The 60948-nt window shown below is 40.9% G+C and overlaps 2 protein-coding genes and 1 pseudogene across 2 annotated transcripts; 1 reads left to right on the plus strand and 2 right to left on the minus strand.

Moving 5' to 3' along the window:
* The first annotated feature begins 32659 nt into the window (after positions 1 to 32659).
* On the plus strand, positions 32660 to 35467 carry CST11 (cystatin 11). Its single transcript, XM_054572888.1, has 3 exons — positions 32660 to 32884; positions 33490 to 33594; positions 35369 to 35467. Exons 1-3 carry the CDS (start codon positions 32660 to 32662, stop codon positions 35450 to 35452), a joined length of 414 nt encoding a protein of 137 aa, XP_054428863.1. The 3' UTR covers positions 35453 to 35467.
* A 1460-nt stretch (positions 35468 to 36927) lies between these two features.
* Positions 36928 to 50213, minus strand: CSTL1 (cystatin like 1). The gene is made up of 3 exons (XM_054572906.1): positions 49995 to 50213; positions 37720 to 37833; positions 36928 to 37011 (listed from the first exon to the last, which is right to left on the minus strand). Exons 1-3 carry the CDS (start codon positions 50211 to 50213, stop codon positions 36928 to 36930), a joined length of 417 nt encoding a protein of 138 aa, XP_054428881.1.
* Positions 50214 to 51709: 1496 nt separating this feature from the next.
* On the minus strand, positions 51710 to 52943 carry LOC129070087 (hyaluronidase-3-like; annotated as a pseudogene).
* Between the last annotated feature and the right edge of the window lie 8005 nt (positions 52944 to 60948).

The following is a 60948-nucleotide window of genomic DNA, read 5'->3' on the forward strand; positions in this document are numbered from 1 at the left end:
AGTCCTGAGAGGAAGTTCATAGCAATACAGGCCTACCTAAAAAAGATAGAAACATTTCAAATAAATGACCTAACCCTACATCTTCAAGAACTGGAGAAACAACAACAAACAAAGCTGAGAGCAAGGAGATGGAAGGAAATAATCAAGATCAGCAAAACTGAATGACATAGAGACGAAAAGAACAATTCAAAGGATTAGAAATTCCAGAAGATGGTTCTTTGAAAAGACAAAAAAAATTGACAAGCCTTTAAGCAGACTCATCAAGAAAAAAGGATAGAGGACCCAAATAAATAATATCAGAAATGAAAAAGGAGAAATAACTGATACCACAGAAATACAAAGTATTGTAAGATGTTACTATGAACAATTATATGCCAAAAATTTGAAAACCTCGATGAAATAGACAAATTTCTAAAAAAGTATAACCTTCTGACACTGAATGAAGAAGCAGCACAAAGCCTGAACAGACCAATAACTAATGGTAAAACTGAAGAAGTGATCAAAATACTCCAGGCATACAAAATCCCTGGACTAGGCAGTTTCACGGGAGAATTTTACAAAACATTTAAGGAGGAGCTAACTCCTGTCCTTCTCAGAGTGTGCCAAAAAATCCAATTGGGGATATAGAAGAGGTAATTGATTGATGTTTCTTTCACACATCAATGTTTCTCTCCCTATCTTTCTCTATCCCTTCCCCTCTCTAACAATAAATAAATAAAATCTTTAAAAAATATATATGTTCACATAGGAACTTGCACATTCATCATAATAGCCAAAAATGCCCATGAACTGATGAATGGATAAAAAATTGTATAACTATACTACAGAATATTATTTGGTGAAACAAATTGATAAGTACTAATACACACTACAACATGAATGGACCTTGACAACATTGATAGAGGTAAAAGGAGCCAGTCAAAAAACAAAACAAAACAAAACCTTAGATCCTGTATGATTCAATTTACATGAAATGTTCAGAATAGAAATATCCATAGAGGTGAGAGGCAGGAAATGAGTGAGTGTAGGAGAGAGAATGGATGGGGTAATGGCTAAAGCATAGTTTCTTTGGGGGATGACTAAAATGTGAGAAGATTTTTTGTGATTTTTTTCACACCTTTGTGAATATACTAAAACCCACTGAATTGCATACTTTCAATGGATAGATGTATGATATGTGAATTATATCTCAATCTACTTATTACAAACATTTCATTTAAAAATATGGTATATTTACACAATACCTTACTTCACAGCAATAAGAATGAACCAACCACAACCACATATAAAACATGGTTGAATGTCACAAACAAAATGTTGAATGAAAGAAGCTAGATATATAATAGCACATAATACATGATTTTGTCTGTATAAAGTTTTAAAACAGGAAAAAATTACATTATTAGAAATAAAGATAATCATTATCTTTAAGGTAGGTGTAGCTGGTGGGGGACATGAGGGGCTTCTGGGTGTTCTGCACCTTGGTCTGGGAGCTGGTTATATGTATATATTCCATCAGCTTGTGAAAACTCTGTACTCTATGGTTTGTATATCTTCTGTCTGTATTTGTATACTTGTCTGTATATATTGCAAAAAAACATTAAAAATAGGAGACATTTGCAAAACAATGTTTATTGATGTCAATTTAATGTCAATAGGAATCCTCAATTTGGGGTGCAGTAAAAAAGGTAATTTTAGTCAGCACAAAACACCTCAATTGTGACACAGCATGGCTGTGTTGTGGCTACCTAGCCAGGCCCTCTATGGCTAGACAGCTTTGCTCTGCTGGTCTGTCCTGCTCTACTCAGAGAAGACATCTTCACTGTTTCAACTCAGCCATGGGAACATTTGGTGGAAAGGAAAATGGGACTTTTCCAGAGAGGAGCTGGCATATATAGACAGAAGTCCATGTCCCTGGTCCTTGTCTGGTCTGTGTTCATGCAAAGGAGAACTCGAAATTTTCAGTTTGATTGGTCAAATAGAGACTTTACTGGTTGTTTAGAATGGAGATGCTCTCATTTGTCTGTAAACATGATGGGAATGTAGCTTCCCAGCTCCAACTGGAGAGGGAGAGCCTCAGTCTTATGGGTTGAAATAGGATTTCAGGAACTCCTTTATAAAGGCTGGCTCAGATGGCAGAAATGCAGTGCATGCAGGCAGTTTACTGCAGAAGCAGGTAGTTCAAATCAGCCTTCTCTGTGAAGTGCAGTTTGTGTGACAGGCCCCTGTGAAGAAATTGCTGCTAGAACTTTTTTATTTTAATTTGGGCTGAGTTAGCCACCAGAAGCTCTGCTTAGCAAGTATATTCTTACTGTCCATAGCTTGTATCATTAGTTTCCTATTGCTGCCATAATACATTACCACAAATTCAGTGGCTTAAAACAACTCAAAGTTATTATCTCAAAGTCAAAAGTCCAAAATGACTTTCACTGATAAAATCAAGGTGTCAACAGTGCTGCATTCATTCTGTAGGCTCTAAAAAACAATCTTTTTTGCCTTTTTTAGCAGCTAGAGACTACCTACATTTCTTAGCTTGTGGCCCTTTCCTGCATTATCAAAGCCAATGGTGAATCATTCTTTAAATCTCATCATGCTTCTGTTATCTCATTATCTTTCACTGACTTCTATCCCTGCTTCTTTACTATAAAGACCTTTTTATTACATTGTCCTACCCAGATTATCCAAGATAATCTTTTCATCCCAAATCCTTAACTTAATCATACCTGCAAAGACCACTTTGCCATAGAAGGTAACATATTTACAGGCTCTAGGAAACTAGACATGGACATCTTTGGGAGGCCATTAATTTTAAGTTCTCAGAACACACCAAAAACCTATGAACAAAGGAAAAATTATTCTTTAATTCAATTTTTTAGATAAACAGGAGGAACAAGATGATGACACTAAAAAACAAATTAATAGTCTGAGAAGAATAAAAGAAATAATGTCTTACCACATACACAGAGGATAAAATCCTGAAAGATAAGATGCAAAAGAACTAACATGAAAACAAGAATATAAAATAGAAGCTCCAGGGTATAATATTTCTGGAAAGGGAAATATAAGGGGTAAATAAATAAGAAAGTTCTAGAAAACTTTAGTCTGTATATTGTCTTTGAACTTGGAAAAGTTTGCATTTGTGCTGGTTGTCACTACCAGAACCAATAAGTAGAGACAAGGATTGAATCTTTATGGGTGCTTTATTCAGATAGCCAGCAATATGAGAACACAGCAGGTTACGTACCCTCAAAAACCACCTTAACATCTCATTTCAAGTCACCATTTTTATAACGAGAAGAAAGAATGGGTAAGGGGTTTGGGATAAGGTTAGTTGGATAAAAGGGTAGATAAGGGATTTGGCAGGGGGTGGGGGAGGTTAATTGGATAGGAGTTGCAGTCTGGTGGCTATTTTCCCAGTACTTCTTTATCTGTTGATCAACAATTCTTTATCTGCATCACCAGCATTCCTACCTGGAACACAATGGCTCAGATACCATATCCACAGCTTGCAGATCCCCTGGGGTACAAAGGTTGAATTGCTTGTTGGCCTCCTAGAGTTACACAGTCAGGCATTCCAGTTCCTAGAATAATAGCTTTCCACATGCATTAATCACTTAAGCCTATCAACTAAGGCTTAAATCTTTAACTCTTGAGTTCACCCATCAAGATCACCAGCTATCTGAATAAAGCACCCCAATGACTCAATATTTGTCTCTACTTACTGGTTCTAGTAGTAACAAGAAGCATGAACACCGACTTTTCTGCTTTCAATATTCTGGAATTTCAAAGGGAAGTTGAAAATTATACATTCTTCTGAGGCAGGATGGTGAGAAAGTAGGGAAATTTCTTGACAAGTGAAAAAAGGAAAACTGAGATAAAATAATTAAACAGGGCCAAACATTTGAGCAATTTACAGTCAGCTAATGAATCACATGGACACTTATGTGCAATTGATTATGAGCAAATGATTTACACATTTAGACTGTCTCAGGACAGACAAGCTTCAGTCCCAGTCCCTATGCAATAATGTGCTTTAAAATATAAAACTAACGAGAGAAACAGCCCTAATACCTCTATACACACATTGTGATTAATCAACACATTGAAGGACACACTGAAAAGCTTATGAATATTCTGTTAATACCATCCCCTGATATCACCCTCAGAATTCCGACCTGAGGCCAAAGAAAGATAAAAAGCCTCAAGATAAAGAATCCACAGCATGCTCTTCTTCCCAGGAGCAAGCCTGTACCTTTCTCTTGGCTCACTTCTTCCCCACAGGCATGCATCTACTCATGCATGCTTTTGCTACAACATGCTCATATCTTGTATCCCTGCTGTTTTCATCCTAAACTCTAAGGGACCCCATGAAACTTGCAATCAAGGGAAGAGTAGCAGTGGCAGCTTGTCCAGGGCTTATCCCATGAACACATCCCCAAGGCTCCCTTTCACTCTGACTTTCTCTCTCTGTTGTTTCTTTTACCTTAAGCTTTTCCTATGTTTCACTGTCTCCAGCTTTAATAAACATACTATCAAAATCACCTGCACTTGTACTGGAAATCTTTCCTACACAAAGTCAAAAACCCACACACTACTGGCAGGCCCAGACCCCATCCAGTAACACTTCCAAAGAAACACTATAGATTTTTTAACAAAGGGAACAAAAGCAAAATAGTATCAATTTTCATTAGCATTAATTCAAAAAGCAAAATATTGATGGAATTAGCACATGTTGAAAGCATTCCAGCTGAGCAGTTTATGCCAGACCAAGGTACTGAGGCAGAAGATAGAATAGAAATAAGGAAGTCTTGAGACACTGCAGCAGTCATCAGTCAGCACCTTGATCTCCATGACCACCAAGAGTCTGGACTCCATCTCCAAATGCAACAATTTGGTGAGCCATCCAGGATGTCTTCTGTGGAAGGGCCAGAGCATAAGACAACTCCTTGCCACTCCAGTATTTGGAGGAGACTTTCATTCTCTCTATCTCTTTTCTGTTTCATTGTCTGATGCCTTGGGATGCACTGGCTCATTGAAAAGAGTTTGCTGCTTTTGTGAAGGCATGGTTTGGGCAGTTAAGAGCCCATATGGCACCTGCCACTTAAAAGACCCCTATATGAGGATTACTTGGCCTTGGATCGGGGAAGAGGCTCTAGGTCCCCTGCAAGGCACAAGACAACATCCACATGATGAGGCATGCTGTCAAACAAAACATCATCCCTCCCCTGCAGCTCTCCATTTAGGACTATTATAATTCTCAGAAAGGGTTTGCCAGGTGCACCTCCCTTTTTTACTATATCCTCTTGTACTGTCACAAACCAACCATGTTCCTCCTAAAACTTGCTTTACCCACTGAGTTTTGGCCTCTATTTGCATCTCTTCCCTGTCTGTCTCTTCTGCAACTGAAACATTTGCTGCATTTGCTCTATAACTTAACAGAAGTCAAGGTTAGGGGGCCCTTTCAATCAGTACTACCCTAGAGCAGGTGAGACATAGCCTCCCCTTCCCTGCCTCTATCACCATTGTTTACACCATCACTGGCTTGAGAGCATTAACATGAACCTCCTCTTCCTTTGTTCTCCTTAGGGCCATCCAAAGCCACCCTACTCAAGCCAGGTACAACATTTGACAGATCATTCCAAGTTGGAATAGAGGATCTTTGACCTATATCTCCAGAAAACCCTTTTTAGGGATTTTACAAATCCCAACGCAGGTCAGATTTGTAAAAAAGTAGAATGCTCCTGCACCCCCAGTACTCACAAAGAGCAGAAGAAACTAGTTCAAGTTAACTATTTTTCCCTCTGTTGCTTCACAGAGAAGGCATACCTGTCCTTTAAACATCTTTTATGTTTTAAATATCTTATGTTTTAAACACCTCTTTAAACATCTCTTATGTTTTAGTCTTGTAGATCCTTGGGACAAGAGAGACCCTGGCCCACATAATTGGAGGGGTTTTTTTTTTTCACACTCAAGAATGTTCTGTCTGGATTGAGCAGTTTTCTTTGGTCTTCAGTCTTTGGGGGAATGTCTCAAATGGGTGGTTCAGTCCCCGTCCTGCAACTCCTTGCAGGAGTCCAAATTACGTAGACCTTTCATGAGAGAGGCCATGTCCAATTTACCTGAAGCCTCTGAATTAGATACCAGGAAAGAGGGTACAATTAGTACATGACAACTCTAGTGTGTTTTCTGCTGACCAGCACATTCAAGCTCTCTTAGTATCACCAGAGACATCTGATAGCTTAGAATGGTGAGATAACAGGAGATGCCCTATAACCTACTAGAGAACTCCTTAGGTAAACAAAGGGGGACACCTCTAGGGAGCCAGAGAACTCCACTCTCTTTTTCTCTCCCCCAGGTATGCCACAGACAAGATCAGTAATATATCCTCTACCCCCTCGGGATCCCCATTGGGATGCATTCTTAGGAACTGGAATAAATTTGACACTGAAAATCTCTAGAAAAAGAGACTAATTTTCTCTTGCAATACAGCTTATCCTCAGTATAAACAAGGAAATGGGGAAGATTGGCCTTTAAATGGGAGGAAAAATTACAACATCATATTCCAATTAGACCTGTTTTGTAGATGGTTAGGAAAATGATCTGAGGTTCTCTATGTTCAAGCCTTCATGGCACTGTATCACAATCCAGATCTTTGCCCTGGACCAAGGAGGCCAGCCCCTCTAGGGGCCAACAATGACATTCTAGATGATTCCCTTTGAAATCCCCCACCTATCTCTCAGGGGGAGCCAAGTGGGGCCTCAAAGTCCTGAAGCCTCTGCTCTCACCTCAGAAGACTCAATCTCTCCTCCAACTTACTCTCCAATATATCAAAAATTACAAGCTGAAAAGAAACCTAGTCCAGTGGGGCATACATAGAGCAGAGCCTCATATCTCCCCACCACTCCTGCTCTCCTGCTCAGGGAAGTAGCAGGTACAAAAGGTCCTTTTCCATAACTGATCTGCATCAGTGTAAAGATAGACTAGGAAACTTCTTTGAGGATCTCTCATGCTTCACTAATAACTTCCAAACATTAACCTTTGCCTTTGATATATCCTGGAGAGACCTTTATATAATCCTGACCACCTGTCACTCTCCAGAGGAAAAGCAATGAATTTGGAAAGAGATTTGCAAACATGCAGACCAACTACATGCTTAAAATAGGCAGTCTCATATCAGGACCCCAAATGAAACTACTATACAGCAGGAGGAAACAGAAATAAAAACACCATGATACAGTGCTCACTGGATGGAATAAAAAATTGTATTTAAAATCCAGTGAACCATGATCAAGTCAGAGAAGTAACACAGGGAAATGAGGAGAACCCTACTATATTCCACAACTGACTGGTGGAGACATTCTGGAAATATACTAATCTAGACTCACCCTCTCTGGAAGACCAAGGATTAATTGACAACACTTCATCAACCAGTAAGCCCCTGATATTCATAGAAAACTTCAGAAATTACAAATGGGCCCAAAAACTCCTATGGCCCAGCTTTCTCAGAGTTTATGTCTTCTTACTTTTTAACAATTGAGACTTTAACAATGTAGGAAAAGAAAGAACAGAGCCAGCATAAGCAAAAGAAGGAGAAAAAGCAGGCAAAACTAATAGTGCTAGCCGTTAGCAATGCCATTGGCAATGTCTAGCTGCCTCAAGGTAACCTAGGAAAGCCACAAATATGTCAAGGACAAAAAGATCAAACATGTTTTAAGTGCAAACATTCTGGACACTGGTAAGGGATTGCAGTAATCCACCCCCAGGGTCAGGTCTCACATGCAAATGTGCAAACCCTGATCCTTGGCACTAGCAGGTAGATAGCTCCCAATCCAAGAGTGGAAAGAGATCATTTCCAAAGGCCATGGTAGCACTTGAGGACTGATGGTGCCTTAGGAACACATTAGCCCCGGCCTACACCAGTCTATCAATCTCTTCTGAGGAGTTCTGGGTAAACTTTGATGTGACAGGTAATAAAATTAATTTTCTTATTGATACTGGGGTCACTTAACTATGTTCTCAATCCTTACACTTGATCTCTCTCCTCTAAGTCAATCATTATGAGGGTTGGAGAAAAATCTCAAACTTGTTTTTATTTGCCCTCATCACCTGTCAATATGAAAGCCAAACTTTTAAACATTCTTTTCTAATTATTCCACAGTATTCTGTACTGTTGATAGGACAAGACCTCTTGGCTAGATTAGGGATCATTTTGAAGTTTCAGGAGGTCCCAGTTAAGATCTTTAAAGTTATGTCAGCCAGTGAAAGTAAACTAGAAAATGGTGTCTCAGAACAAATTTTACAAAAAATGCATGCCCTATTTTGGAACTCTGGAGTTCCCTGAAAATCCAAGACTGTCCAACCAGTTCAAATTCACTTAAAGCCTCAGACAACCTACCCCCATAGGGAGCAACATCCTATCAAACAGGAGGCCCTAGAGGATCTTCAGCCTTTGATAGAGAAATTTGTAACACACAGGCTGTTAGTACCCTTCCAATCCCCCTGCAATAGTCCAATCCTCCCCGTTCTTAAATCAATGGGCGAATACACATTGGTTCAGGATTTAAGACTATTTAGCAAGGCTATCACCCTCCTTCATTCATACTTAAGCTTATGCCATATGCTTATACCATGTAGCCAATGCTTATACCAAACTTACCCAAATGCAAGACTATACTCAGTGATATACAGTTTTAGACTCAAAAGATGCCTTCTTTTGCATCCCTGCCCATCCAGATTCCTAATACCTGTTTGAATTTCAGTGGACAGACCCAAAACAATGACCCATCAGCAATATACCTTGATGGTACTATCACAGTGGTTCATAGATGGCTCTCACCCATTCACAAGTATATTAGAAAAAGATCTAAGGGAAATACAATTATAAGATGGAGTCATCTTACAATATGTAGATAATATCCTACTCTAGCTCCTTGAAGGAAGCCTCAGATTGTAACACTATCCAAACTCTGAACTTCCTTGGAGACCAGGGATATCAAGTCTCTTTAAAAAAAAAAGGCCAAATTTGCCATACAAAAAGTAAACTATTGAGGATATATCCTAATCCCAGGATCTAGCCAAGTGTCACAAGAAAGAATAAAAGCAATCACTGAGCTAATATCACCAGGTACCAAATAACTTTGATCTTTCTTAGGAATGGCTTTATTTTGCAGAATTAGAATCCCAAGATTTAGACTAATCAAAAAACCTTTACATGAAGGTACTTAGGGACCAGACACCAAACTCATTATATGGGGAAAGGAACATGATAAAATTTTTAATAAAGTCAAGCAGGCCCTAGTCAAAGCCCTGGCCTTAGGCATCTCTGACTTAACCAAGCCTTTCTCTTTATACATAGTAGAGAATCAAGGAATAGCCTTAGAAATCTTAGTCTGAGAACTAGGAAATGAATCACACCAGTTGCAAATTTCTCTAAAATGTTGGACAACATAGCAACCAGATGGCCTCCATATGTAAGAGTAGTTGCAGTCCCAGCCATGTTAACTGAGAAAGGTGGTAAATTAACTCTCAGGAAAAAGTTAGAGGTCTTAACTCCATGTCAGGTAAAAGGAGTACCAGAAATGAAAGGGCATCTCTGGCTAACAGGAAATAGATTTACCAGATTAACTGGCCTCCTGGACAATCCTGAAGAACTACAAAAACCTGTAATACCTTAAATCTAGCTTCCTTAATGCCAACAGAATCATCTATCTCTGTTAGGACCTATTATAATCATCATCTTAATTCTAATCTTTGGCCTGTACATCTTTAACATGTTAAATTTGTATCTTCTCAACTTGAACAGTTCCACATCAAGATGATGATGCTCCAGGATTTTCAACCAATCCATAAGTAATCTGATGCTGATACTTTCCAACACACAGCATCCATGCCTGTCTCAGGGATTCCTCTTCAACCTCTAGACAAAGTAATTTAAGAGTTTCACAGTTCTCAGCAGGCAGGGTCTACTATCTCTGTCTAGCACGAAGTAGCTACAGAAGATTGATCATTCTCCCTCAAGAACTCCAAAAAGGAATTTTTGAGAATGATGTCTGTCAGGGGAAAGTTGAGGCAGGAGATAGAATATGAACAAGGAAATCCTGAGACACTGCAGCTGTCATCAGTCAGCATCCTGATTTCCTGTGACACCTGACAAGAAGCCATGCTTGCATACCAGAGCTTCAGTTGCACCATTGCCTCATTATCCTAAATTACGGTTTCTTCGCTGTGTGGACAATCGAGGAGAATTATGGAACCCAAAAAAAGCCTGCACCCTTTTGGTGGAAGGGGGCCATTCTCTGATCAGAGATGACCCACTCCTGTATCTTGGGAAATACAGTTTTTTTTAATAAATCTCTCTTGCTTCACTTCTTGCTTTGCTTAACTCTCTTTAGTCCATTTAATTCTTTGTTCATGTCCACCAAGAGCCTGGATCCATCTCCATCTGCAACAGTACCATTCACTGTTCCAGAAATAAAAAGGCATGCATATAACCAACATTCCAAAGAATACCATCCACACACTGGTTCAGAGGAAAACACTCCAGAATGTCTTTGAGCCAAAGCACAATCAGATCAAAACAGAGATCCAGAAGAGAAAGCAAAGACAGTGTTGAGCATAAATTTTTAAAAACTTGGATCAGGATGGAGTGGAAGTCACACTGATCTCCCCCAGGACCAGCCTAGATTTACACTAAATTGTGGAGAACTCACCAGGAACAAACAACTGAACAATAGTGCGAGAGGAGCCTTATAACCTCAGAAACAGAAGAATCAGCTTTAGTGCAATCTAACTGGTAAGGAGTGCAGTACAGACTCAAAAAGGGAGGTGGATCACCCATGGATGGCAGCACCAGAAGGATATTGCAAGGGCCGGTTGGATCCCCCTGAGAATAGCGGGGTCTAAAACAAAAGTGGGGATCTCTAGCCTACAGTACCAGTGCCAAAAAGTACACAGAAAACAGCCAGCTGTGAAAAGCACCAGGGTTGCTCTCTCCCAGAGACAGGCAGCTGTAGATGCAAAGAGCCATTTAAAGGGTCAACACAAATTTCTTTGCAGCCACTTATCCTGAGCTCTGGCAAAGGTGGGGGCACAGTGGGCTGGGGACACCTGAGGAAAGACTATAAAAAGAGGCCTTGGGGAGAGAACTGAGAGTAGCCAGCAGGATCTTGGTGCTGACTCATCCCCTATGCAGCAGCAGCCATCTTGCACAGGCATACCACTCCCTCTGAGCAGCAGCAGTGTCAGAGGACCCAATAGCCCTGCCCCAAGGTGGGATTCTGCCCCGCCCTATCCTGTCCAAGCCACTTCCTGTGTGCAGAGTGGCAGCCATAGATAGTAGATCCCTGGCTAAAGGGGGTGCAGAGTGACCTGGAGACACTTGAAGAGAGACTGAGAATGGACGCTTTTAGGAGACAATGGAGAGAGTAGCTGGTGGAATCCGAGTGCTGACTCCTCCCCCATGTGGCAGCAGCCATCTTGCTCAGGTAGAGACCACTGCTCCTGAGCAGCAGCAGCCTCAGAGGACCCAATAACCTCACCTCCAGGAGAGACTCTGCCCCACCCTGAGCTGTCTAAGCCAGCCGGCTGAGTGCAGAGTGACTACATAAACAGCTGAAGGAGATAGCTACAGATAGTAGATTCCTGGAAGTGTCAAACATACTGCCTAAGGTCAGATGGGGACAACAACTGACATCATCACAGGCAGATACAAAAAGTAAAAATAGCAGTCTCCTACCATAGAAGTTCACACCGCAAAGCCAGGAAATCAAGACAGATCAATTTTAGAAGCAGAAGCAAAATAGAAGAGTCTCACAAATAACAGGAAGAAAAAGAAACACCCCCCAAATGAAGGGAAAGGAGGAATCCCCACAGAGAAAACTCAATGAAATAAAGGAAAGTCATCTATCAGATATTGAGTCCCAAAGAAAGGTTAAAGGAAGTTCAATGAGCTCACTGAACTCAGAGAATTACAAAAAACTACAGAGAAACTACAAGGAACTTACTGCAAACTATATCAGCATGAAAAAGGACATGCTGATAGAAACTATCAAGAAGAGTCAAGAGGAAATGAAGAATACAATTTCTGAATTGAAGAACACAGTAGAAGGAATCAAAAGCAGGCTTGATGAAGCTGAGGACTGAATCAGTGAGCTGGAGGATAAGGTAGAAAAAAGCTCCCAGAATGAGCGAGAAAATGAATAAAGACTCAAAAGGAATGAAAAAGCATTCAGGGGAATGCAGGACAACCTGAAACATAATAACATCAGAATAATATGGATACCAGAAGGAGAAGAGGATGAGGAAGGGATAGAGAACCTATTTGAAAATGTAATGATGGAAAAATTCCCTAATTGGAGGAGAGAAAAAGTCACACAAGTCCAGGAAGCACAGAGGGTCCCATTCAAGAGGAACCCAATGAGGCCCACTCCAAGACACATCCTCATTAAAATGGCAAATATAAAAAGACAAACAGAGAATCCTAAAGCAAGCAAGGGAAAAAGAGGTAGTAACATATAAGGGAGCCCCCATACAGCTAGCAGCTGACTTCTCAACAGAAACACTGCAAGCCAGAAGAGAAAGGGAAGAAATATTCCAAGTAAAGAAAAGCAAAGGCCTGCAACCAAGAATGCTCTACCCAACAAGTCTCTCAATTAAAGTGGAAGGCGAAATCAGGAGCTTCCCAGACAAAAGAAGGTTAAAAGAATACACCTCCACCAAACCAGTACTGCAAAATATGCTAAAGGGACTGCTTTAAGATGAAGAAAAAGTCTATGAATACCCAGTTCCTTTCACAGTTGCCAAACTTGATATTACTAATATTTTTAATACATATTAATCTGATTGTGACAATGATGTGTTATTTTAATTGTTCCTTCATTATTTGTTGAAACTAAACCTGTTTTTGTATATTTCTTGCCTATTTCTATTATTTTTAAAAGCTTAAAATGACTTTTTGTTATTCTTTTTTTTTTCCAAATACATTTGTCTCTGCCTACCCCCCACCACTTTCCCTTGCCTCCTCCTTCCTTCCCTCCCTCAGCTCTTCCCCTTTGGTTTTGTCCATGAGTCCTTGCTATATGTTCCTTGACTTCCCCCTTCCCTTCCTTTTCCCCGCCCCCACCTCCTTCCCTCTTGTCTCTGTTGGTTTCTTTTCCTTTCAGTGTTGCTGGTCTTATTTTCCTTGCATCTTTGTATTGTTAGTTAGATTCCACTTATAGGTGAGATCATATGGTATTTGTCTTTCGCTCCCTGGCTTATTTCGCTTAGCATAAAGTTTTCCAGGTCCATCCATGCTGTCACGAAGTTTAGTAGTTCTTTTTTTCTCTCTGCTGAATAGTATTCCACTGTGTATATGTACCATGATTTTTTGATCCAGTCATCTCCTGATGGGCACTTAGGTTGCTTCCAACACTTGGCTATTGTCAATTGTGCTTCTATGAATATTGGGGTGCATAGTTCTATTGCATTGGCGTTTTGGCATTCTTAGGGTATAGTCCCAGCAGGGGAATCCCTGGATCAAAAGGCAGTTTCATTTTCAGATTTTTGAGGAAATTCCACACTGCTTTCCACAATGGCTACACCAGTCTGCATTCCCACCAACAGTGTACTAGGGTTCCCTTTTCTCCACAGCCTCACCAGCACCTGTTGTTTGTTGATCTGTTTATGATGGCTGTTCTGACCGGTGTGAGGTGGTACCTCATAGTGGTTTTGATCTGCATTTCTCTGATGGCTAGTGATGCTTAGCATCCTTTCAAATGTCTCTGGGCCCTCTGTATCTCCTCCTTGGAAAAGCGTCTGCCCAAGTCCTTTGCCCATTTTTGGATTGGATCGTTTGTCGTCTTTATCCATTTATTGATTAAGGTTTGTAGAATTTTTTTCCCTAGAAAAAAAAAACAATTATTAACCTTTTTTTAAATGTGTTGCAAATATTTTCCCATTCTATTACTTGTCCTTTAACTTTTTTAATACGTATACTATTATATAATCTTAAATGTTTAATATAGTCATATTGTCAATGTTTTACATTATAGTTTCTGAGTTTGAATATTTTACTTCAGGATAAGAAAAATATTAGTTTGTATTTTCTTCTAAAACTCCTTAGATTCTACATATTGATTTTTAACTCACCTGAATATTTCTTGTATAATGTGCGAAATAAGGCTCTATATTTGTTTTATTTCAAAGAATAGTTGTCCATTCACATAATTTGTTGAATAAGCCTTATTTTACCCATTTACTTGAAATATCAATTTCATCATATATTACATTGTTAGACAGATATACACATTTGTTTCTAAAATGCTCATTATATTTCATTGATCTACTTGATTATTTCTGTGCTGGTGTTATATTGTTTTAATTGCTGAGACTTTATAATGGTTTTAAATTTTTTTAATATGTTATAATTGACTTTGACATTTAAAAAAATAAAATCAGTCTGCATTTAGAAAGAAAGAAAGAAGGAAGGAAGGAAGGAAGGAAGGAAGGAAGGAAGGAAGGAAGGAAGGAAGGAAGGAAGAAAGGAAAGGATGGAAGAGATCCTACTTTTGTGACAACCTGGATGGAACTGGAAATATTAAGCTAAGTGAAATAAGCCAGTGGGTGAAAAACTAATACCATATGATCTCACTTATAAGTGGCATCTATTAAAAAAATAAACTAATGAGCAAAATAAGCCACAGGCATGAAAATATGGAGCAGACTGAAAGTGACCAGAGGGGATGGGGAAAGAGGACAATGGAAAGAAGGGGAAGAGACTAGACAAAGAACATGTATGAATGACCCATGTACATGGACAATAGAATGGGCCTTGACTGTGGGAGCAGGGGGTGGGAGCAATTGGTGGAGGGGGGTAAAGTGGGAATAACTGAGACAACTATAATAGAATAAACATGATTTAAAAATTTTAAAGAAAAGAAAATAAAAACTAATTAAATCTAGTTGACATATTTTAATGTTTTATGAACTCTTTTATAAAAGAAACATTCTATAAATAAAACCTAATGAAAAGTTTGGAAGCAAAATTTTCAACCATTTAATCAAAATTCTGGTTATGAGGGGGAACTCAAGAGTTAAAGATTTTAAGCAAAATAAGCCAGGGGGCGAAAGACAAATACCATATATTCTCACCTATAAGCAGAACATAACCAGCAATTCAAAGATGCAAGGAAAATAAGACCAGCAACACTGGAAGGAAAGGAAACCAACAGAGACAAGAGGGAAGGAAGGGGAGAGGGGCGGGGGCAAAAGGAAGGGAAAGAGCAAGTCAAGGAACATATAGCAAGAACTCACAGACAAAACCAAAGGGGAAGGGTTGAGGGAGGGAGGGGGGAGGGGCAAGGGAAAGTGGTGGGGGGAAGGCAGAGACAAATGTATTTGAAAAAATTCTGTTAATTAATTATAAAAAAGAGTTAAAGATTTTATCCTTAGTTGATAGGCTTAAGTAATTAATGCATGTGGAAAACTGTTATTCCAGCAGATGGAATACATGACCATGTGACTCCGAGAGGCTGGATAAGCAATTCAACCTTTGTGACCCATGAGTCTGCAAGTGAAGGAGATGGTATCTGAGGCATTTTGTTCCAGGGAGGGAACCTCTGTGAATCAGATAAATAATTGTTGATCAACAGATAAAGAAGAACTTGGAAAATTGTCACTGCACTGCAACTCTTACCCAACATCTTTCCAAACCCCTTATCTACCCTTTCTTCCCCTTATAAAACCGTCAGCCTAAAATGAGATGTTAAGGCAATTTTTTGAGGGTATATAACCTGCCATCTTTTCAGATAGCAAACCATGTGAATAAAACACCCAAAAAGATTCAATCTTTGTCTCTACTTACAGGTTCTGGCAGTGACAGGCAACATGAACACTGACTTTCCAGGTTTCAGTTTCAGAAGGGGTAGATAATGGGGAAGGGAAAAACAAAATCATCTCACAATGCCTATATCAGGTGGAATAGAAGAGTAGGAAAACAAATCAGATGACCTAAAGAGTTCATCTTTGGGGAGAGAGGCAGTGAACAAATAATAGTCTTTTTGAGCAGTAGATGTAATTATAATTTTATTTTAACTTAATAATAGACAAATATATTTTTATTGGGGATTAATACTCTGTGCTAGATTGATAAAAACAGTTATAGTTCTTTAATCTTACCTATATCCATGATCTTTGCAAAGGCAACTTTGCAATTTCTCCCACGAAGAGATGGAATCTATTTCCCCACTAAATAGAATGTGGCAGAATGTTTATGGGCCAATTCTGAGCTTAAGCTCCAAGGGCTTAGAGTACATGAAGACTGACACCTACTAGTTAACAACCTCTAACCCTTTCCCCAAGAGCTCAGTGGATGGGGGTAGGACTGAAAGTTTCAACCATCTAATCACATACTTGGTTCTCCTGGCAAGGAGTCCTTATCCATAGAGACCTTATTAACATAAACTCAAGTGTAGTTGAAAGAGGCTAGTTATGAATAACAGAAGATATTTATTTTACCAGAATTGTTCAGAGAGAGAGAGAGAGACAAAAAGCAAAAGAGGCTCCTGTAGATCTTATCACTTAGGAAATTACAAGAAATTTAGGAGCTCTGGCTAGAAGTCTAGAAAGAAGACCAAATATACATTTCTAATATCACAGGATCACAGGGGGAAAGCCAGTAACTCACTATCCCTATTTCACAATTGCTGGGCTCCTATAGAAACCAACCTGGAACATAAATCAAAGTATAGTCATTTATTTGGAATGTGACCTGGGAAGAACTAGTATGAGAGTGGGGAAAACAGATTCTGAGAAGATTTGCCTGCAAGAAGTTTCTTGTGAAGCATTCCCAGGATCCACACTTTTGAGGCATATGGGACATAGTCTGGGCAGAGTGTGTAGCTGAACTGAATAAGGATCCATCTGCCAAGTGTGTAGCAAAGCCAAGCACTGAACACCAAGATCTGTAGTGGTAAAATTAAAGCAGCTTTATTTGCAGGACATCAAGCAAGGAGAAAGTATAGCTATTGCTTAAAAATGCAAACTCCCCCATGTTTTACAATTGAAGATTTTTTAAGGCAGAAAAACATGAGTAAGGTGTTTAGTCATGGTGATACAGGCATTTCAGGGGTTGTTACCCACTGTGGGCACTTTGCACAAGAAAGAATTCAAAGTTAAGAAGGCATAGAGTTTAAAGTGAAAGTGAGTTTATAAGCGAATCAATGAGACAGAAAGTGGGCTACTCCACAAGCAGAGCATTCCCCCATTTAGCAAAATTTGCTTCCTTTATTAGGAATTATTTAATCAATGAATTTTGCCCAATTTATTTATAAAGTCAAGTAGTTTTCTGGTGGAGCTTACAGGAATTTCTATGTACACTATCATGTCATCAGCAAGCCATGACAGTTTTCCTTTCTCCTTTCCAGTTTGGATCCCTTTTATTTCTTTTTCTTGTCTAATTGCTGTGGCTAGAAATTTCAATACTCTATTCAATAGAAGTGGGAAAAGCAAACACCTTTATCTTGTTCCTGATCTTGGAAAGTTTTTAGTTTTTTCCCATTGAGTACGATGTTGGCTGTAGGTTTCTTATATGTGGCTTTTATTATATGCGCCTTCTACCCCCACTTTGCCAAGTGATTTTGTCATAAATGGGTACTGTACTTTACCAAATGCTTTTTCAGCCTCTATTGGTAGTTCATGTGATTTTTGTCTTTAGTTTTATGTGATGTATTATGTTTATTGATTTGCAAATATTATACCATCCTTGCATCCCAAGGATGAATCCCACTTAATCACGGTGAATGGTCTTTTAAATGTATTGCTGGATACAGTTTGCCAATATTTTGTTGAGGATTTTGGCATCTATGTTCATCAGCGATATTGGCCTGTAGTTTTCTTTCTTTGTTGTGTCTTTACCTGGTTTTGGAATTAGGATTATGCTTGCCTCATAAAAACAGTTTGGGAGTCTTCCCTCTTCTTGAATATTTTGGAATAGTTTGAGCAGGACAGAAGTCCCCTCTTCCCAACGTATTTGGTAAATTCCACCTGTGAAGCCGTGCAGTCCAAGGCTCTTGTGTGCTGGGAATTCTTTTATTAATTCCTCAGTTTCACTAGCTGTTATCAATCAATTCAGGTTTTCTGCTTCTTCTTGATACAGTTTTGGGAGATTATATGTTTCTAGAAATTTGTCCATTTTATCCAAGTTTTCAAATTTCTCAGCATGTAGTTGTTCACAGTAATTTCTTACAATCCTTTGTATTTTTCTGGTATCAGTTGTAATTTCTCTCCTTTTGTTTTTTATTTTATTTATTTGGGTCCTCTCTTATTTCTTGATGATTCTGGTTAAAGACTTGTTGATTTTGTTTATCTTCTCAAAGAACAAGCTCCTGGATTTATTGATCCTTTGAACTGTTCTTTTAGTCTCTACATCGTTTAACTCTGCTCTGATCTTTATTATTTCCTTCCTTCTACTCACTCTGAGCTTTGTTTATTGTTGTTCCTCGAGTCCTTGCAGATGTAGGTTAGTTAGTTTATTTGAAATGATTCTCTCTTCTTTATGTAGACCTGTATTGTTATGAGCTTCCCTCTCAGGACTGCCTTCGCTATGTCCCATAGCTTTGGGTTGTTGAGTGTTCACTTTCATTTGTTTCCAGAAACTTTTTGATTTCTTCCTTGATTGCATTATTAATCCATTCATTGTTTAATAGCATGTTCTTCAGTCTCCATGAATTTGAATGTTTTTGAGTTTTTTCCTTGAGGTTGGTTTCTAGTTTCAAGCCATTGTAACCTGAGAAAATGCTTTCTATGATTTCAATTTTCTTGAATTTGTTGAGTCTTGTTTTCTGTCTTATCATGTGGTCTATTTTTGAAAATGTCCTTTGTGCATTTGAAAAGGATGTGTATCTTGCTTCTTTGGGGTGAAAGGTCATCTGTGTGTGTGTGTGTGTGTGTGTGTGTGTGTGTGTGTGTAATATATATAATCCATTAAGTCCATTTGATCTAGGGTGTCATTCAGTGCCACCATACCCTTGTTGATTCCTTGTTTAGAAGACCTATCCATTGTTGACAGTGGGGTGTTAAAATCCCCTACTATACTATAAGTGCATTGCTGTCTATATCTTTCTTGAAGTCCTCCAAGATTTTCCTTAGATATTTGGGTACTCCTATATTCTTTTTTAGTGTTTTTTGGGGTTGTTTTTTTTTTTTTTTTTTGCTGCTCTGTCTGGGTATTTCTTTCTACCTTGTCTTCCAGCTTGCTGATTCAGTCCTCTGCTTCATTCAGCCTGCTTCTCATTTCTTCCAGTGTATTTTTCATTTCAGATATTATATTCCTCATTTCTTCCTGGGTCTTTTTTATAGTTTCTATTTCCTTTTTCAAGCTTCTGTAATTCTCACTCAGTTCCTTGTAGTTGTCACTGAGTTTCTTGAGAACCCTTATATCCATTTTTTTAATATGCTATATCTGATAGATTGCTTGCTTCAATTATGTTTAGCTCATTTTCTGGGGATTCCTCCATTCCTTTTGATTGGGGTTTCTTCCTTTGTCTCCCCATTTTCAGTGACTTTTTTGTTTCTTCATCTCAGGATGCTCTGCTTTGCCTGCTTGTCTTCATGTAGTGGACTTCTGTAGCAGGAGTTCTGTGCAACTCGGTGGTGCACTGTCTTTGATCTCCTGACCTGGATGCTCTACGGCTGCCCTTTATTCAGTTTATGTGGGCTCTCCTATTGTACTTGGGCTTGGCTTGTTGGTGGTTCATTTGTTGGCAAGTTATCTGCTCCAGCTGGCCGACTAGTAGCTACAACTCCCTCTTTGATCTATATATGCCCATTTTGAAGCATCTTCTGTGCTCTTTGGCTTACAAACTTCATATCAGCTAAGATCCTGTTGACTATTCTTTTTTTGTTATTTTTTAATATAAGTGTCTAAATTGGGTTCAAGACCAGGTGGACTTATATTCCATGTACCTGGCCACCATCTTATAGAGACAAAGTATATTTCTATATTCCTTCCTGGAACTTGCTTAATAGAAAGACCTCTTTTAAACATTCTTTCTTAATATTTATTGGTTGATTTGTGACAGCCAGGTAGTTACCACTATTAAATAGTTTTATAATTTTAACTAAAAGCTAAATTCTAGTATATCTAGTCTTTTATGATTTGCTATTGGTTTCATGGAAAAAGTTGGGACATTATGTATTCACAATAAAGGCTTCAGCTGGTCCCTAGAGCTCTGCAGCAGGATGGCCCTGCAAAGATGTCTCTGCAAAGATGTCCCACGCTAGGACAGTGGTCTGGGTCTTTGGGCCTCCTGAATCAATCTTCCTGGTATTCAGCAGTACAAAAAGACACTTGGGATCAGATGCTCCATTTTACAATCCTTTTCTGCAATTTTTCGTCTCCTGATTATGAACAGTTTGAAATTCTCAGTAGTGACCAAGTTTGCCCAATGACAACACACAGAACCTTAAGATGCAGAAAAGCAAAGATTAAACACCCCTTTAAGAGAGCCAGAATACTCTTTAAATGCTAATTACACATTGAATCATTCTTCTCTGGGCTGAGAAAGGGGAAGGTGAAAAATGAATTGTGATTAGCTATTGTTTTAAGTTATACCAAGATCACATGCACTGTTTTCTCTAAATGATATTTTACATAACTGCAACAAATGGAAATTTCAGTGTAAAACTTGTTCAAGCTAGCTTATGAATGTCACTGATAACAGAGGACTTGCCCGGCTCCCCCATCACATATAAGGTGATAGATGCACAGTACTTACCCATGCAGCTATGGCCCTCAGAGAGGCTCTGAGAAAGGTATACCCATGCATTGGGAGCTGACCTCAGTTCTGCTGTCTGGTGAGTTTACTTCTTCCCAGGATGTAACTGGGTTCAGGTCGCATGGAGCCTGGGGTTCCTGCATTAAGGAATCTCATCAACTCTGGGACTGAGTCTGATAAGAAACATTGTATATCCAGCCATCCCATCTGGATCATAGGGAGTCAGGTGTCACAGGTAAAAGAGTACCTCTTTTTAAAAGAGAATAGTAATCTCTGCATGAATGTACTAAAAGGTAGAAGACTATCACCCCCAAATATGCCACTTTAGCATAAAAAATTTTTGAACTAAAGAAAATTGAAAAGAAGCAAGTACAAGAAAAGTTATTTGGTTTCCTTCTATTTGTGTAAAATCAGCGCATAAATTTTTCAAGGAGTACCACCCCCCACCGCCATTATCAGGAAGGACAGAAATTGAGCACTCACCAGAGGCAGCTCAATACTCTGATCAGCCCAGAGACACCATGGTACTGATGACCAACACAGCGCATAAGGACAGAGCAAGCCCTAATGGGCACTGGAAGAAACTTAGCTCTGTTGGTGTAACCAAATGCAGATTCAAGTGCCTGCCACTTCAAAAGCCAATACTCGAGAAGCAGGTATTGGTAAAGGAAAAAGATTTTCAGGTGCTTGCCACCTAGAAGATAGGGGACTCATATCTCAAAGCCCATATCTGGGAAAGTGGTGGACTCTTGTCTCAAAGCCCATCTACCTGGGAAGATGGGGGATTCACGTCTCAAAGCACATCTTCACACCTCAGTGGAGGCAGAGATAATGAGGGAGAGGGGAACAAAACAAAGAAATCAAGGGAGAGGGTTGAAAAGTTCTCTCTGTATAAACTAGCACAGTCCACTCTGATAAGACAGATGATGGTCTGGTGTACATCATCCTAGTTTAGTTATCCTGGCTTCATTTCACATCATCCTACCTTTATGTCCTACTGGCTTCATGGTTGAAGGTCAGCAGATCTCCCAGAGCTGGGATGCCTGATGACCAGAATCTATATTTTTTTAAGTTAGTTCCTAAGATTCTTATATAAACATGCTATTTATCTACAAGATACATATTATTCAGAGTCAGTATTCTAGGAATAATGCCCAAAGAATGGTGGGATGAGTTACTATTCCCCACTATTACAATGCTCTACTGTTACACTGGGAGAGGGAGATTGACTTCTGTTAATTTGGGCTTTGGAGGGACTCAACTATTCCAAAAGGGAACCTCCAACTGTCTTTCAAGCTGTGAAAGAAGACTTTGTCATAATTGTTCCCAGATTAGTATAAATGCATTTGAGGTACTTATAAGGGATTTGAGAGTATGAACAGTTTGTGGAAGAGGCATTCTCATATAACTACTGGCAGAGCACAAACCAAAGAAGTAACAGAAGTGATGCTGTAAACACAGCTTGTCTTTTTTGCTTGGCCATGGGAAGCATGAAGACTTGAGAGCTAGCTACAGTCATGGTAAAGCTCGCTGTTGTGTTCAGGAGAGGCTAAAGTGAAGATCTCATGAGCACAAGGAGCTGGAGTATTACATGAGTCCACATAGAAGCAATGAAGAGCAGGCTGGGAGGTGGCCCTGGGTATGCAGCTTGGAGAAAAAAGTCTTCTTTCCTTCCTCCCTTCCTCCCTTCCTCCCTCCCTTTCTGTTGGGAAATGCCCAACCTGGTTTTGGGAGCTGTAACCCTGCCAACAGGCTGGAGGGCCCCAAGTCTGGAAATAATCAGGAGACCTTGGAGAAGCAGGCTCCTGAGGAGACTTGGCCTGTCCCCCCCTGGCAAAAGCATAGCCCCTGCCTCTCTGCTTTGCCATCGAGGGCCAATGGCCAATGACAGGTAAGTTACCTCACGCTGAAGTATACAACCTAAGACAGGTATTGCCCGATATTTGGCAGCAGACCAGAAATTGGGGGACATGGAGTAGGGGCAAAAGACCCCCACACCTCTTGGCTTGGCTTGGACACAGCCAGAGTCCTCATCGCAGCAGTGAAGCAGTCTTATTTCTTGGTGGTCTCCTCCCAACACCTGGCTCTGGCTTGAAGCAATGCAGGAGTCAGCTCTAAATCAGGTCTGGTGGTTGCCAAGGAAATTAGGCCTAAAAGTAATTTCTTTAAAGTGCACTTTGGGAAAAGATGGCGGAGGAGTGAAAGGGAGTCACGCTGACCTCCTCCCAAAACCAAACTGGAATTGCAACTAAATAATGGAGTAATCACCTGGAAAACAGTGGAGCGATAGCGGGAGAGGAGCCTTGGTGCCGCGGACAGTGGATTCTACTCTCACACATCCCAACAGGTGAGAATTGCGGTGGAGGCTCGAGAGGGTGAGCTGGTTGCGCACGGACACTGGCACCAGAGGGACATTGAAACGGCCAGTTAGCGTTCCCCCGGAGAAGAATGGGGTCTGAGTCATAAACAGGAACCCCTAAACTACAGCAGCTAAAACCAAGAAAATACAGACAAAACGCAACCCCAAAAAGCATAGGGGTGCTCTCTGCCAGAGACAGGTGGCTGGGGATGCAAAAAGACATTTAAAGGGCAAACGCAAAAGTTGCGGCGGCAGCCACTCTCCTTGATCGCTGGGTAGAGGCGGCAGCAGGGTGGGCTGGTGCCTGGGAAAAGACTGGTGAGGGAAACTTTGTGAAGAGAACTGACACGGTGGCCGGTGGAGCCCGGGTGATAACGCACTTCCCACTCAGCAGCTACCATCTCGCTCAGGCATAAAGGAATCAATTAACCTGCCTTTTGTGCGCTCCGCACACAGCTTGTACCCGTGTGAGCTCCGGGGCTGAGTGCAGACTGGCTGGGAGAGCCTTGAGGAGAGACTGGAGACAGAGGCTTTGGGGAAAGAACGGGAGGAGGAACCAGGGAGTCCCGACTCCCTCCCCGTTCGGTAGTCTCCATTGTGGGCTGGAAAGGCGCGACCCCAAAGAGGCAGAACCGGGGTGCGCATGAACCAGACTGCCTGCGATTGAAACGCAGTCTGCACAGGGGTTGGATCCCTGGCCAAAGGGGTCACAGAACTGCCCAGAGGCCCCTGAGGGGAGACTAGAAACGGAGGCATTGGGGAAAGAATGGGAGGAGGAACCCAGGAGTCCCGACTCCTTCTCCTTGCCGTAGTCTCCATTGCGCGGAAATAGGCCACACTCGCAAAGAGCCAAAAGCTGAAAAGCAAACACAGACACCCCCAAAACACCCAGAGCAGGCGTGCACACTTGCGCCGAGTGACTGGCGAGGGTTGGCAAGCGTGTGTGTGACTCACGCAGGCTGGCGAACGCTTGCACCTGACGGCAAGGCCTCACACAGACTGGCACCCATACGGCCTGCGAGGGAGTGCACAGAGGGGCAAGGGCAGGCGTAAATTGACCTACTCGCCGCGATTGCGGAGTGGCCCACAAAATAAAGAGCTGCCCAGAGTCCCTGGAGGAGAGACCAGAAACAGGATTAACCAGAGATTCCTAGAGCTGATTTCCTCCCATTTCCATAGTCCCCATTTGGCGAGGGCAAGCAAAGCACCCAAAGAGCCAAAAGTGGGGAAAACACACAATAGAAGACCCTAAACTGACCAGTGCCGCGAAGCTCGCATGCCAGGGAGACCAGATGAGTACGGGAGGTCGCGAATAAGCCCCCTGGTCTGGGGCAAGCACGTGCGAGCCCAGGCAGGTGTGGGACCCTGCAGCGCTGGGAATGCGCTCAAGGAGCCCGCGTGAGAGCGCAGAGAGATCCCAAAAAATAGCTCAGCCCTGACCGAAGGGGTCACAGAGCAGCTCCAAGCAGGAGTCAGACACAGGCATTAGACTCCTGAAAGACTCAAACAAACAACCCAAGGCCCTATAGGGTCAACAACTGACATCATCAGAGGCAAGCCCAGAAAGAAAAGTAAAGGACAAAAATACTTCACAGACTCTCACAAAAATGGGAAGAAAAAGAAGTTCCCCTCAAAGGAGTGGAAAAGGGGAATCCCCACAGAGAGAGCTAAATGAAATAGAGGCAAGGGAACTATCAGATATGGAATTCAAAACAACCGTTCTAAGGAAGCTCAATGAGCTGAGCCAGCTCAAAGATAACTATGAGAAACTGCAGAGAAACTATCAGGATCTTACAGCAAACTATATCAGCCTGGAAAAGGACATAGAAACTATCAAGAAGACACAAGAGGATATGAAGAATACCATTTCTGAATTGAAGAACACAGGAGCAGGAATCCAAAGCAGGCTGGATGAAGCTGAGGATCAAATCAGTGAGATGGAGGACAAGGTAGAAAAAAGCTCCCAGAAAGAACAAGAAATGGAAAAACGGCTCAAAAAGAATGAAGAAGCATTTAGGGAAATGCAGGACAACCTGAAACGCAATAATATCCGTATAACAGAGATACCAGAAGGAGAAGAAGAGGAGCAAGGAATAGAGAACCTCCTCAAAAAAGTAATGATGGAAAATTTCCCTAATTTGAGGAGAGAAAGGCTCTCATGGATCCAGGAGGCACAGAGGACCCCACTCAAGAGGGACCCAAGGAGGTCCACTCTAAGACACATCATCATTAAAATGTCAAATGCCAAAGACAAAGAGAGAATCCTCAAGGCAGCAAGGGAGAAGGAGAAAGTAACATACAAGGGGGCCCCGATACGCCTAGGAGCTGACTTCTCAACAGAAACACTACAAGCCAGAAGGGAATGGCAACAAATATTCCAAGCCATGAAAAGCAAGGGCCTACAGCCAAGGCTGCTCTACCCAGCTAGGCTCTCAATTAAAATACAAGGGGAAATACGGAGTTTCCCAGACAAGAGAAGGCTAAAAGAATACATCTCTACCAAACCAGCACTCCAAGATATGCTAAGGGGACTGGTTTAAGCAGATGAAGGAGAAGAATGAGACAGAGAGGAACACAAGTACAAAGAGAAAAGATGAGTAAGTTTGTATCAGTAATATCTCTCAATGTGAATGGACTAAATGCCCCAATCAAAAGACACAGGGGAGCTGAATGGATAAGAAAACATGAGCCACACATATGCTGCCTACAAGAGACCCACCTCAGAGCAAAAGACCTACACAGATTGAAAGTAAAGGGATGGAAAATAATATTCCAAGCAAATGGACATGAGAAAAAGGCTGGCGTTGCCATACTTGTATCAGACAAAGTAGATTTCAAAGCAAAGGCCATAAAGAGAGACCCAGAGGGGCACTTTATCATACTTAAAGGAAGAATCTATCAAGAAGACATCAACATTGTAAACTTCTATGCTCCCAATATAGGAGCCCCCAAGTTTAAAAGGAAATTTTTGGATGACTTCAAAAAAGATATAGACAGCAACACACTGATAGTAGAGGATTTCAACACTCCACTGTCAAAAATGGACAGATCTTCCAAACAAAACATTAATAAACATAGCGTGGCGCTGAATGACACACTGAATCAAAGAGACTTAACTGACATATATAGAACCTTACATCCCAAAGAAGAAAACTACACATTCTTTTCAAAGCTCATGGCAGTTTTTCAAAGACAGACCACATGATAGGACACAAAACAAGCCTCAGCAAATTCAGGAAAATTGAAATAATACCAAACTTTTTCTCAGACCACAAGGCCTTGAAACTCGAAATCAAACTCAAAGAGAAACTTCAAAAACTTGGAAACTCATGGAGACTCAACAGTAGACTATTAAACAATGAATCGGTCAATAATGAGATAAGAGAAGAAATCAAAAAATTTCTGGAAACCAATGAAAATGAACAGACAACTGTCCAAAACCTATGGGACACAGCAAAGGCGGTTCTGAGAGGGAAGTGCATAGCAATACAGGCTTACCTTAAAAAGATAGAAACATTTCAAATAAAAGACTTAACTCTACAACTTCAAGAACTGGAGAAACAACAACAAATAAATCCCAGAGCAAGTAGAAGGAAGGAAATAGTCAAGATTAGAGCAGAACTGAATGACATAGAGACAAAAAGAACAATTCAGAGGATCAACCAATCCAGAAGCTGGTTCTTTGAAAAGATTAATAAAATTAACAAGCCATTAAGCAGACTCATCAAGAATAAAAGGGAGAGGACCCAAATTAATAATATCAGAAATTAAAGAGGAGAAATAACAACTGATACCACAGAAATACAAATGATCATCAGAAACTATTATGAACAATTATATGCCAAGAAAATTGAAAATCCTGATGAAAAGGACAAATTTTTAGAAAAGTATAATCTTCCAACACTGAAGGAGGAAGAAACAGAAAGCTTGAACAGACCGATAACAGCTGGGGAAATTGAAGCAGTAATCAAGAAACTCCCAGCACACAAAAGCCCAGGGCCAGACGGTTTCCCAGGAGAATTTTACAAAACATTTAAGGAGGAGCTAACCCCTGTCCTTCTCTGACTATTCCAAAAAATCCAAGAGGAGGGAAGACTCCCAGACTCCTTCTATGAGGCCAGCATCACCCTGATCCCAAAACCAGATAAAGACCCTACAAAGAAAGAAAACTACAGGCCAATTTCACTGATGAACATAGATGCTAAATTCTTCAACAAAATATTGGCAAACCGCATCCAGCAATACATTCAAAAGATTATCCACCACGATCAAGTGGGATTCATCCCAGGGATGCAGGGATGGTTCAATATACGCAAATCAGTAAACATGATACATCACATAAATCAAAGAAAAGACAAACACCACATGATCATCTCGATAGATGCAGAAAAAGCATTTGACAAGGTACAGCACCCATTTATGATCAAAACACTCAGCAAAATGGGAATAAATGGGGCATTCCTCAACGTAATAAAGGCCATATATGAAAACCCTACAGCCAATATCATACTCAACGGGCAAAAACTGAAAGCTTTTCCACTAAGATCGGGAACACGACAAGGATGTCCGCTCTCACCGCTTCTTTTCAACATCGTATTGGAAGTCCTAGCCACAGCAGTCAGACAAGAGAAAGAGATAAAAGGCATCCAAATAGGAAAGGAGGAAGTAAAAATATCATTGTTTGCAGATGACATGATAGTGTACATAGAGAACCCTGTAGACTCTACCAAAAAACTCCTCAACCTAATAAGTGAATTTGGCAAAACAGCAGGATACAAAGTCAACATTCAGAAATCAAAGGCGTTTTTGTACACCAGCAAAAAAATAGAAGAAGAAGATCTCAGAAAAAATATACCATTCGATATAGCAAGAAAAAGATAAAGTACCTAGGGATAAATTTAACCAAAGACACAAAAGACCAGTATGCAGAAAACTATACAACATTGAAAAAAGAAATTAAGGAAGACACAAATAAATGGAAGCATATACCGTGCTCATGGATTGGAAGAATTAATATCCTCAAAATGTTCATACTACCAAAAGCAATTTATAGATTCAACGCAATCCCTATTAAGATACCAATGACGTATTTCACAGAAATAGAACAGACATTTCAAAAATTTATATGGAACCATAAACGACCCCGAATAGCCACAGCAATTTTGAGAAAGAAACACAAAGTAGGAGGGATCACAATACCGGACATCAAACTCTACTACAAAGCCACCATACTCAAAACAATTTGGTACTGGCACAAGAACAGACCCATAGACCAGCGGAACAGAATAGAAAGCCCAGAAATAAGCCCAGATCTCTATGGGCAATTAATATTTGACAAAGGGGGCAGAAGCATAAAATGGAGCAATAACAGCCTCTTCAACAAATGGTGTTGGGAGAGCTGGACGGCTACATGCAAAAAATTGAAATTGGATCATCAGCTGACACCATACACAAAAATAAACTCAAGATGGATAAAAGATTTAAATATAAGTCGCAACACCATCAAAGTCCTAGAGGAGAACATTGGCAGGAAACTCTCAGATATCCCACGCAGCAATTTTTTCACTAATATGTCTCCTAAAGCAAGGGACATAAAGGATAGAATAAACAAGTGGGACCTCATCAAAATAAGAAGCTTCTGCACAGCAAAGAAAACATCAGCAACATGAAAAGGGAGCCAACCCTATGGGAAAATATATTCGCTAATGATACATCAGCTAGAGGTTTGATCTCCAAGATATATAAAGAACTCACTCGACTCTACTCCAAGAAGACAAGCGATCCAATCAAAAAATGGGCAAAGGACCTGGGCTGATGTTTTTCTAAGGAGGAGATACAGAGGGCCCAGAGGCATTTGAAAGGATCCTCAGCATCACTAGCCATCAGAGAAATGCAGATCAAAACCACCATGAGGTACCACTTCACACTGGTCAGAATGGCCATCAGAAACAGATCAACAAACAACAGGTGCTGGCGAGGCTGTGGAGAAAAGGGAACCCTAGTACACTGTTGGTGGGAATGCGGACTGGTGCAGCCACTATGGAAAGCAGTATGGAATTTCCTCAGAAAGCTGAAAATGGAACTGCCTTTTGATCCAGCGATTCCCCTGCTGGGACTATACCCTGAGTACACCAAACACCAATACAAAAGAACCTATGCACCCCAATGTTCATAGCAGCACAATTTACAATAGCCAAGTCTTGGAAGCAACCTAAATGCCCATTAGTAGATGATTGGATCAAAAAATGATGGTACATATACACAATGGAATACTACGCAGCAGAAAGAAAAAAAGAACTACTAAACTTCGCGACAGCATGGATGGAACTGGAGAGCATCATGCTAAGCGAAATAAGCCAGGGGGCGAAAGACAAATACCATATGATCTCACCTATAAGCGGAACCTAACCAATAATGCAGATGCAAGGAAAATATGACCAGCAACACTGAAAGGAAAAGAAATCAACAGAGACAAGAGGGAAGGGGGATGGCAGGGAAAGGGAAAGGAAGGGGAAAGTGAAGGAACATATAGCAAGGACTCATGGACAAAACCAAAGGGGAAGAGCTGAGGGAGGGAAGGTGGGAGGGGGGCAAGGGAAAGAGGTGGGGGGGAGGCAGAGACAAATGTATTTAAAAAGTAAATAAATTAAAAAATAATAATAATAAAGTGCACTTTGTTCTTTCCTCAGATCTCTGGCCAGCTCATGCTGCGAAGGGCATTCACATTATTTACACCACTTACCTTGTTAGGACATTTGCTTTATTTACACCTTTTACCCTATATCTTTAAGGCACCTTTAAGTCTACTTTCCCCTTATCTGTAGTCGCTATTGTTGATTCTAGTCTCCTCTCAGACCCATGTAAATCAGTGAATTCCTCTCACTTATTTTCTTAATAGTAACTATTCTCTGTGAAACTTACCTTGCTAATGTAACGAATGTCCGCTTGCATCCCTGTTACCTAGCCCACTGATAAGATTTTCAATAAAAACCTTGGAACAAAGGGCGACGGGGCCTTCCCCACTGAAGGGATGTACCACGGCCTTATCCAGTGAGAGGGAAGTGCCCCGGTCGGCTCCGCTGGCAAACAGAGAAGTGTCTGAGACGTTTTGTGTTTTAGCCCCCTCATTCGTGACAACCCTGGGATGGACTCTGCGGGTTTCAGAGGCCTGCTCCCACCTCAGCTTGCCCCAGCCGGTTTCCCTCACGTTTCAGGGAGCACTGCGGTCTCTGCAGCGCTCCCCAGCGGCGGCACACCCCTATAGCTGCCATGAAGTGTGACTCCCTTCCTTCCTTCCTTCCTTCCTTCCTTCCTCCCTTCCTCCCTTCCTTCCTTCCTTCCTTCCTCCCTTCCTCCCTTCCTCCCTTCCTCCCTCCCTCCCTCCATCCCTTCCATCCTTTCTCCCTTCCTCCTTCCTTCCTTGTGTTCTTGCATTCTTTCATTAAATATATTTTTGAGTAATTACTTTGTGCACAGCCCTGGGGATGCAGTCATAAATAAAACAAATTCCTGACATGTGGTACTTCCATGCTAGGAATCTCTGAGAAGTATTCCAAAGAATGACCCAATGAGACATGGAGACTGCCTGGGCACAAAGTATGAGCAAGATGAGAGAGCCAATTATCCTTGTGCATGTGTGTGTGTGAACACTGCCAGTCATTCATTCAACATCAGAAAATACACTAGGTTTCAGTGATAATGATAATAATAAAAAATAACAACAATAATAATAGTTGACATTTCTTGAACACCATTCTAAGCTCTTTGCCTGAATTATCTCATTTAATTATCAGAATAGCTGCATAGATAGTTACTATTTTATACCCATTTTTAAGATAAGAAGACTGAGGCACATCAAATATAAGTAACTTGCCCACAGTCACCTAATATAATATAACCAGCCATAAGCCCACACAATCTAGTTTCACTGTCCTGAGGGGCTTAAAGTCAGGTGCCAGAGGCAGACATAAAAGGCTTGAAAAGGAGAACAGATTTGTATGCTTTTATGGAAATATTCCTAATGGAGTGGCATCCTTAGCAACCTGGGCAGAGGGGAGAACCAATCAGAAGAAACTTTTTGGAGGAGATGATCCTGGAGCAGATTCCAAGAAGATGAGTAGATGTTAAGAAAGTGAAGAAAGGGGGGCCATATTCACCAGAAGGGAAGCCTCAAGACTGTTAAGGCAGGGATGTAGGAGACCTGGGCAGAAGGTCGTGTACTTTAGGGAAGGTGGACAAAGGGAACCCCTGACTGGGAACTCAGCCTTTCTTCTGTGGCCCAGCCATTCCAGATCCACAGATGAAAACCTAGCCAAATTAAAGTATCAAAGGAAACTGTAGAATAAATTTGTGCTGTTTTAAAACACTGTCGGTGGTAACTTGTTAGAGTAGTCAGAAGAAACTAACACAGCTACCAAGAGAGCTGAGAGGAAGGTTAACTAGCAGTGGAGGCTACAGGAGTGCCAGGAAGGAACTCACAGAACAGCCATCTTTAAATTCCACCAAGTTCGTGGAGCACTTAATCTAGAACCAGTAGAAACTTTCCAGTCCTTCTGCCCCTTCAGCTTCCCCTAGTAGCAGCCCTAGAAAGGTCCTTAAACCCATGGTTGTAAGAATAACTGGAGTAGATGGGAAAGAAAAAAAAAGGAAGCAATCACTCCTTCCCACATGCAGGCCTCTAGGAGGTTTATATCTCTGGCAATAAGAAAAGGTTCCTGACCACATGGAGTATCTTAATTACTAGACTGAGGTTGTCTGTATTGTCTGAGAGCACCATAAAACCTTGCAGGGGACAAACAGCATGGCTGAGACCATCTAAAGGGACAGTAGAAAGTGAAAATAAAGCCACAACAAGACTACATTTGTAAGTGGAGCCTGCTCCCCATACAAGACTCATCCTCTGTTTTCTAGGGACATCAGCTTCTCCAAGGGAGCAGGTACCTCACAAAGTTAAGAATTATTAACACAGTGGAAAAGGCCAAGTTTTGTGCTTGAAGGAGTCTTGTTCCCTGGTTAGCTAGAGAAGTGGAAAGAGGTGATAAGAAAAATCAGAAGGAAGTTCAAAAGGACAGAGAGGTTGTGGTGGTGCTCACCCAGCTCCCCTGTTCATGCCCTACTGCTCTGAGATCCAGCATCCTCTGTCTGTATCATTTCCTGTCGCTCCAGACCTCCCACAATGCTAGTTGAGGTGAGTTCAGTGAACCAAGGCCCCTGGTCTGGCCTCCACCCAGATATTGCTGGAGCAGCAGAAGAAGCAGGGGGTGTTGCTGAGAGAGCAACCCCCAAAAGGGAAGAGATAGGTATTTGCATGAGTGCATGTCTGTGAGACATAAACAGGATGAGAGGAAGTGGGAGTAAGGTTGACAAGCATTGCCAAATCTCCCCTGTTCACCAGGTTCAGCTTCAGATGAAGAAGGAGGGGGAGAACTGTGGGCGTCCAATACATGCTGGCTTAAATCTGGCCAGAAAGGTCAGGGTCAGTGGGAACCAACTGGCCCTTGTCAGGACGTGCAGGGGGCTCTTCGTATTCTTTTCCAGCTGAAGGGCAATGGTCAGACCCTGGAAAGACCCACAGCTTCTATTAGCCATTCTGGTGGCCCTGGTGGCCCTGAGCCACCAAGTAAGGAGGAAAACCTTTATGAGTGTCCAAGAAGTGCCTGCATTGGAAACCTGTGTGATAGCCACCATGCAGTTCGTGACCAATGAGTTCAACAGGGAAAGTGATGACAAGTACAACTTCCGGATTGTCCGAGTCTTGAAGGTCAGAAAGCTGGTAAGTGGGCTCCTCTCACTTCTCTTCATCATACCCCTATGCCAGGGGACCACTGGCACTCTAGGGCAAGTCCACTTACATGTAATTCAGCCGCATTTAGTGTGAAATGTGCATTTGAAGAGAAACACAAATTCACTGGAGGAGCTAAAGTTAAGTCACCTAAATGGTGCCCAATACCAGGGGTCAGTATATTGTGGCCCAAGGTCAAAGTCTACCCACTGACACTTCTGTAAGTCATTTCATAGGCTTCAAATCACACCATGTGTGTCACGTCATGTGGAGCTGCTTTCTCACTGCAATTGCAGAGTTGAGTACTTGCAACTGAGGCCATGGATTGCAAAGCTTAAATCTTTACCCTCTGGCCCTTTATAAAGTTTACAGACCCTGTACCAGAATGATTGGCATCATTTGGGTTCTCCAATGAATGGTTTTGCTCATAGAGTGGTTTCTAGTGATATCTCCTCTAATGACAAAAGAAGGCACAAGAATCAGATAATTAAAGAATTCCACCATTCTGTCCAGGATGGGGTCCTTGACATTTCCCACTCCCAAAAGCTATGGAGAAGAAGAAATCCTTTTATCTCCTTGCCATTTGTTTCCCACAGATTACAGACCACATGGAATACCACGTGAACTTAGAGATGCGGAGGACCACCTGTCAAAGGCTAGAGACCAAAAACTGCACCTTTCAAGAAGGGGAGCTTTACAAGGTACTGGGTGAAAGCACATTAACTCAGAAACAACTCATTTTTAAAAGGGAGTTTCTGTGGTTTCTAGAATGATGTGGGATAGAATTATTGGGGATATATTTAAGATTGCTTAAAAAGAATGCAGGATAACAAACACCTGCTTTTTTAAGACAGAACAGCAAAAGTGAGAGTGACCCAGATCCTGTTGCTGGAAAAATAATGGGGTGGTTGAAAGGGTTTCGAAGGGGGAGCTAAGTGGCTGAGCTGCAAGGAAACATTCTGGCGATGAGGGAAGTAGTTAATTATTAACAATATTTTAGCAGTCAGTGGGATCTCACTGGAATGCCCAGATGAATATCTGAATATCAGCCTGATGTTAACACACAGTCATTGGGCTACTGGCCTCTGTTCCTTTCATCCAGGAGTGTTAGGGCAAATAGGGAGAGAAGATAATTTAACTGGTGGTGGGAGTGGGTCTGGGTGTGGGAGGTCAAACCCCTATGTGTGTGATCTGCTGTGCCTTAGTTCCCTACACCTTCATTCCCACCCAGTGTTGTCATGCCTGATGGAGGCTGGCTGGACTATCATGTATAGAGGCCTGCAGTGTGCACAGTCAGGACAGGCCCACATGCATAGGGGTCTTGAAGATCTCACAGCCTACGAGTCTGCACATCACTTCACTTTGCCCAAATAAGTTAAAATAAGGATGATCTTATGCCCCACACTGCCTGAAATATTCCTGATTTATACCTACCTTCTTAGTGACTTCATTAGTGTCATTCCCATTTGATTACAACATGTCCTGGTTCATAATTTATATGATAAGCCTAGTTATAGTGGCCTAAGTGTTCTCAGTGTAGAAACATGTTCTCATGAGCTCCCTCCACACTCTCTTCACAAATAATTCTCCTCTGGAGAAGATCATGAAATGCATGAGAAAAGTAATTAAAGATAACTGTAAAGTAACATTAGAGGATCTTTTTGATGTGACATATTTAATGGGTGGACTTAGTATTCTGATTTTTATTTTAGGGGAAAAGTAAATACAGGGGTGTGCAAAAGTAGGATTACACGTGTGAGTACATGAAACATAGTTTATTCTTGTATTTATTAATTGTTGTATTATTTATTTGTATTACAATGGTAAACTTACATTTACCCACTTCTGTAGTTAAGTTTTCTACCACCATTCCCATTGCCCACCCTGGACCTTTCAATAAAGAGCATGAGAACAAAATGACACTAAAAAAATGGTAATATGCAAAATTTATTTATTGATTTTTCCTTAAGGGGAAAGAAGGGAGTGAAATAGAAAAAGAAAATCTTGACAGAGGATAGGGACAAGGGAAGGGGGAGAGAATGTGATGACTGAGTGTGTGGATAGACAAATGAGAATGGAAGGAAGGAAGGAAAGGTGAGTGAATTAGGTGAAAAGAAGGTAAAAGAAAGGAAGGCTAAAAAGATAGAAATGAGGATGGAGATGGGTGAGAGGATGGATGGATGGATGGATGGACGGACAGATGAATGGATGAAGCATCGGTGAATATGAGCAAGGTAGACACTTTATTTCTAGTCTCCAAGTTTAAATACAAATAGAATGACATATTCTGGGATGATCTCAGCCATAAAATTATCAAGTGATTAAAATCAAAATAAAGATCAAACCATATCTGAATAGGAAGTGAGGTAGCGCCATTTTCCCCATGCACAGTTATTATATCCTCTTCTTCCCCCTTTAAAATTTTCACCTTGTATATTATCTTTTTAAAATATTGTTTTTGTTTTTGTTTTTTAGCAAATTGAGTGCTTTTTCTCAGTGTTTGTTGTTCCCTGGTTCGAAAAGTACAAAATTCTAAACAAAACTTGCACCAATGATTAAGTGTCCTGGAGCACACACCTGAGGTCCCTGCATGTGAAAGTACCCTGCAATAATAGTGATTCTCAGAATGGAAAATAAATTTTTCACCTATTCTCTCTATGTGTATAATTCTACTTTTTTTCCCAAAACTCTTCAGTTCATAATAATGTAATCTGAAAATCCTCTGGACCAGGGAAGTTTTGGGGTCAAAATGAGGTGACATGAAAAATTCCTGGCTTTAATAAGCCTATTTAACCGACATGATAGCAGAACTTCAACCCCATCCTCATACCAGGTAGGATTCTTTAGATTTTTAAAACAAAACAGAGAAAAGGGGAAGAAGCAGAGGAAGGAGAAAAGAAGCTCTAAGTTACTTAACTGAACAGCCAGTAGACATTGGCAAAACACAGAGAAATAATACAAGTAACTAAAAGAAACTAAAAGAGACTGAAAGAGATAAGGGGCCTTTGTTGCTGATACGGACTTTGTTGCTGTTGGGAGATGTGCCTTATTTTTATAGGCAAATGCACTTTCTAATACCAAACTCTAGAATTAGACTTATATCCTTATCATCAGCAACACTGGACCACATCAGGTCTCTTCACAAAGAGATTCCTCTCCCAAAGTTGCCAAGGAAAACGTGTGCCCCCAGTGGGAAACCTGGGCTACAATGTCCATGTTTTCCTCCAAAATAGACCAGTTAGAGTAATTCTTCCAGGAAAGAAATGATTGAGACCAGAGAAACTGAGAATGCTATGTTATGGGGCCCCTCTTCCCTGGATGGCACATTAGCAATGGAGAATAAGCATCACCCTCCCAACAGTGTGATTCAGGATTTTAAACAAAGTCACCAGGCTCATCTCTCCACTTTACTTTCTCCTTTTGCAAATGTTCTCTGTGTCCTTTAACTGTAATGTATCACAGCCATGAGCAGGACTCTATGCTGCATCCGGGAAGTTCTTCTAGTGAATCGCTGATCCTAGGGGTTTGGTATTGGAAACCTTGGACACACTAAAAGACATGTATCAGTAACAGAGTTGTATGTGTATAGGGAAGAAACAGAGCTCCCCAAACTCAGGCCAGAGGTTGGGATGTGCCTGAATAATGAAAAGCCTCAGAGATATGGGCTGAAGTAGAAAAAATTATGTGATTCCACCAAAGATTTAACAACCTTCTTGCTCAAATTGAACGAGCCCCCTAAAGACCACTGAGTATGTACATGAATGTGAGTGTGAGTGACAGTGTGTATGTGTGAATGCATGTTTCGGTCTATGTGAGTGTGTGTGTGTGCTGTGTAAGTGTGTGAAAATGAGTAAGTGCAAGTGCGAGAGGGTGAGTATGAACATGTGTGTTTGTGAGTGAGTGTCAGAGTATGAATGTATGTGTGTATGTAGTGATACCCAGCTGAGGGCAATGATGTCCTTCCAGAAGTCTATAATAGAAAGTGCACAGCACAGCAATCTAAGGTTTCATCAGGGATCTTTGCACAAACCTATTTAGGCCTCCAGACAAGAATTGTTCCAAAGTTGGTAATAGTTCATCCAGGGCACAGTGTACATCAAAAAATTGCAAACAAAACTCTGTGGAAAGAGAAAGTCAAATTCAGCTTTCAGGAGAATATTTTTTGAAGGCAAAGAAAAAGTTCCTGCCCCCTGAGGCCCTCACTGGAGAGTTTAGAACCAGCACTGAGGCTGCATACTGATGATGTGGGTGGGGAGAATCTGCTCAAAGTCGATTGGTGAGGGTAGAGGGGGTGCCAAGCCCCAGAAAGGAATGTTACCCCAGGTTCCCCTTGCCTAGCTACTTAGGACCTGGAACAAGCATGTCTTGAGAGCCCTCCTCCAACCCCAGTCCTCCGGCACTTGCACTCAGGCACTGGGAGACCCTCATATTTGCCATCAGGTGGGGCCACCAAGAGAAACCAGGAAAAGAATGGTCAGATTCTGGAAGATAAGGAAGCAACTGGACAATCCTCAGGGCAAGTCAAGATCAGAACAAAGTCCCTGAGGAAAGAAAATGCTTCCATTGAAGGCCAGGAGTGGGCAAGGATACCTAGAGACCTGGGGCCAGCCTGCATCAGTCTAGAGATGGGGAACTGCCCAATTATAGAGCCTTCTCCCTACCCCAGCACCTCAGATGACATCAGCAGCCTTAGGGCTTGTAGCCTTGCTCTGCTCCAATCCATGGAGATGGAAAAGTCATCAATGTCCAATTTGTGTTAACTTTTAAATTTTTTAGTTTTCTCCCCGTGATTAGGAGTCCCTTCTCAGATGACTGCCACCACATACCTTTTTCAAATTCTTTGTGCTTTGAATGGGGCACAAACGACTTTTTGTGCTGTTCTTCTTGCACTTGGTCCGGCTAATCTTCACAGTGACCAGATACTCCACTCCTGTTGTCAGCTACCAAAAATCAATAGCACTGTCAATTTTGACTCAAACCTCCAGGAAAAGCTAGGATGGAGAGTAAAGCACCAGGAGCCACAGTCCTGGTGTCTGGATCATCCACCAAAGCATAATTCACTCCTCTCCCTCTTGCTGTAGGATGCACAGTGGCACCAAGACCCCTGACAGTGCATGTGCAACAATCCTACCTTGCTCTGCACTTGATCCACTGATGCAGCCACAGATGGGCCTCACCTGTCCTTCATGCATCCCCAGGCAAGGGAAGCAACTCATCAAGCTTGGCTGCCTGGCAGCACCAGAGCACCTCCAGATCTGCATGCATGCAATGTATAGAGTCAGCAGTGTCTTACCCTCTGCTCCTCCAGTCCCGTCAACCATGTCCTCCTTCCTACTCTCTTTCCCAACCAACCTGATGGGAGGCAGTCAGCAACACAGCTCAAAATATAACTTAAGATATTGAACTGATTTGGAGCATGTGTTCCCCATACACTAATGCTGTGACCTTGAACAAAAGCCTAGCAGCCTTGGTTTCCTCACTTACAGAGTATAGATAATCCTGTTCAAGAAGTTATTACATGGGTTAAGAGAAACATGCATTTCACTGAATGCACAAAATACATTTCAAAGTAACTAAATAATCATGAACTATTAAATGTTTTAGCAAGTGTCAGAAACATTGCTCTGAAGCAGCAAGGGAACTGGGAGAGTGTCAGAACAAAAGACAAAAGAACTGTGCTCAAGTTTTGGCTTTACCCCCCGCCAACTCTATTACCCTGGGAAAGTCTTTCCACCTACCTGGGTCTCAGTTTCCTCATCTAGAAAATGGGGAGAATAGTACCAATTTCCTCCTATGATGTATGCAAATAGTGAACATGTAAATCATGAAGAGGGCACACCAGAGCTACTTCCTGTTTTTGTGATTTGTTTTCTTGTGTTCAAGTGCAAGATCTGAAGACGCGAGGGCAGAAGGCTGGGAAAGCCCTTGGTGACAGGTAAGTGCAACACCCAGAAGTAAAACTAACAAATAGCTTGTTGTTGGAAACTGGGCTGGATTTCCCAATAACTGTGTGGACTGCAGAGTTCTGCGTGGTGATGGGAGAAATTCTTAGAAGTTCTTGCTTCCTTTCCAAATGCAGTGGCCAAACAACATACAAAGGCTTGTACTCTCTGGAGTGGTAATAGAGGGAGAGACTGCTCACACTGCCTCTGGGAGGTCAGTGTCCCTAGAAAACCTTAAGGCATTCAGTGTGGCTGAGGGAAGAGGCCTGAGGGAAGGACCATCATCCCGGTCCCTGCATCCAACAATAACAACGGCAACAACAAAGCACCTCAGGATCCAGGGCTCTTGAATTCTTTATCAAAGGACAGTTCTATCCAGGCTTTGGCATCTTGCAGGGCTTAAGCCAAACACTGTTTCACTGACCTTCAGCACATTCTGTATGTATAAAGACACTAAAACACTAGCTGTAAATTTAACTAACATTCTAGTGAATGTACTGTTTTCTTATTCATTATTAGACTTGACTATTAAATAACAATAGAGATAATCATAATAATTCAAATATTTTCATAAGTGCTGCTTCACTCTTATCCTGACCACTTTATAGGTAGGAAACTGAGGCCTGCATAATATGGATGGCACTCGACCCAAATCCCACAATTAGGATGATCTGGACATCAAACCCAGAAGGTGTCCACCTCCTATGTCCTTCTGTAAGGTATTAGGACAAACACAGTCATGCAGTAACAGGTGTGGGGATGCCCAGGAATCCTTGCCCCAGATCACCCAGCTTACCAAGGGGTATATTCATTCTGTCTGTTCATCCATTTGAATGACATCAAAAGTTTGCTTGCAACTCTTCCAGAGGTAACAGTTAATGACAAAGGATTAAGTCCACAAGACAGGACTCCTTGGATTGTCAGATTTATCCTTGGGAAGACAAGAAAATAAGCCAGCTTCCACAAGAATTTTGGCAAAGACTGCCACCTTGTGACCAAGTCACCTCAATATCCTCAGCCTTGACAAGCATTTTGTGGCAAGTGTGAATTACTGAGAAAGAACTCACTGATGCCCACCCATTGTGACACAATGCCTATTTATGTCTCATTAACACTGCCCATGCTTCTCTGCCCCCTGCCCTGGCAGTTCTCTCCTGTTCCCATTGCCCCTCTCTAGTCCAGCAATTTTCAACCAGTGTGACATAACAGACAACTTACTTAGTGTGCTGCAAGAATTTTTAAAACCTGTAATACCCAGCATTTAGTCAGGGGCACTGATCTCTTTTCCCTTATATTGTCAAATTTAAAAATGATGACGCCAATACAATAATAGCCCATAGCTTATGTAAATTCTTTCAGAAGGCTTACCTCTTTCTTTCCCCTTTCCTTACTTGATATGTAAAAATGCTTACAAATTCCAAAATAGTGGACAAATATGTCTTTTCTACCAAGCCATCTGCTAGTGGATTGGACTTCATACCCCAAGATTGGTATTATTTTTGGTTAGCATTTTTTCCCTCTCAACCATGGAAGTTAAAATTTCTGTTTTTAACATTCCTATCTGAACGTTAGGGGAGGTTAGACAAACAAAAGTGATTTTCAAACAACTTTTCCATCTTCTATCATCCTCCAAATGATATCAGAAACTTTTATAGACAAAACAAATGAGATGATCTGATTGAAACCTAGCCCTTACCCCCTGGTCTTGTCCTGCCAAAAACCCTTTTTATAATTTCAGATTTCTGTAGAGCACAGCTAGAAAGTCCAGACTTAGATTTTGCAGCCCTGGTCATTGAAATATTATTGTTGAGGAGAACGTACAATTTATAGAGAACATTTATAGAGAACAATTAGAGAGAACATTTATACTTTGCCAGTTGAGGCTATTAAAGAAAACAAAAACACTGGTCAATATGGTGGCACAGGTAAATGTGGTACTCAAAACTTGCCACAACTATGTCAAAATTACAACTGAATTACAGGACAATCATTTTTCAGAATGCCTGAAATGTAACCACACAGAAGTCCTCTAACTAAGGCTATAAAGAAGCCACATCAAGATTTGTAAGAGGGGTGGAGGAGCAAAATAGACTGGTGCCACACCCATGTGTGACAGTTAAATTGGGAGGGATATCTTGGCAGCAGAGATCCCTCTGAGGAGCCAGGGGTCCCAGACCCACACCAGGCTCACCAGCCCAGGGTTTCAGTGCCAGAAAGAGAAGTCCCCATAACTTCTGGCTGTGAAAACCAGCAGGGGTTTTGGCTGAGGGAGATGGAGGGATTCTGGATTTTCAGGCATTCTTCTTAAGGGGCCCATGCATAGATTTCCACAGACTCACTTGCTCAGAGCTTCAGGATTGGGGTAGCAGCTTAAAAGGCACCAGGAACATACAGGGAGAAACTGAATTGTCTGGTTTCAAGATCAGGACAAGAGGGGCAGCTTTCTGCCAGAAAAAAAGTACTAGCAGAGTCCACTGTTCCGTTGCTGAGACCTCCCCGTACAGAGCCTGCAGATGGGTACCATACCTGAGTCTCCATCAGCCTGTCTAACACTAGTAATATTCTGAGACCTCGGCCCATCCAACTTTTGGGTCCACCAAAGCTGTTTCCAGTGACTTTTCCATATAAATGGCCTTTCTTTGCTCATGTTTCAGACTTTCTTAAAATCTCTCAGACACGAAGTGTCTGGCCACCGTGGGCCCTGTACATCTTGCTAAGTGGCGCCAAGCTCAGCACAACTACCAGATATCTGCAGATCACTCTGTAGCTCATTCTGGGTAGCCCCAGGCAGAGTGGAGGTAGTGGCTGACCTTGCACCTCCTGGGAGACCCCACAGCCACTGCAGTAGGTGAACAGCTTTAGGCCATGCCAGATTACAACCCAACCTCCTTTACAAATGACATAGTCAAGGGTCAGACTTGGCACACACCAAAGCCCCACTGAAGAAAATCCTGATCTGTGGGGTTGGACCCTGCACAGCAGCTCCTCCACTATGGTCACAACTTTTACTTGCAGTCAATTTACCTGGGGGCCAGTCCCTCCCAGTAACATGCCAACAGCAATCAAGTCTCACTACAGCATGACAGTGCGCACAGCCCACACAGGGGACACAAAGAGCACCCACCTCAGATGGGGAGGCCGTTCCACTGGACTGTACAGGACACCTACATTAGGCCACTCTACTAAATCCAGGAAACATAGCAGTTCTACCTAATACATAGAAACAAACACAAGGAAGAAGCCAAAATGAGGAAACAAAGAAACAGTTCCCAAATTAAAGAACAAGAGAAATTTCTGGAAAAAAGAAATAAATGAAGTGGAGACGATCAAGGTATGAAATACAGAGTTCAAAACAATGGTTATAAGGACACTCAAGAAACTTAGTGAGAATTTAAATAGCATCAAAAAGGACAGGGAAACCATTAAAAAGAATCAATTAAAAATAAAGAATACACTAATTAAATTAATATATTAGAGGAATATAACAGTAGAACAAATGAAGCAGAGTATTAAATCAGCAATATGAAATATAAGAAAGCAGAAGTCACCCAATCAGAACAGCAAAAAGAAAAAAGAATCTCAAAAATTGAGGACAGGGAATCAAGAAGGTGGAGGAGTGAGAGGAAGTTACACTGACCTCCTCTCAAGACCAACCTGGAATTCCAACTGAGTTGGGGAGAAATCAGCTGGAACAAACAACTGAACAAGAGTGAGAGAGGAGCCTTGTAACCTCGGAGACAGAAGAGTAGGCTTTAGCAAAATCTAACTGGTAAGAAGTGAGGTGCAGACCTGAGAAGGTGGGCAGGGTGCCCAAGGGTGGCAGCACCAGAAGGATATTGAAATGGCCAGTTGGAACCCCCTGAGAAGAGTGGGGTCTAAACCAAAAGCGGGGCTCTCCAGCCTACACCAGAGCCCAAAAAGTACACAGATAACAGCCAGTTGTGAAAAGGGCAGGGCTGTTCTCTGACAGAGACAGACAGCTGGAGACGCAAAGAACTGTTTAAAGGGCCAACGCATAAATTTTTATCTGTAGCTACTTACCCTGGTCTCTGGCAATGTTGGGGGCAGAGTGGGCTAGAGATACCTGAGGAGAGACTGGGGAAGGAGGCTCTGGGGAGAGAACTGGGAGAGTACCCAGCAAGATCTCGGTGATGACTCATCCCCCATGCCGCAGCAGCCAACTTGCTCAGACAGAGACCACACCCCTGAGCAGCAGGAGCGTCAAAGGACCCAGTAGCCCCACCCCCATGTGGGATTCCACACCTCCCTGTGCTGTCTAAGCTGCCGGCTGAGTGCAGAGTGGCAGCCACAGACAGTAGATACTTAGCTAAAGGGGGCACAGAGAGGTGTGGTGACACGTGAAGAGAGACTGGGGATGCTTTGGGGAGAGAAGAGAGAGATGAGCCGGCAGGATCCCAGTGAGGACATCTCCCCCATACACACCAGGGTGAGAGAACCCAATAACTCCGCCTCCAGGAGGGACTCTGCCCCGCCCTGAGCTGTCTAAGGTGGCCTGCTGAGAGCAGAGTGAATAGATTAACAGCTGAAGGAGACAGCCATAAACAGTAGATTTCTGGAAGTCTCAAACAGACTGCCCAAAGTCAGACAGGGTCAACATCTGACATCATCAGAGGCAGATCCAGAAAGTAAAAACAGCGGTCTCCAACCATAGAAGTTCACACCACAAAGACAGGAGATAAAGATATATCAACTTAAGAATCAGAAGCGAAAAAGAGGAGTCTCATAAATACTGGGAAGACATAGAGAACCCTGTAGACTCTACCAAAAAACTCCTCAACCTAATAAGTGAATTTGGCAAAACAGCAGGATACAAAGTCAACATTCAGAAATCACAGGCATTTTTGTACACCAGCAATGAAATAGAAGAAGAAATCAGAAAAAAAAAAAATACCATTTGATATAACAAGAAGAAAAATAAAGTACCTAGGAATAAATTTAACCAAAGAGGTAAAAGACCTGTACACAGAAAACTATACAACATTGAAGAAAGAAATTAAGGAAGACACAAATAAATGGAAGCATATGCCGTACTGATGGATTGGAACAATTAATATCATCAAAATGTCCATACTACCCAAAGCAATTTATAGATTCAATGCAATCCCTATTAAGATACCAATGACATATATCACAGAAATAGAACAGACATTTCAAAAATTTATATGGAACCATAAACGACCCTGAATAGCTGCAGGAATTTTGAGAAAGAAAAAAAAAGTAGGAGTGATCCAATACCGGACATCAAACTCTACTACAAAGCCACTATATTCAAAACAATCTGGTACTGGCACAAGAACAGACCCATAGACCAGTGGAACAGAATAGAAAGCCCAGAAATAAGCCCAGGTCTCTATGGGCATCTAATATTTGACAAAGGGGGCAGAAGCATAAAATGGAGCAATAACAGCCTCTTCAACAAATGGTGTTGGGAGAGCTGGACGGCTACATGCAAAAAATTGAAATTGGATCATCAGCTGACACCATACACAAAAATAAACTCAAGATGGATAAAAGATTTAAATATAAGTCGCAACACCATCAAAGTCCTAGAGGAGAACATTGGCAGGAAACTCTCAGATATCCCACGCAGCAATTTTTTCACTAATATGTCTCCTAAAGCAAGGGACATAAAGGATAGAATAAACAAGTGGGACCTCATCAAAATAAGAAGCTTCTGCACAGCAAAGAAAACATCAGCAACATGAAAAGGGAGCCAACCTATTGGGAAAATATATTCGCTAATGATACATCAGCTAGAGGTTTGATCTCCAAGATATATAAAGAACTCACTCGACTCTACTCCAAGAAGACAAACGATCCAATCAAAAAATGGGCAAAGGACCTGGGCAGATGTTTTTCCAAGGAGGAGATACAGAGGGCCCAGAGACATTTGAAAGGATGCTCAGCATCACTAGCCATCAGAGAAATGCAGATCAAAACCACCATGAGGTACCACTTCACACTGGTCAGAATGGCCATCAGAAACAGATCAACAAACAACAGGTGCTGGCGAGGCCGTGGAGAAAAGGGAACCCTAGTACACTGTTGGTGGGAATGCAGACTGGTGTAGCCATTGTGGAAAGCAGTGTGGAATTTCCTCAAAAAGCTGAAAATGGAACTGCCTTTTGATCCAGCGATTCCCCTGCTGGGACTATACCCTGAGAACACCAAAACGCCAATACAAAAGAACCTATGCACCCCAATGTTCATAGCAGCCCAATTTACAATAGCCAAGTGTTGGAAGCAACCTAAATGCCCATCAGGAGATGATTGGATCAAAAAATCATGGTACATATGCACAATGGAATACTTTGCTTCAGAAAAAAAAAAGAGAACGATTAAACTTCATGGCAGCATGGATGGAACACGAGAGCATTATGCTAAGTGAAATAAGCCAGGGAGCGAAAGATAAATACCATATGATCTCACCTATAAGTGGAACCTAACCAACAATACAAAGATGCAAGGAAAATAAGACCAGCAACACTGAAAGGAAAAGAAACCAACAGAGACAAGAGGGAAGGAGGGGGGGGTGGGGAAAAGGTGGGGAAGGGGCAAGTCAAGGAACATATAGCAACGACTCATGGACAAAACCAAAAGGGAAGGATTGAGGGAGGGAAGGAAGGAGGGGGCAAGGGAAAGTGGTGGGGGGTAGGCAGAGACAAATTTATTTGAAAAAATAAATAAATAAACTTAAATAAATAAATAATAAAAGAAAGGTGTTTATCTAAAAAAGAAAATTAATGATTCATGTATTATGACATACTAACTAGATAATTGGGTATATACTGGAAGAAACTCTTCACAGGTGCCCTTGCAGACATGTAAAAGAATCTTTCTCACAGTTCGTTTTTCAAACTAGATTTTTTAAAAGGTTTGCATAACCCATAAATACAGTCAACAGTGTGGGAAGGGGAGCTTGTCAGGGACTGGGTAGAGGTAAGCAAAGGGGAGGGCAATTGAGGACATCTGTAATAGTGTCAAAATAGTGTCAACAATAAGAATAAAGTTAAAAAATAAAATAAAAATAAAAATGTTTAAAGCTTTGGGAAAATAAATAAATAAATAATGGGAAGACAAAGAAATATGCCCCACTCGAAAATAAGGAGGAATCCCCAGAAAGAGTACTCAATGAAATAAAGGCAAGTAAACTATCAGATACTGAGATCCAAACAACAGTTCTAAGGAAGCTCTATGAGCTCAGTGAGCTCAGAGAAAATTACCAAAAACTAAAGGGAAACTACGAGGAACTTACTGCAGACTATATCAGCATGAAAAAGGACAAAGAAACTATCCATAAGAGACAAGAGGAAATGATGAATACAATTTCTGAATTTAAGAACACAGTAGAAGGAATCAAAAGCATGCTAAATTAACCTGTCAAATCAGCGAGCTGGAGGACAAGGTAGAAAAACGTTCCCAGAAAGAGCATGAAAATGAAAAAAAGACTCAAAAAGAATGAAGAGGCATTGAGGGAAATGCAGAACAACCTGAAACCTAATAATATCCATATAATAGGGATACCAGAAGGAGAAGAGGATGAAGAAGAGATAGAGAATCTGTAGTGATGGAAAACTTCCCTAATCAGAGGAGAGAAAAAGTCACACAAGTCCTGGAAGCACAGATGGTCCCATTCAAGAGGAACCCAATGAGGCCCACTCCAAGACATATCATCATTAAAATGGCAAATATCAAAAACAAACAGAGAATCTGAAAGCAAGCAAGGGAGAAAGAGGTAGTAACATATAAGGGAGCCCCAATACGGCTAGCAGGTGACTTCTCAACAGAAACACTACAAGCCAGAAGGGAATGGCAAAAAATATTCCAAGTCATGAAAAGCAAAGGCCTGCAACCAAAACTGCTCTACCCAGCAAGGCTCTCAATGAAAATGGAAGGTGAGGAGTTTCCTACACAAAAGAAAGCTAAAAGAATACACCTCCTCCAAACCAGCACTGCAAAATATGCTAAAGGGACTGCTTGAAGATGAAGAAAAAGTTTCTATGAATACCCAGTTCCTTTCAGAGTTTCCAATACTTGATATTACCAATATTTTAATACTTATTAATCTGATTGTGACAATGATGTTATTTTAATTGTTCCTTTACTATTTGTTGAAACTAAACCTGTTTTTGTATATTTCTCGCTATTTTTATTATTTAAAAAAAAAAACTTTAAATGACTTTTTGGTAGTCTTTATCCATTTATTGATTAAAGGTTTGTAGAACTTTTTTCAAAAAAAAGAAAAACCTAGTAACCCTTTTTTAGATGTGTTGCAAATACTTTTCTATTCCTTGTCCTTTAACTTTTTTTATACGTATATTACTATATAGTTAAATGTTTAATATAGTCATATTAATATTTACTTTATAGCTTCTGGGTTTGAATATTTTACTTCAGTTCATGAAAAATATTAGTTCTGTTTTCTTCTAAAACTCCATAGATTCTACTTATTGATTTTTAACTCTTCTGAATATTTATTGTATAATGCATGAAATAGGGCTCTATATTTGTTTTATTTAAAGTATTAGTGGTCCATGCACTTTATTTGTTGAATAAGCCTTATTTTACCCATTGACTTGAAATATCACCTTAATCATATATTGTTAGACAGATTTATATGTTTGTCTCTAGAATGCTCATTATATTTTATTGATCTACTTGATTATTTCTGTACTGGTGTCACGTTGGTTTTATTGCTGAGACTTTATAGTGCTTTTAAATTTTTTTAATATTTGATAATTAACTTTGACATTTAAAAAAATAAAATCAATCTGAATTTAAGAAAGAAAGAGAGCTGGAACTCCTACTTTTTGTGACAACATGGATGGAACTGAAAATTATTAAGCTAAGTGAAATAAGCCAGTTGATTTAAGACAAGCACCATATGATCTCACGTATACGTGCACTCTATTCAACAAAATAAACTAATGAACAAAATAAACCACAGGCACAGAAACATGGAGCAGACTGAAAGTGATCAGAGGGGATGGGGAAAAAGGACAGTGGTGGAAAGAAGGGGAAGGGACTAGACAAAGAACATGTATGAATGACCCATGGACATGGACAATAGAGTGGGAATTGACTGTGGGAGTGGGGGGTGGGGGTGAGATGGGTGGAGAGGGGTAAAGGGGTAAAAGTTGAGACAACTGTAATAAAATAAACATGATTTATAAATTTAAAAAATAAATAAATAATTTATAAATAAATAAATATATAACTATTATGTTATCCGCCCCCCCCCCGCAAAAAAAATTGAGGATAGTGTAAGGAGTCCTTGGGACAACTTCAACTATGCCAACATTTGCATTATAGTGGTGTCAGAGGGAGAATAGAGAGAGCAAGAAATCAGAAACCTATTTGAAAACATAATGATGGAAAACTTCCCTAACTCAGTAAAGGAAATAGGCATACAAGTTTCAGAAATACAGAAAGTTCCATTAATATGAACCCAAAGAGGCCCACACCAAGACACATCATAATTAAAATGTCGAAGGCTAAAGACAGAGAGAATCTTAGAAACAGCAAAGGAAAAGCAGTTAGTTACCTACAAGGGAACTCCCATAAGACTGTCAGCTGATTTCTCAAAGAAAGTTTGCAGGCTAGAAGGGGCTGGCACAAAATATTAAAAGGAAAAGCAAAGACCTAAAACAAAGATTGCTCTACCCAGAAAAACTATCATTTGAAATTGAAGGACAGATAAAGAGCTTCCCAGAGGAAAAAAAGGTAAATGAGTTCATCACCACCACCAAACCAGTATTACAAGATGTTACAGGGTTTTCTTTAAGAAGAAAAAGAAAAAAATATTTAAAAATATGAATAATAAAATGGTATTAAAAAACATCTATCAACAGTTACTTTAAATGCAAACAGATTAAATTCTCAGATCAAAAGATATATGGTGACTGAATGGATAACAAAACAAGACCCTTACATATGCTATATGTGTATCAGGGATTCACATCAAATCAAAAGACACACACACTGAAAGTGAAAAGATGGAAAAAGATATTTCATGAAAATGGAAGCAAAACAAAACAAAACAAAAAAGACAGAGTAGTAATACTTATACTAAACAAAATACACCAATGGTTATAGCAAGAGAAAATAAGGACTCAGAAACTCCACTTCGGGTATTTATCTGAAGAAACCCAAAACACTAAATTGAAAAGACATATACATCTATATGTTTATCACAACATTATTTACAATAGTCAAGATATGAAAACAACCTAGGTGTCCATCAGTAGATGAATGCATAAAGAAGTGGTACACACACACACACACACACACACACACACACACACACACACACAACGGAAAATGATTTAGTCATAAAAGAAGAAATGTCTCGCACTTTGCAACAATGTGGATGGATCTAGAAGGTATTATACTAAATAAAATAGGTCAAACAGAGAAAAACAAATACCAAATGATTTCATTTATCTGTGGGATCTAAAATAAATAAATAAACAAACGGAACAGAAACGGATTCATAGATACAGAGAACATTTTGAAGAAGGCCAGATGGGAGAGGGATTGGGGAAATGAGTGAAGAGGGTAAAGGGATTTAAAAGTATGAATTGGTAGTACATAATATTCATGGGGATGTAAATTTAGTACAGCTTAGGGAACATTGTCAATATTGTAATAACTATGTATGGTGTCAGATGAGTTCTATATTTATTATTTGATAACTTCATAAATTATATAAATGTCTAATCACAGGATTCAACACCTGAAACTAAAATAATATTGTATATCAACTGCAATTTTTTTAAAAAAGGAAACAGAATCACCCCCATTTTCTTTCACTCTGGTAAGACCTCACTTCAGAATGAAAGCAACTCTTCCCAAAGGAGAATAATGAAGAACCTCAGGGAATATTTTTGCTTCAGACTAAGAGTAACAGATTTCTGGGTTCACTCCAGTGCTTCAACTAGAATTTCGAAGAAATGGCTGATGGCTAAAAAAATTTAGGGGTCTGAATCACTCTAAAGCTCTCCCATTCCAAGTGAAGAACACTCCCCAGATGGTGAAACTATCATTTGGCTTTCTCTGGAAGCCACAACACACCCATGCATACCCAAATGGGCAAGAATTGGGGTGCTGCCCATACCCAAATAAACCGAGGCACAAACCTGCATATGACTTTGAAGTAGCTTATCTATTCGAAATAGGTAGTTGTCATTGCTGACATTGTTGTAGTTTTCAATGAAGAATTTGAGGGTTGAATTCATATTTTTCTTGCTCATGGATTTCTCCTGGAAGCCTCCCCACCTTTGAAAGTCACCCAATTTGGCTGCCAGGACCAGGACAGCCAGCAGCAGTAGAGTGTTTCTCCAGCATTCAACTCTCATCTCTGCAGCCTCAAAAATGTCCTATCCCCTGCACCCTCCAGGGTACACAGGTGCCAGGCTCAGGCTCACTCACTGTTCCTAGACAGCCCTCGCCAGTGCAGACTCTCCTGGATACAGCTGCCTGCATTTAAACAGAGATTGAGACCTGAACCTCTCCCTTCCAAGGCCCTGCCTACAATTAACCACAGGACCCCCCAGGGAGATATCTCTGGGTGGCTGTCCAATCCTACTCTCAGGTCAGGTCATTTTCCACACCCATTCAATTCTTTGGTGATGGGACAGGCATAATTTCTAAACACTTGCCAAGATGGGCAAGAGCTCTCCCTGCCTTTATACCTAAAAAGGAAGAAAGCCCCCAGAAAAGACTTTTACACCACTATGCAATTGGACTTGCTGTATTGAACAGAGGAACACCATTTGTAGGAATGGGGAAAAGCTTATTAAGAACATGATATTTGAACTGGGATATAAAAATCAGGGGCATAGAACAGGATCAAGTACATTCTACTTGCTTAAGGGTTGCCAAGGAACCCTTAAGCAAGTAGAATGTACCTGATCTACTGATCTTTAGGTTCTAGCTATCTCACCCCACCATCAACTATCCTATGCTTGTCTAGAGGTTCTCTTTATTTACCTGCCACATACCACAGATTTCTGCCTGCTGGATCTCACTGTGCCTGCAGGCCCTGACACCAGCTCTAGCTATCTTGGTATGACCCCAGCAGAGCTTTGTGAGGTAAGTCCAACCTCCCTGTGAGGGAGGAATACACTGTGAGCCTTACTTATTCAGAAGTTAATCATGAAGTTTTTATGGTTACCAGATGGGAGGGGGATTGAGGAGATTGGTGAAAAGGGGGAAGGGATTAAATTGTATGAATTGCCAATTATAAAAACAGTCACAGGGATGTAAGTAAAGAATGGGGTATATAGTCAATAATATTGGAATAACTGTATATGGTATGAGATGAATACTAGACTTACTGGGGTGATTGCTTCATAAATTATATAAATGTCAAATAACTATGTTGTACACCTGAATCAAACATAATATTGTATATCAACTATAAATAAAATTTTTTGAAAGAAAAAGTGACTTGATGATGAAAGCAAAGTACAGACAACTGTTTAGCACATATACAGACCTTAGCCAAGATCTTGAGACCCACTTATCCCTGGACAGGTCTCCTTCTACCTCTCCATGTATCAAGTGATGTATATAAACAGAGCCTTGCATTGGTAACCCTAACTATCTGAAACCCTATCTCTCTCACTGGGACTACTTCCTTTTTAGAAGGGATAAGGTAACCTCAGAGGGCCTCCGGCTTTAAGTGTAAATGTTTTCTTCTGACCCCTTCCACTCCCCAGGGATCCCATGGAAAGTTGTGAGTGCATATGGGAGGACTGGATAAACTAAATGGAATAGGAGTGGGACAGAATCCTTAAGGACTTGGAAACAAAAGCAGGGACAAAGGGGTCATGGCAGGTTACTCCTGGCTTCATGCTGTTTCTTCAGGCCTGGGCTTAGGGCAGAGCTCTTGACAGATGGGGCATGTCCAGCCCCAGTAACAGGGGCAGCAGAAGAACTCCTAAGCTCCAGGGCTGCCATCTGGCTGCAGGTATAGAAAGGCTTCCAGCTGTCCAGGGTCCATGGCCATGGCACCAGTGGTGACTGCAGGCTATGGCCGCCCTGGTCACATTAATTACATAGGGGCCCAGGGTATCCACAAGGCAGTCATGAAGATGCCAACACTTAGAGCTGGAGATGCTCATGTCTCCCCATAGCACCACGCCAGCTGCCCCCAGTGCTGTGCCCACACCAGCGGTCTGCACAAGGTCATTCTGGGACAGGAACCTACCAGAGCTATGGTGTGTGAAGTAGGCATAGGACAGAACAGGTAGAGGCTGTGGGTGCCCAGCACAGGCCACTCGGAAGGCCTCCTCCAGGAGGTATCAAACAAGTGCCTGTCAGTGAGTGGGTGGCAGCCTGGGTGGGAGATAAATGTTAGAGAAGAAGGTGCTGGAGCAGCCCAGAACCAATGCAGTTGGGTGTTGCAGGCACAGGTGGCTGCATGGCAGTGGCCCATGTAATGGAAGCTGCACTGAGCCAACCATTGCTATAGGCCAGGAAGTGACAGAAGTCTCAGAGTTCATGAGGCTGCAGTGCTTCGCCCGACTGTAGTGTGCCCTCTATCAGCATACGGGCTGCTTCTTCAAAGCCAGTATGAGCCTTGTGGAGATGCTCCTGGGGGCCCAGGTGGGGGAATTCCCACTGTGTCCAAGCACATGGGGCTTTCTGATAGGTTCGTCAGCAGCCCCAGGTCCCAGTCCAAAGTGGACACCATTCTTTCCCAGTCTAGCACTGCCAGGCCATCAAAGCAAGGTCCCTGGCTGTGGTAGATCTGGTAAGCAGCCCATGCTGGGTGGTGGTCGAGGAGCATAGCCTGAAGGATGCCCCCATTGGGAGCTGTGCCCCTGGGCCCAAAGTAGGGAGAGAGGCCAAGCTGGTTTTTGTAAAGTAGTGATGTTCTGGCAATGGAAACACTGGGTACAGTTGACTGTGAAACCAAGGGCCTCTAGTGGCAGGTGCACACCAAAGCAGGCTCTTCAGTGTGCTGATGGTCTATTCCATAGCATGAAGAAGGGGCCTTCAGAAGCCCACAATAGGGGATGGCCACACCCCAGGCACAGGGCCACCCCTAGCACCAGGGCCATTCCTACCTGCATGGTCATGCCCCAGGAATGGAAACTTGCAATCACCTACCTCTGCAGAAGCAGCAGCCGCACCCCTCAACCAGGAGGGAGCAAGCCCAAGGTTCTGCTTCTAGTCCAGGAACCTTAGGTTTCCCTGTGGGGTTTAATGCCTTTGGTGTTGACCCAACCCACTCTAGGAAGGGTTCCTGGGTTCTCAGAAACAGGCAGCACTCGCCTTCCTGTGCCTCAGTTTCCCTCTCCCTCCTAGTGGGCCATAAACTGTGGGCTTTTGGGGGTGAGGGGTTTAGGGACATTGACTCTGGGTGCATATAGCTTGGCATGCTCTGGGAGGGAACCACAGACATAGGAAGAGGATGCAAGGTCACTTGACCTTATGCACAAACCAGATAGAAGCACAGGGAACAATGAGGACAGACATGTTACTCTTGGGGAGGAGGAGTACAGACATGTCGAAGCTGGGTTTCAGGATGCTTAGCATCCTGGCTCTACCTAAATAAAATTTTTTTAAAAAATGTTTAAATATGTGAAGTAAATCTTTATGGGTGTAAAGGGAGAGATTGACAGAAATACCATCATAGCAGGGGATTTTAATATACCATTGACATCAATAGATAAATCTTCCAGTCAGAAAATCAACAAGGAGACAACAATCTTAAATGACACACTAAATCAAATGGATTTAATTAATATCTACCAAGCATTTAGTCCCAAAGCAGCAGAATATACATACTTTTCAAGTGCCTATAGAATGTTCTCTAGGATAGACCACAGTTAAAACATAAAACAAATCTCAATAAATTTAAGAAGATAGAAATCATATCAAGCATCTTCCCTGACCACAATACTATGAAACTACAAATCAATCACAAGAAGAAAATTGAAAAATATACAAAGACATAACAGCTAAATAACATATTATTAACCCTGCAGAGGTTGCAGTCAAAAAAAATTACTGTGTAGGTTTCATGCATCTGAGAGATACATTCATTACTAGTATGTGCTGAAATGTGGAAAAAAATTTAAAACACTGCAAATTTGTATTTATTATATTTATGTAATAAATGATTTTTAAATTTATTTTCAGTCACAATCTAGGAAATTATTTAAAAAATATAAACACAAAAATTAAAAAGTTTTATTTTCAAATAATGGAAACATGGATATTGCTAAAAAATACAAGCAAAAAATCTTTAACATTAATCAGAATCTTCAATAGTTGGCTTAGCAAAATGTTTGTAACAATCATTGCAATCAATATTGCTATGCTCAAGACAGAAACACTTTTCACAACACTTGCAAAAGTATTTTGATGATGATATCTCTCAGATACAATTTACAATCAAATACCACACACCCTTACAAAACATGTGTTATAACCAAACTGACAACTTAAACATAATGGCCTAACATTAGTCATGTACAAATAGGCAGGCAGTCATGATCTTGAACCTATGCACTTGATATATGTAACAATATTTTTAAAAAGAGTTTGTTTATATCTCTCAGATCAGCTGTGACCTCTGCAGGGTTAAACAATGAATGAGTCAACAAGAGATCAAGGAAGAAATCAAAATATACCTTGGAACAAATGAAAATAAGAACATCCCAAAATCTGTGGAACACAAGGAAAGCAATCCTAAGAGAGAGATAGCGTTACAGGCCTACCTCAAGAAACAAGAAAGGAACAAAAAAACAATCTAACTTTACACTTAAAGAAACTTGAAAAGGAACAACAAACAAAGCCCAAAGTGAATAGAAGGAAGGAAATAATAAAGATCAGAGTAGAAATAAATGAAGTAGAGTCTACAAAAAATGATACAGAAGATCAATGAATCCAAGAGCTGGTTCTTTGAAAAGATAAACAGAACTGAAAAACTGTTAACCATACTCATTAAGAAAAAAAGAGAGAGGACCCGAATAAATAAAAATCATAAATGAAAGGAGATAAATAACAAATGACCCCCCAAAATACAAAGAATTGGAAGAAAATATTATGTAAATATATATCCCAGAGAATTAGACAACCTAGGTGAAATGGATAAATTCCTAGAAACATACAATCTTCCAAAGTTAAATCAGGACGGTCTTGGGTGGGACAGGGGAAAGTAGTGGTGGGAAAATGGAGGCAACTGTACTTGAGCAACAATAAAAAATATGAAAAAAAATCAGGAAGGTCAGAGAATCTGAGTAGACAGATTACACCTAGTGAAATTGGATCAGTAATCAAAAAAGTCTCTACAAACAAAATCCCTGGTCCAGATGGCTTCACAAGTGAGTTTTAACAAACATTCTGAGAAGAACTAACACCTTTCCTCAAACTCTTTCAAAAAATTCAAGAGCAGAGAAGACACCCAAGTTCATTTTATTCAGTATTATTCTAATTCCAAAACCAGATAAAGATACTACAAAAAAAAATAGGCCAATATCCTTGATAAGCATAGATGCTAAAATCCTCAACAAAATATTAGCAAATTGAATACAGCAATACATCAAAAAGATCATACACCATGATCAAGTGGGATTTATTTCAGGAATGAAAGTTTGGTACAACATTTGCAAATCAATAAATGTAATACACCACATAAACAAAATGAAGAATAAAAACCACATGATCATGTCAACAGATGTAAAAAAAGCATTTAATAAAATCCAGCATCCATATATGATAAAAACTCTCACCAAAGTGGGAATAGACAGAACAGACTTAAATATAGTAAAGGCCATATATGACGAAACCACTTTCAGGATTATGCTCAATGGTCAAAAACTGTAAGTGTTCCCCTTAAGATCTGGAAAAAGACAGGAATGTCCACTTTCACGTCTCTTTTTCAACATAGTCCTAGAAGTCCTAGGCATAACAATCAGGCAAGAAAAAGAAATAAAAAGCAACCAAATTGAAAAGGAAGTATTAAAGCTGTCTTTATTTTCAGGTGACATGACAGTGTACATAGAAAACCTAAAGATTCCACCAAGAAACTACTAGAACTGATACATGAATTTCAGTAATGTAGCAGGATACAAAATTAATATCCAGAAATCAGTTACATTTTTATATGCAAATAATGAACTATCAGAAAGAGAAATTAAGAAAACAATCCCATTCACAATTGTCTAAAAAGGATAAAATACCTAGGAATAAATCTAACCAAGGATGTAAGAGACTTATACTCAGAAAAGTATAAGATACTGAAGGAAGAAACTGAAGATACAAAAAGTGAAGCACACACCATGTTCATGAATAGGAAGAATTAACGTTATTAAAATGTTCATACTGCTCAAAGCAATCTACAGATTCCATGAAATGCCTATCAAGATTCCAATGACATGTTTCACAGAACTAGAGCAAATATTTCAAAAATTTATTTGGAACTACAAAAGGCCCCGTGTCGCAACAGTGATCCTGAGAAAGAAGAACAAACTCAGAGGAATCACACTACTTAATATCAAACTATATTATAAGGCCATAGTAATCTATATAACATTAACCAGCATAAAAACAGACATACAGATCAATGGAAAGAATAGGGAGACCAGAAAGAAACCCCTTATAGTCAATTAATGTTTGACAGAGGAAAGAAGCACATATAATAGGTTAAAGATAGTTTATTCTATAAATGGTATTGGGAAAATTGGACAGATACATGCAGAAAAATTTAACTCTACCACCTTCTTATGCCACACACAAGAATAAATTCAAAATGGATTAAAGACTAAATGTTAGCTCCAAAACCATAAAAACTCTAGAAGAAAACAAAGGCAGTAAAATTATGGGACTATATCAAACTAACAAGGTTTTACAGAGTAAACCATCAACAAAATAAAAAGACAACCCACAGAAAGGGGGAACATATTTACAGATACATCTGATAAGGGATTCATATCCAAAATTTATGAAGAACTTATAAAACTCAACACCAAAGACGAAAACAATCTGATTAAAAAATGTTCAAAGGACCTGAATAGACGTCTCCAAAGGAGACACACAGATGGCCAATAGACATATGAAAAGATGCTTAACATCACTAATTATCAGAAAGGGATAAATTAAAACCACAGTGAGATACCATCTCACACTGCTATGAATGGCTATCATCAATAAATCAACAAACAAGAAGTGCAGGGGAGGATGTGGAGAAAGGGTAACACTTTTGCTCTGTTGGTGGAAATGCAGACTGGTGTAGCCACTGTGGAAAGCAGTATAGAGATATCTCAAAAAATTAAAAGTGGAACTGCCTTTTAACACAGCAATTCCATTTCTTGAAATATATCTGAAGAAATACAAAATACTAATTTAAAAGAACATAAGCACCCCTATGTTCATTGCAATGTCATTTATAATCACCAATATATGGAAGCAGCCCAAGTGTGCATCAGTAGATGAGTGGATAAAACAACTATGGATAAAACAACTATGGGACATTTACACAATGGAATACTACCCAGCTGTAAACAAAAAAATTTTTTTACCCTTTGTGACAGCATGGATGAACCTAAAGAACACTATGCTAAGTGAAATAAACCAGCCAGAGAAAGACAAATACCATATGATTTCACTCATATGTGGAATCTAATGAATAAACTGAAATAACAAGCAAAATAGAGAAAGACTCATAGAGAGCAGGTTGGACAGCTATTGGGTGGGAAGCAGTTAAGAAGTGGATGGAGCAAGGAAAAGGATAAAGGATTCATGGACATGGACAATAGTGTGGTGACTTCAGTGGAGGAGGAGAGTATAAGGGAGTAAATAGTAGTGGAAAAAATACAATAAATTTTTTTTTGTTGTTTAATTTTTAAAGAAAGATGTTGATCATGCAAACCCCTGAAGGTTGTCTATTGCCTATATAGGGAAGGAATTCCTCCTGTACCCTCCTTGGGTCTCTGGTTTGGTCTAAGAATTAAACTGACATGAGGAAGAGTAATAGGAGAAAAATACACATTTTACTGAATTTTTACATGTACATTGGAGACCTCACAGGGGAATGACAACTGAAAGAAATGATCAGAACAGGAAATTTTTATACCTGTAGACAAAAAAACAAATTTGTAAAGAATCGGCAAGACAAAGGGGTTCTAGCTAGTGATAGTAAATGGTGAAGAAGTCTCCAGGTTTGTTTACGCAGCCTTCATGGCCCTAAATTTACCACCTTTAGTGATAGATGTTTTCCTTCCTTCTGGTACAGGGAGAGACAGGAAAGATTTATCTCCTGCTTTTGAAGGAGAATGGTGTGGGGGACCAGACTGACATTTCTGCTTCTGCTGTTTTTTCAGACTCCTTTAAATTAAGATATTCAGTGTGCCAAGGTGCCATATTTTGGGATAGCATATCGTGAACCTCATCACCTACACCCAGAAGCCTATAAGAGCTTCCCATTTTTAAAGCACTCATTAAGTTGAGATACTGAATGGAGTCCTCCTCCAGAAAAAGAGCATTAGTGAGACAATTGATGAAATGTGAAAAAGTCTGAAGATTAGTTAATAATACTGTACAAATATTAATTTCCTAGCTTTACCATTGCATTATAATGATGTAAAATGTTAACATTTGGGGAAGTGGGGTGAAAAGTATATGAAAACATTTATGCTATTTTTGTATCGTTTTTGTAAGTCTGAAATTATTTCAAAATAAATATAAATAGGCTCAAAATTACAATAAATAAATAAGACATTGATCTGTGAGAAGCAGCATGTTACAGTGGGAGAGGCAAGAGCCTTGCAATCCAACTGTCCCAGTGAAGGAGGATAGAAAGAAGCTAGGAAAATTTATTGGCAAGCGGAATGAGGAAACTACGACAGATAGCTGAACAAAATGGTTGGGCAATTTATAGCCAGTTACTGAAGGTCACCTCCCCTAGAGATAACATCTAGGCCTTAGTTTTATTTTAGCTTCAGGTCTAGAAAAGCAGCAAAACCACATGGGCAAAGGCCAGGACCAGCTATAAATGACTAATGACCCCTTGCACCACCAATCCGTGGAGACCACAACCCAGAAAGAATACAGCTGAAAAAACTGATAACTATTCTATTGAAATCCTTCCCTAAGGCCTTCCCTAAACTCCTAGTCTTTAAAAATCCTCAAAACAAAGGATCCAGCATGTGCTCTCCCTCCCAGGAGCATTACCACACCTTTCTCCCCCCTCTCTTCTTCTCCCATTTCTCCCTTCCTCCTCTTCTTCCCCGACAGACATGCATTTCCTAAACTCTAAGGGACCCCACAAAACTTGCAACCAGGGGAATAATGGGCAGAGCAGCTTGCCCAGGGTGAACACCCTGAACTTGTCTCCATGGCCCCCTTTTCTCTGACTTTCCAGTGAGCCAAAACAGCCCCACTTCAGCTCACTGAGGGAGCCGTGAGAGCAGGGTCAAAGCTGAGGATAAGGGAGGAACAAATACCAAGAAAAACATATCAGGGTGCAGCCCCCATGCAGCTGGGCCAGAGTCGACAAGAATGAGGAGGAGGCATAGGGCAACGGTTGAGCCTTGCCTCAGATAAACATCCTGACCAGAGAAAGACAGAAGAGGGGGGCCCAGTAACAGCCTTGAACCCAATCAGCAGAAAAGAAGCTGCCTAAAGTAGCCTATCGCTAACTGCCACTTCTCGCCCTTGTATCCTGCTTGCTTGCTCCGCTTATATATAAAAACCCTAGTGCCTTAGCAGCGGCGCGCCCTTCGTAGGTGGAGGGTCTGCCCCTGCGCAGGTTCATTTGGCCAACTAATAAAGCGCTTGCGAAAAGTCCTGTGTCTTGGAGTAATTCGAACAGCGGGGAACGTAACACTCACTTCTTTCATTTAACATATCTAGAGAGCCAAAGCAACCCTGTCTAGTCTCTCTCCTGTTACTTCTTCCATCCTAAGCCCTTCCTTGTTTCACTGTCCCCAGCTTTAACAAATGTACCCTCAAAATCACCCAGACTTGTTTTGAGAAATCTTTCCTGCACGAATCAGGACCCACATGCTACCGGCCGGCACTAGGCAGACCCACTATAATAGTAAAAGGTCAGTCCCCTTTCCAATAATACCAAGTCCAAATCTTTTGTTGTGTAACTCTGGGAGAGTTACTTAATATCCCCAAGAGCCTCAATTTCTTCATCTATAATATGAGAATAGAAAAAACTACTCATCTTGGATTGTGGTAGAGACTAAATAAATGTAGGCAAAGAACCTGTTCCCAAGTCAGGCTTCAGTCAGCACCCAAGAGTATCTTTTGCATGATTCTTCGGCAACTTTGAACCTACATGTTGAAGCCCCAACTTTCCTTGAACCCAAACCACCCTCGGTGTAAAAATCCTGCTAGAACTAGTCATAACATCCTTCCTGACCCATCAAGCCTGGCTTGTAGGACTTGTCCAGCCAATGGAGGTGGCAGCTTTCGAATACCTAATATCTAAGCTGCAGGAGTGTCATAATATGGATATATATGGATTCTGAGTAATACGTGAGAGTGCTCAGACCTGCACAAGCTCAGCCTGCTCTGGGAATCCGAGAAATGCCTTTCAGACTGTGGACCTAAGGAAGGAAAACTAACATTCAATGGGCCACATTAGAAAACAATGAACATGGGGTTAAATACATAAAAAATTAATTTCCTTAGCTGCTGATCTGGATATAACCCAGGCAGGAAGAAAATTTATCTGAGGCCCATCTTGCCTCCAGAAAAGAGCAATCTGCCATCTGGCAACCTGCCTGAGTACTCTCTGAAGGGAGGCACAGGAGAGCATTGCCCAGGCCAAGGGCAGCAGCCCCCTCGTCAGCCTTGAGCCCCTGGTCCCTGGGGCTGTAGTAAAAGAACAGCTGAAAATGTCTGGCAGTTCCGGGGAGCAGGCCAGCGCATGCACAGAATGTCAACAATGACAAGGTGGTGCGACAGATGGTTTGCACTGGCATAGCCCCAAAAGCCCCAGTGTACATTTTCTCTTTCCAGACTAAGACAACTAAGACATCACAAAGCTCAGAAAGTTAGAGATATCACAAGAAGCTGAACATTCTCACTGTGTGTGTGTAGTGGAGGGGAGCGGCTCTGGTCCCA

Source organism: Pteronotus mesoamericanus, unplaced genomic scaffold, assembly GCF_021234165.1.
Source record: "Pteronotus mesoamericanus isolate MK-2021 breed Mesoamerican mustached bat unplaced genomic scaffold, CSHL_Meso_final contig_245, whole genome shotgun sequence".
In the NCBI taxonomy this organism is placed as follows: Eukaryota; Metazoa; Chordata; class Mammalia; order Chiroptera; family Mormoopidae; genus Pteronotus; species Pteronotus mesoamericanus.

Excerpts from the sequence above, each read along its gene's own strand:
- CST11 (XM_054572888.1), top strand. The coding sequence starts at position 32,660 with ATGGTCAGACCCTGGAAAGACCCACAGCTTCTATTAGCCATTCTGGTG. Across the intron at positions 32,885-33,489 it reads TCTTGAAGGTCAGAAAGCTG|ATTACAGACCACATGGAATA; the intron begins GTAAGTGGGCTC and ends TGTTTCCCACAG. Across the intron at positions 33,595-35,368 it reads AAGAAGGGGAGCTTTACAAG|CAAATTGAGTGCTTTTTCTC; the intron begins GTACTGGGTGAA and ends TTTGTTTTTTAG.
- CSTL1 (XM_054572906.1), bottom strand. The coding sequence starts at position 50,213 with ATGAGAGTTGAATGCTGGAGAAACACTCTACTGCTGCTGGCTGTCCTG. Across the intron at positions 37,834-49,994 it reads TACTTCAAAGTCATATGCAG|CTGACAACAGGAGTGGAGTA; the intron begins GTTTGTGCCTCG and ends GATTTTTGGTAG. Across the intron at positions 37,012-37,719 it reads GCACAAAGAATTTGAAAAAG|AGTTTTGTTTGCAATTTTTT; the intron begins GTATGTGGTGGC and ends CTCTTTCCACAG.